Below are 72,089 nucleotides of genomic sequence, written 5' to 3' on the forward strand. Positions count from 1 at the left end.
CTTCGTCCAAGCCTGACAAAAACTTGTTTTCAGTTCATAGTTTTTGATGCTTTATTGACAATCTCCAATAGTCATGAAAATAAAGAAAACTCATTGAATGAAAGGTGTGTGCAAACTTTTGGCCTGTACTGTACGTCAGGCAGCAATGCACAGCAGGTAGACCATCAACCTATATCTTCATGACTTCTAGTGAAGTGAATTATATTTATAAAGCACTTTTCTCCAGTGACTCAAAGCGCTTTACATAGTGCAGGGGTCTGCAACCCGCGGCTCCGGAGCCGCATGCGGCTCTTTGATCACTCTGATGCGGCTCAGCTGCTTGCTTGCCGACCCCCCCGAATTTTCCGGGAGACTTCCGAATTACAGTGCCTCTCCCAAAAATCTCCCGGGATAACCATTCTCCGATTTTCACCAGGACAACAATAGTGAGGGCGTGCCGTGATAGCACTGCCTTTAATGTCCTTTACAGCCTGTCGTCGCGTCAGCTTTTGTTACCATACTATTTGCGTGCCGGCCCAGTCACATGTTGTGTGGGGTTTCTGCCTACACACGTAAGTGACTGCAAGGCATACTTGGTCAACAACCATACAGGTTACACTGAGGGTGGCGATTTAAACAACTTTAACACTCTTACTAATATGCGCCACAATGTGAACCCACACCAAACAAGAATGACAAACACATTTTGGGAGAACACCCGCACCGTAACACAACATAAACACAACAGAACAAATACCCAGAATCCCATGCATCCCTAACTTTTCCGGGCTACATTATACACCCCCGCTACCACCCAACCCCGCCCACCTCAACCGACGCACGGGGGGGGGGGGGTTTGATGTGTGGGGGGGCGGGTTTGAAGGTAGCGGAGGTGTATAATGTAGCCCGGAAGAGTTAGGGATGCATGGGATTCTGGGAATTTTTTGTTCTGTTGTGTTTATGTTGTGTTACGATGCGGATGTTCTCCCAAAATGTGTTTGTCATTCTTGTTTGGTGTGGGTTCACAGTGTGGCGCATATTAGTAAAAGTGTTACGAGTGCAGGCAGAGGCCACATACTACATGTAACCGGGCTGGCACGCTGTTAGTACAGGCTGTAGAGGGCGCTAAAGGAAGTGCCATCACGGCACGCCCTTATTAGTGTTGATTAGGTGAAAATCAGCAGACTTTCGAAAGGATAGTAGCCCTGAATTACGGGAATCTCCCGGAAAAATCGTGAAGGTTGGCAAGTATGACGCTGTCAAGCGGTATTCATATAAAACTTGAGGGCCGCACTAACATTACATTTTCATATTAAGGTGCGGGCCGCAAAATAACGTCTCACGGGCCGCGTGTCTGAGACCCCTGGTTTATACATAGCACAAAGCAAAAAAAAAACTTTGTATGCAGTGTTATTTCATTTTAAATTTCAAAAGAGTTTTGTGGCTCCCATTGTTTTCTTTAATTTGTGAAACGGGTCAAAATGGCTCTTTGAGTGGTAAAGGTTGCTGACCCCTGACATAGTGAAACCCATTATCTAAGTTACATTTAAACCAGTGTGGGTGGCACTGGGAGCAGGTGGGTAAAGTGTCTTGGCCAAGGACACAACGGCAGTGACCTGGATGGCGGAAGCGGGGATCGAACCTGGAACCCTCAAGTTGCTGGCACGGCCACTCTACCAACCGAGCTATACCGCCCCTTCTACCAAGTCTGAAGAATATTAAGAGTTTCTCTTTTCCCATTTGAAACAATGAACTTTTCATAGATACTTTCTTTTTTTTCTAGATGCACCTGCAGTGCACAGAGACTACGCTCAGGTCACGAGAAGTGGGGCAATGTCGCTATCTAGTGGCAGTCTCCGGATACAACAATCCCTTTTCCCAGGGACACAACGTCGACAAAATGGAGCCCAGTGCTCGGCCATGACAATGCTGTGCCAGAGAGACCGCATCTGCTGCACAAAATAAACCACCAGGAGTCTAAAGCGATTATGACGCCGTTGCTGTGGAGGATTCAGGGCGTAAATCACGTCGGGTTCCTTGCAGCCATTGCAGTATGCTTTAGAAACCAGTCAATATGCACTGCATCTAAAAACACTTTGCTTGTTCCAAACATGCATGAAGGACGCTTTTCGGTGAGCTGGATTGCACGTACGTGAGAGCTAAATATGGAGGCGGATTGTTTGAATAATCTGGATTTGAGAATGCACGTCAATGTAGGTCATCGTGGCGCACATGCTCGAGTTCGTATAGTGAAATATGAACATGTGATGCCTAAAAGGCGGCTGAAAACGTCAAGGTGGAATCAAACTATAACATTAAGTGAAAGTATAAGTGGACATTTTGGAGATGTTAACCTGGGCCTCCATTTAGTGTTCTAGAAGGATGCATGATCAGGTCAGACTTCATGACAAAAAATGTCTAAAAAGTGTTTGTTCAATAATGATTTAAGCGTTACTCCGTCCTATAATGCAGTGGTTCTCAACCTTTTTTCAGTGATGTGAACATTTTTTTTAATTCAAGTACCCCCTAATCAGAGAAAAGCATTTTTGGTTGAAAAAAAAGAGATAAAGAAGTAAAATACAGCACTATGTCATCAGTTTCTGATTTATTAATTTGTATAACAGTGCAAAATATTGCTCATTTGTAGTGGTCTTTCTTGAACTATTTGGAAAAAAAGATATAAAAATAACTAAAAACTTGTTGAAAAATAAACAAGTGATTCAATTATAGATACAGATTTCTACACATAGAAGTAATCATCAACTTAAAGTGCCCTCTTTGGGGATTGTATTAAATAAATAAATGATAAACGGGTTATACTTGTATAGCGCTTGAAGGTAACTTTGATTACGGATATAGATCCATCTGGATTTATGAACTTAATTCTAAACATTTCTTCACAAAAAAAGGAATCTTTAACATCAATATGTATGGAACATGTCCACAAAAAAAATCTAGCTGTCAACACTGAATATTGCATTATTTGCATTTCTTTTCACAGTTCTTTTTGACAGATATTTTAGTGAGAAACCTGAGCTTGTGCTTCACTGAGTTTATGAACTTACGTTCATATTTTGTTGAAGTATTATTCAATAAATATATTTATAAAGGATTTTTGAATTGTTGCTATTTTTAGAAGATTTAAAAAAAAATCTCACGTACCCCTTAGCATACCTTCAAGTACCCCCATTTGAGAACCACTGCTATAATGCATCAAAGAGTCTTGAATTTGGAGTTTCTCCTAACACGGGTCGGGAACCTTTTTGGCTGAGAAAGCCATGAAAGGCAAATATTTTTAAATGTATTTCCGTGAGAGCCATATAATATTGTTTAACACCGAATACAACTAAATGCGTGCATTAAGTAAAAACAACATTTTTAGAGTATAATAAGTCTCTTATTCTTTTTAATTCCATTGTTATTCAGAAGCTACCATTACCATTAATGTGACTTCTTGAACAGGTGCGGTAGAAAACGGATGGATGGATTAAAATGCATGAGAATGTGTTATATTTTGAACACTGTGGTTATCCATTATTTATCATGTTAAGCAATGTCAGCAAATATTTAACTGAGCCAGATGCAGTCATCAAAAGAGCCACAAGTTCCCTACCCCTGTCCTAACATAAAACCTTTTGGATTCTGTGATCTCAACCGTTTTAAAGAAAGTCTCCACACACGTCAAATTTGAGGAAAATTCCCAGGACTTGTTTTTATTAAGAGAATTTCAGAACATAATAGAGGGACCGGACACCTGCGTTTTGTGAGATTTCCCAATTCAAATCGTTTAAAAAGAACAACGGTGTTTTTAAAAAAGGCGACTCTACAGCACAGATGGAGCAGGGGCTGTTTTTTTTTCTCCTCTTTCTCATAACGCAGGGTCGTCAGGCATCGCTGTTCCAGGAATGTTTCACATGTTCGTCTTCCTCTTTCTTATGGACAACACGCTTAATTCTTTTCAAAAACACATTTTCAATGAGGACCCCAAAAAAAATGAAACCAAGATCATGAGACACGAGCAAAAAAAGGGAACTCACTGCACATTAAGAGGTCTAAAAGAAGCAGCCACGTTATAACATGGCTGAACCGTTAATAAAACATGAGTAGGGGGCGGGGGCCGAACTGTAGAAGGGGGTTTGTGGGGTGGGGTGGGGTGGGGTAACAACTACACAAGTCACATCAAAGCCAATCCAGCGAAGGGGGTGTTGGGGGGGACACTTTCTACACCAAACAAGCCTTCAACAATCACGAAATGCCATTTAAAAAAGATTTTAGTGTGTTTGTCTTGCTTGCAGACACTTGATATGACCACTGCAAATCTGCAAGGTGCTCCATAATCAGCTTTGCTTTTTTGTGCTAAAAATCTGTACGGATACTTATAAAATCATTGATAAAAATATTCCTCTGTTAACAATACGCCTTGGAGGGAAACCGTGTGAGAGACTTGAGAGGGGAGCTTCGAGGGGAGTGTTGGGGACGCTGGGGGCAGTGGTGCTACTCTGACTTGGCCTCTTTGGCCTCCTCCGGGGCTTCCTCCTCCTAGGTAAGAACACAAGATGGAGGTCAGTCGGTGACGTTTTGGCGACTTAAAATGGACCTCGGCCGAAGTCGCCGCTCACCTCGTTGGTCTTGGCCTCGCCGTTCTCAGAGTGGTTTTCTTCATTGGCCTCTGCCTCGGCGTTCTCCTTTGACTTCTTGGTCTTCTTGTCCTCCTTCTTATCGTTCACAGCCTTTTCCTTCTGGATAAGACAACAGTGCAAAGAGGTCAGCTGGGTGGAATATTGAGACGACTTCTCAGTCACGCGTGGTGCATGTTCTAGCTTACCTTCGCTGCCTTCTTCACCTTTGGTTCCTCCTTAGATGGGGCCGGTTTCTGTGGACCAAAGACAAGATTAAATTATGTTTTAGTTTATTTACAATGTGTTATAGTGTGCTAGGAAAACACACTTACAGACTGATTCAAACCTCAACTATTCTTGATCAGACATTTTATACCTCAAAATGGTTGCAGGAATTTGAGAAAAATCTAATTGAAGAAAGGCATGTTACTTTTAGGGTTCCAAACTCAATTGAACTATATGGACTACTGGGGGGAAAAGGCTCGTATTTACTTCAGAATCATGTTTTTACCACATGACTAAATCAGCCTGGATAACGCAAGTTGCTCTTTATTTGCACAGTGAGTGTTTGTTGTGCTGTAATATTTGTGTTACACCTGCAATTGTAGTTAGCGCCTAGTGCAGGGGTCTTCAATGATTTCCAGGCCTCAAAACCCCTACTTATATATCTTGTATAATATTGCGTTTTAAATTAGACTATCAAAAGGTACCTTGTTGTGGTGCAATACTAAAATTTTCAAACAACACAACATGGTGCCGCTAATCTCTAGCTATCTTTAATGCTTACATAAATATAACTGATATGTTTTCCTTCATTATAAACCTGCAAGATACAGTAAGTAGGGTGGCCATGTCATTGTCATTTCTTAACTACACTAAAGTGCATCTAATCAATGTTAATGTGTATTTAAAAGGTATTAACATTTGTGGAAAAACACTAAGGGGAATGAAAACATATTTAAATAAAGTACAATCAACACAGAAAATTACCAACCCCCTGCGGATTCCCACACCCTTTGTTGAAGACCGCTCATCGAGAGGGATTTAAGATTTCCATAATATATTTAGATATTAGCTGTCCGGAATGAGCTGGCTGCAATTACACTAAACTCTGAAGTTAGGTAGGGCCACAACATATAGTTGAAGACCCATGTTTCAGACTGTCAGTCAACAATTGTCTCAAGTTGCCACGCATTAGTACAATCTATAAAACTACTTTCTAAAACATGTGGGTTTATTTTTGATCACTCAAATGTCGGAGATGAGAAAAAAACCAGCAGCTTGTGATTAGGTTGTTGCAATTAATACCGCAATGTTGATTAATCTTGCAACCCTACTTTATAAGTCAAAGTATACATATTGAAACGTATTTTATTCAGCAAAGTTGATATGTAAAGATGCCCTGACTTAAAGCACGAGATAACAATTGGAAAATAGTCTGCAATATTGTTATTTCACGCCTAAATTGTCAAGTGCATAACAAATACTCCTGTCCGTGTGCAGCATTTTAGAGGATTATAAGAACTATTAATACTATATTATGCACAATATTGTTTACACTTCCATGCAGATTGTGAAAATAGAACATTGTTTGCATTATGCAAAGAATGTAACTAATGTCATAAAACTATGTTTCAATTAAAATAATACTAAACCCCAAATAATTTTTTGGGGTACAATATTTCACTCAAGGAATATACTTTATATAATTTCCCTGCATTTTCTGCCAATTGTGAAAATACATTTTGCTTGCAACTGCAATTCATACAATATAACGTATTTAACATAGCTATATTATGTTTAAAAGGACACTAAACCCCAAATGTAACTTTTTTGTGCAATATGCACACCGGGCTTCTATTCACATTATTTTGTTCAAAAACTCTACAATACGCTTGTGTATGCGCCGATAATAATATATATTCGGGATTTAAACACTTAAGTTTTGCTGGGGGTTTTAATCAAATTTGATCTTTTCTGCACCCTTTAGAGCAGTATTGAGCTTAAAAGTAAAAAAAATATTGTGTTTTATCTGCAATCGCATTATTGAATGAATAATTAAAGCTTACATTAGTGTATTACATTAATAACTGTTCATTTTACATAATTAGCTGTAACCCACACTTTTGTGCAGTTTATATGAATTATGTGTAATATAAATATGTTAGCCAATGTAAAGTTATTCATATGCGTGTCCTCTTACCGCCGATAACCGGGCTGATCTCCTCTTGGGCTAAAATAAAGCACAAGTTAATATCTGGGAATGCATACACGTAACAAATGTAAACATCATTTTTATTGTTTAAAAACATGGTTACACAAGCGCTTACCTCCTCTTCTTCTGTTTCTTGTCTCTGCAAAACAAGAAATGTACAGATTGGTGTCAAAATACAAAGAAAATATGTTTATAAAGGACAGGAAAAGACTTTAAAAAGACTTGTTAGCATAATGTGGTTGGGAACAAAGCAAGAGAAAAAACTTTTTCAACTCATGCAAAAACACCAACATGTGGCAAAAAAGGCGCATTTTCGGGGTTTAGGGGTTGGCAATGTGGCGGGAAAGCATGGCTGCCGAGAGGGGGACTGAGACCTGAGCCATGCGGGCCTCAGGGGACACATTTGCAAGGCCTGGGCCTCGCCTGCCCCCTTTTTTCTCTCCCCCAAGTCTGCCTCCCATTCAAAGCATGCAGCTCACTTTTGAACGCTGGCGCGGGAGTCTCAGGGAGAGGAGGGGGGGGATGAGACCTCCCTGTGACTCACAAGCGCCACCAGACGGTAGAGCCGCGCCACCGCAGCCATTTGGGACCACGAACAAAGAGAGAAAATATATAATTTTATCAAAACGCGCTGGCGAATGTGGGACTTTGTGGCCGAAATGTGCGGGAAAGTCATCGTGGGATTTTCCCGCGGTGCTTTCGGAGCGGTTTGACGCGCGGACGGCGATAAGCGAGCCGTTTTGTTCTCGGTGTCTCGCCGACGACGAGAGCTGCAAAGCATGGCTGCTGCTTGCTTGTGCTTTAACTGCATGGAGGAGACTTCCAGCTCCCCGACCGAACAACGGCGGCTTGCATCGGCGGACAGACGGAAAATATTCAACGCGACGCGCAAAAAAATCCGCGTATTTTATTTCCCTTATGAATAAATTACTAACGGTATCCGAGCGCGGTAAATTCTGTTATAATTAAGTAATGTCTCGCAGGAATGTCTCGCGCGCGTGTGCATACATTTCGCGCTCGTCAAAGTGCGTTGGTTTTTAGGGGAAATACTCACCTTTCTCCTGGGCATGTTGATCTCTTGGAGGTTTTTTCGCGCAAATCCAACTAAAAAACAGTTGTTTCTCAGTGCATGTGAAGACGAGTGTCTCCCCCTATGCTGGCCAGTGTAGTAAACACACTGAAACAGCGAGGCGAGTGGTTGAATGGGGGGAGGGGTGCGGCTAAACGCTTGATTGACAGCGGCGCGGGCCAATCAGAGGGCGCCGTTCGGGGGCTGCGGAACACTTGGAATTTTTCGGAGCCCGGCGCGAATGGCTTCGTCCCCTGCTTCTTCTCGCAGGGAAGCCCACACGAATGAAAGGGTTTGAGGGCTGCATTGGTTTTGTGTTTACGGTCGGGGAGTGGGGTTTGCGTGATTTGCTGTATTCAACCCCACCGCGAGTGCGCTTTCCGCCCTTAATTAAACGAACTTAAGTATAACAATGTGCAATTCAATCGTCCAATATGGCGCCCACTCCTCTCGCCGACACATTTTTTTTTTTGTTTCCTAAATTCGTTTGAGTGGAAAGGCTTGCGTCGTCTTCTCCACACGCCGGCAGGGGGCCCACTGAGCCCGTGTCTTCAGCATCATGGCCGCCGTCCACTCTCACTACCGGACAAAGACACACTTAATCGCCATTTTTTTTTTTTTTTTTTTTTTGCTTCCGTTAAATACTGGTGTGATTGATACGTACTACAAAAACAACACCAGAATGTATGTTTTCTGCAGAAATACACAGTTGCCATTTTGGCTTTCTAGTTGTGCGTGTACGTGTCTCCGGCTCACAACCGAAGAGAGGGGCTGAAAGGGGCGGGGAGGCCGGGGAGAGGCGGAGGAGGAATGCAAAGCTCCATCTAGTGCACAGAGGAGGAGTATTTACACACACACACACACACACACACACATGCAGTCTGCCTGCAACACAGGAATCAAACCAGAGGACTTTGTCGTTTTTTGTGCAACAATTAATCCAATCCTGCAGAGCGTTTGCGAGGAGCCAGAGAAAAGCACCCAGGACTGACCATGGTGATCAAAGTATACATAGCCTCATCCTCCGGGTCCACTTCGGTAAGGGATGTGAATGGCACAGCTTTGTTGTGATGTGTGCTTATTTTTTTTTTGCAGCATCATCTGCTCTCCAAGCCAATACGAGGGCAGATGAACTAGGATTGAACTCACTTAGTGATGTGCCCTCAGGATGGAAATGTCTGACCCCTGCTTGCATGGCCACTCCTTATGAGTTTTGCATAGTCTGGGTTGTCTTTGGTGACTTTTGGTGCTGCGAGAGAAACTTGTTCAAGTGTCGTGGTTGTGTTGTCGCGGTTTCCGACAAGTCGCTAGAAAACAGGAAATCAAACATTTGCTGCAAAGTTCCCATGGTTTGGATTATCTGTGGTTTTGTCTAGTGTCAGAAGGAATGATGTGATGCAATTCTTCAGGGATTTTTTTAAGACATGCAGCTGCAGAACAGTTTTTTTTTAAGGTCTGGACACAGTCTGATTAGCGTGCCAATACTGCAAAACAGTAAATCTTGCATATAAACTTCTAATGTGTGTGTGCATAAATAGAGGTGGACGATACTGCAAATTTTGGTGTCAATCTGATAATAAGTAAATACAGAGTCAGTATGACTGATGCCAATACAGTGAACCTTCAATTTAAGAGTGTTTTGAGATTAGAGCTGTCTTTTGGCAAATTGGTATGCTTTAAATTAGATGCAACAATTTCAGTGACAAGTATCCCAGCCTTTAAATGGCGTCACAAATGCCATGGTGACCCTGTAAGATCAGCAAAACATCAGATCTTATTCGGATTAGTTTATAGCTAAAGATCTAAATAACTTCATTTTTCCAACCATGGGAAGGAAGAAAGTGAGTGTGAAAGACAGTGCTGAGAAGAAGACAGCCCTGATTTTTATTGAATTGTAGAAATATGTCATCAATAACATGAGTGTGTTGCCAACTTGTCGAGGTGATTGGACCGTATCGCTGCTAGTCTGCACCACAATGAAGCAGACTGAGTCTAATGCCAGCCAAGAATGTTAATATAATTTCTAAACAGTAGACATTTATCCATAAAAATATAGAGAAGCAGCTGGAAGTGGATACCATAGCAGTCCACTCTCCAAGGTAAATACTGTACATCATTATTACATTTCTTCATAAAGCTACTGTAGGTGGAACTACTATGGTGTGGTCTGTTTGTAGAAGAAGTAGGAATTTCCATGTTTAAACTGGAACGCCCCTTGAGAACGGATTTTCAACTCGGAATGTCGTAACATTCTCACCAGTTGGCTACAAAGATGTCTGCTCTGGATGTGAACAATGATATACGCTTCTATACCATAATATCCGTTATTAGCACTTCTGATTCGTTTTTGTCACACTAAATCAGCCATATACGATGTATTGTTTAACGTTTGTATATGGGTTCCTTTACTGTAGCGTAAACAAAAATGTTTTGTAAGTGCTTTTTAACTTTTACATTGCTTGCAATAGTGTCTGTGTTTCCGCTTAATCCACCGTGTTGTATAGGTTGCAGAAAGAGTGCATATTTTAAGTTGTTTTAAGTTATTCAGACAAGGCAAGCGCAAAAATAGCTTTTGTGAATGTGGCCATCTTGATTTCCGACCTCGTCACTGGAACGCTCACAACTCGGCTGTGATATCATTCCCAGCTCTGACTTTTAACTTCTGAAGTAAATGGAACACACCACAAGGAGTACATCCTATGTTGTTTTTCTACAATATTTGATATATAAAAGTCAATTTTTATTTTTAAAAAGCATGTTACATGCTAAACTTGTAATGTTTTGGGGGGATTCAAGCACCAATTTATTTGATTTGAACAATTTCAATGGGAGACACTATTTGAGATACAGAACCAATTAAGATTGTAAGTTGAGGCAATACCCTACTGGTACTTCAAAATTGTTCAAGATCCTGGAATGATTATGAATTAATTGATCATTATTATAATCAGAATAGAAAACAGGACATAAACTAAGGTAAATGTAACATTATTCACAAAAATGCAATTTTCACGCAATTATTTTTGCAAAATAATTTCACTAATGACAAATAAGTAAAGCAAAGGAAAAACTACAATTGGCTTTTATTCTGTGTCTCTCTGTCTCCAAAGTGGAAAATGGTGTCAGGGCATACTTGCCAACCTTGAGACCTCCGAATTCGGAAGATGGGAGGGGCAGGGTTGGGGTGGTAGCGGGGGTGTATATTGTAGCCCGGAAGAGTTAGGACTGCAAGGGATTCTTGGTATTTGTTCTGTTGTGTTTATGTTGTGTTACGGTGTGGATGTTCTCCCGAAATGTGTTGGTCATTCTTGTTTGGTGTGGGTTCACAGTGTGGCGCATATTTGTAACAGTGTTAAAGTTGTTTATACGGCCACCCTCAGTGTGACCTGTATGGTTGTTGATCAAGTATGTCTTGTAGTCACTTACGTGAGTCTGCAGAAGCCGCACACAACATGTGACTGGGCCGGCACGTAGTTTGTATGGTGAAAAAGCGGATGCGTCGACAGGTTGTAGAGGACGCTAAAGGCAGTGCCATCACGGCACGCCCTTAATATTGTTGTCCGGGTGAAAATCGGGAAAAATTCGGGAGAATGGTTGCCCCGGGAGATTTTCGGGAGGGGCACTGAAATTCGGGAGTCTCCCGGAAAAATCGGGAGGGTTGGCAAGTATGTGTCAGGGTAAAAGTATCTCGTGTCACAAGAAACAGTTAAAAATGTTGACACTAATACACTAACCCTGACACACTTTGTCACCTGTATCACAAAGCTGACATGCCGACAATGTTTTCTTTAAACATACCCTTACTTCTTAATATATATAAAAAATTAACCAAAAAAATATCAAAATCATCCCAGCATCCTTTAATTTTTTAGTATGATGCTGCCCTCTGTGGAAATAAACACCCCTGTGGTAAGCAATATCACAATATATAAACAAAACAATACAACAACATGAATAGCACAACAAAAACGCTACTATTTTTGAATATAAACATAGAAGAGAACCAGTTGATCCATTGCTGATACTACTCTTGTTATTAATATTGTCGATATTTACATGGATCCTCCCATCCTCTACACAAAAACAAAGGCGGATTTCTTGTGTAATTTTAATTAAAGGGGAACATTATCACAATTTCAGAAGGGTTACAACCATTACAAATCAGTTCCCAGTGGCTTATTTTATTTTTCGAAGTTTTTTAAAAAATTTTACCCATCACGCAATATCCCTAAAAAAAGCTTCAAAGTGCCTGGTTTTAACCATCGTTATATACACCCGTCCATTTTCCTGTGACGTCACATAGTGATGCCAACACAAACAAACATGGCGCATAGAACAGCAAGCTATAGCGACATTAGCTCGGATTCAGACTCGGATTTCAGCGGCTTAAGCGATTCAACAGATTACGCATGTATTGAAACGGATGGTTGTAGTGTGGAGGCAGGTAGCGAAAACGAAATTGAAGAAGAAACTGAAGCTATTGAGCCATATCGGTTTGAACCGTATGCAAGCGAAACCAACGAAAACGACACGACAGCCAGCGACACGGGAGAAAGCGAGGACGAATTCGGCGATCGCCTTCTAACCAACGATTGGTATGTGTTTGTTTGGCATTCAAGGAAACTAACAACTATGAACTAGGTTTACAGCATATGAAATACATTTGGCAGCAACATGCACTTTGAGAGTGCAGACAGCCCAGTTTTCATCAATAATATATTCTGTAGACATACCCTCATCCGCTCTCTTTTCCTGAAAGCTGATCTGTCCAGTTTTGGAGTTGATGTCAGCAGGCCAGGGAAGCTAGGGTCGATATTCTTCTCTTGATCATCTTCGGTGGCATAAGGTGACGGTGTGAGCCAAGACATCCAGGGGGTTTAGCTCGCTCGTCTGCGGGAACAAACTGCCGCCATTGCTTGCCGTGCTAGCGAGGTCCTTTGTCCCTGAATTGCTCACACACTCCGGCAGATTCAATGGGGGTCTGGCGGCAGATTTCTTTGACTTTATCGTTGGAAATGCATCTGCTTTGAGTGTCGCAGGATATCCACACATTCTTGCCATCTCTGTCGTAGCATAGCTTTCGTCGGTAAAGTGTGCGGAACAAACGTCCAATTTCTTGCCACTTTCGCATCTTTGGGCCACTGGTGCAACTTGAATCCGTCCCTGTTCGTGTTGTTACACCCTCTGACAATACACCGACGAGGCATGATGTCTCCAAGGTACAGAAAACAGTCAAAAAAACGGAAAACAACAGAGCTGATTTGACTCAGTGTTTGTAATGTGTTTGAGAAAATGGCGGATTGCTTCCCGATGTGACGTCACGTTGTGACGTCATCGCTCCGAGAGCGAATCATAGAAAGGCGTTTAATATGCCAAAATTCACCCATTTAGAGTTCGGAAATCGGTTAAAAAAATATATGGTCTTTTTTCTGCAACATCAAGGTATATATTGACGCTTACATAGGTCTTGTGATAATGTTCCCTTTTAAATATGTTTTTTTGGTTTTGAAGTGCACTGCATCATACTGAGATCTTTCTAATAGTGTGAGGTACCAAATGATGTGGCAATGATTTCTGTCAGTTCGGTGTCTTTTTGTTGTATTTTATTACTGTTACTTAATGGACACGGCCTTATCACCTTTGGGATGATGCACATCCACTTAGCACAGAGTCTTTTTTTAGCCAAGCAGCACTAAGTGTTATTATTGCCGTTACAGTAAATGATTGTCAAAGACTGCAGCGGTATAAAAGGACAGACTCATGGTCTAATAGAACAACTCTCAGACGCACTTAGCCTGTCAAGACCATTTCAGTTTTGAGCGATGGGGAGCTTCATACATGTGCATTTAGAAGCCAGGTTTGGCATTACTGTATATATCAGCTCACTTTACACCTTCAATAGACCTTAGTCATGTTTACTGTCCAACAGGCCATCTTCTCAGTGCATAGTGGACTTGAAAACTGCTGAATGGCTGACAATAAATTCCCATATTTCCTAAGCGTATTGCAATAATAATAGAATTCCATTGTACTCGCAGAGAAAAAGAAGATAAATATTGCGGTCTCTCTTAAAGTTAATATGTGTTTTTTGTGAACCCAAAACATTTTTGAAATTCTTTGTGTGCAAAAAATGGTTGAACCGCATTATTCAAAGGCATATAGACTTTAATAATAAATATTCAGTATATTCATTAGATCGGAAACAAGTATTGTATATAAAAAGAACAACATATGTGTGACAAGGCATTCACACAACTAGGAATGCAAACCAATGTTCTGAAGACATTACCAATAACTTTCTACTTTTCTAGACCAATAACAATAACCGATAACTTAACCCAAAGCTAGCCCCTGACATTTAATGCCATGACCACTAGAGAGGGGGTTACATGATTATGGTGGCCAGTCATTTCAGTAGATGATAATCAATAAGCAGATATTAATAGTAAAAGTACAAGTAGATTAGTAATCTATTTTACACTTTGTCCCTCATAATGTTGACAAAATAATATAATGATAAATGACACTATGTTACTGCATACGTCAGTAACTAAATTAGGAGCCTGTGTTTGCTTACTTATTAATAAAAAACAAGTTGTCTAGTATGCTCACTATTTTATTTAAGGACAAACTTGCAATAAAAAAAAACATATGTTTGATGTACCCTAATATTTTTTATTAAATTAAAGCCATTGTGGTACACTTTATTTAGAAAAGTACCGAAAAGTATCAAAATATTGTTGGTACCAACATATTGGTATCGGGACAACACTAGTAAGCACACAAATCTGGCGTATGCCCTCTTTCATGGAAAAGTTCAGATGTACCAAGACTGAACTTGATGTGGCGTTTGCACATTTGTGGATGCTGTGGATACTTTGGCGACACACATAGGTGGCCGTTCAGGCTTTGCCAACATTACATTTCAACAATGTAAAAATATCAAGGCAAGGACCCAAAACTCACTTTTTCGCCAACGTATTTAATGCTTCATATTCCTGTTATTATTTGTGAGCATGTCTATTAAATGATCTAAGCGATCATTTTGCAACCTATTGCTGACACAATGTAGTCCTGTAACTCCAGCTTCAGGGCAAGTCGGGAGTTGCGGCACAAATGGCACCGAAGACGGTGGAGGATTGATTGATTGATTGATTGATTGAGACTTAGATTGCACAGTACAGTACATATTCCGTACAATTGACCACTAAATGGTAACACCCGAATAAGTTTTTCAACTTGTTTAAGTCGAGGTCCACTTAAATCAATTCATGGTACACATATATACTATCATCATAATGCAAGTTAATCATCAGAGTATATACATTGAATTATTTACATTATTTGCAATCCGGGGTGTGGGATGTGGAAGGGGGGGGTTGGGTTTGGTTGAGATCAGCACTTCGGTCATCAACAATTGCATCATCAGAGAAATGGACATTGAAACAGTGTAGGTCTGACTTGGTAGGATATGTACAGCAAGTGGTGGACATAGAGAGATCAGAGAGCAAAAGAACAAGTATATACATTTGATTATTTACATTTGATTATTTACAATCCGGGGAGGTGGGATGTGGAAGGGGGAGGGTGTTAGTTTAGGGTTGCAGTTGCCTGGAGGTGTTCTTTGAGTGCGGTTTTGAAGGAGGATAGAGATGCACTTTCTTTTACACCTGTTGGGAGTGCATGACCCGCCTTTGTGTCACATACGGCTGCTACAGCAAGTAGCTCTCCTGGGTTATAATAATAAATTGAGTAATCAAACAAGCATCAAAGTCTTTCGTACCCATTTTGATATGTGAGCATATTTACATTTAAAAGATTGCTAACTAAATATTACTTCATTTTCACATGGAACTCTAATCTGTTTGTGAGCAGACTATTGTATGAAAACATTTTGTTGTAAGTTATACAAATTATATCTATATTGTGGGTAATCAGAGTCACCCACCTCTTGTAAAATTTTACGAAACATTAGGCCTTTTTCCACAACCGGAACTTGTACAGGAACTTTCCCATTTAGCTGGGTAAATAAAGTACACCCCTGTGTTTCCATCAAAACTACCCCGGTAGGTTTAGTTTTTCAGAAGCTATTATACAGTTCTTAGTAGCGAGGTCGGACTTTCAGGAGTCCCCAGGAACCTGAGAGGGGCGGACTGTGCTTTAAGGGAGTTTATAAAACTTTGTAATCATAGTTTCATCCACCATTAAAGTATGCGAGGACATCTTGTTTATGTTTATTTTTTTGCGTTTCTCTTATAACATACTTAAACAAAAAATAGAAAGAAGAACGAAAGGAATTTTCAACTTGCAGGAAATTTTGTCGTGCATCTTTGTGCTGAAGAACGCTGATCGGTGAAATTATTTTGCAGTGTTGTTACTCAGCCTTAGTTTTTGAACTTGTATGCAGTTTTGTGCTATTTATACATTTTTACAAACTTTATTTTATACGGGTAGCTATGTGAAGTGAACAGTCTCTTTTAAACATATTTACAAAGGAATATATAGTACTCAGTTAGCCTTAGCGGCAAGAGGAGCTACTCACCGGGACCGCGACCTTGTTTTTTGAAGATAAATGTAAAATGAAGGGCGAGTTGAATGAAGGTACATCACATCAAATATTAACTATTTAGTTTGTTACATCCTGTAAAAGTAGTCAGTGACGCTCTATTTGTGTAGTTATTTGCTTCAACCCGAGTGAACCATATGCTCGTGCTAACAAGCTAACGCTAAATCTGATGTGTTTGGGTTAATGCTGTGAGATAAACACTGACATTTATTGTTTAAATATTGCTATTTGCAGCTGAAATGGATCATAAAGACTTACTTGAACCTCATGAATTCATCATTAATTGAGGGGCTGACTTTCTGATTGTTGCACACTGTGGACAAAAGCCTGACGTTTAATGTAAAATCTGGTACACTTGGGTTGTAAATCATATCGTTTTATATGTAATTGCTTAGTATTTCAGTTACCTACCCTTTTGTAAAAGACATTTGACTTAACATTGCCTGTTTAGTTACATGGTATCAGTGTAGAAATATGCTGTAGCACTCACCCATACGTCATCAGCCTGATTTGTATAAACTACCCTAAACTGTGAAATGTGGTGGAAACACAAACCACAAACTTAACGTTTCTGAACTTTTGGGGGAAAAAGGCAAATTGCAGAAATTATCTTTTCAAACGGGGTCCAGCACTACTTTAGGCCATGCACTTCCATCTCCTTTTTCACCTTCTTCCTGATTTCCGACTATTTATTTTTTATTTCAGCCGTTGTGTGGTTCCCGGAGTCCACACTATTGACAGGTTTGCATATCCCATTCACTCGTCTTTCCTTCTCTCCAAACACGAGAAAGAAGCACCTGCTACTGGACCCAAAAAAACAAAGGCCCTGATTTAATCTTTAGTTTTTTTTAATGTTGTTTTGTGCACACCTGGAAGTAAGAAAGAGTGAAACAAAGGTAGGTTTGACAAACTGTACCTATAGATTTGTCCCAGTCAAATATGATATCACTATTATGATGGGGCTAAGGGCAGCACGGTGGGACAGGGGTTCGTGCATTTGCCTCACAATACGAAGGTCCTGAGTAGTCCTGAGTTCAATCCCGGGCTCGGGATCTTTCTGTGTGGAGTTTGCATGTTCTTCCCGTGACTGCGTGGGTTCCCTCCGGGTACTCCGGCTTCCTCCCACTTCCAAAGACATGCACCAGGGGATAGGTTGATTGGCAACACTAAATTGGCCCTAATGTGTGAATGTGAGTGTGAATGTTGTCTGTCTATCTGTGTTGGCCCTGTGATGAGGTGGCGACTTGTCCAGGGTGTACCCCGCCTTCCGCCCGAATGCAGCTGAGATAGGCTCCAGCACCACCCGCGACCCCAAAAGGGACACGCGGTAGAAAATGGATGGATGGATGGATGTTTGAAGGAAAAAAGGTGAGGCCTTTAATCCCAGGACCCCTACGTCAAGCATGGTGGTGGTAGTATTATGCTCTGGGCCTGTTTTGCTGCCAATGGAACTGGTATTTTACAGAGAGTAAATGGTACAATGAAAAAGGAGGATTGTGACAATCATTGGTACTTTAACCTTTTAACTTTAGATTCTTCAGGACATCCTAAAATCATCAGCCCGGAGGTTGGGTCTTGGGCGCCGTTGGGTGTTCCAACAGGACAATGACCCCAAACACATGTCAAAAGTGGTAAAAGAATGGCTAAATCAGGCTTGAATTAAAGTTTTAGAATGGCCTTCCCAAAGTCTCGACTTAAACCTAACATATCCATAAATCAGCAGTGAAATGTATGTATTATCTATAAGTGTATGCAAGAGTGTCGCAATCACGTCATATTTTGATAGCAAACATAGATAAGAGAAATAGCTGATGCTCAGGAATGAAAAATAAAACATGGCTCGAAGTCATTTATTAGCCGACACAAGTTGGTATCTTAAACAATGGTAAAGGGTTAGTTGTCCGACATCATCATAAGCTTGATGATCTCTGGCAAACCTTTTGCACTTTTCAAACACAGCTATGATTGGAACAAGCCCCACACCTTTACGTGTGACTGGCTTTGCAGCTTCTTTGGCAGCATGCGTCTTTGTAAGAGTTTCAAAACACCATTGTAGCGATGCTGGTTGATAAGGTTTGATGTGTTGAAAGCTGTTTATTTTCCCTTCTTGTGAAATGCTTGCAGAACATTTGGTGCAAATAGCACAAATAATATCTTCCTTTGAAAGAGTAAAGAAGTCCAACATAATTAACGCCATGTTTGTTTACACTATAGAACTTAAAAAAAAAAAAGCCCAGTTATCGAAGCCATTTTTTAATGTTAGATAGATTGATGGATAGTACTTTATTGATTCCTTCAGGAGAGTTCCCTCAGGAAAATTAAAATTCCCGCAGCAGTGTACAGAATTGAGATATAATTTGAAAAGTAAATAATAATTATTGTTTTGCATCCCCTTTCATCCAAGTACCCCCACACCCCCAGAGAGGAGTTGTACAGTCTAATGGCGTGTGGGACAAAAGAGTTTTTGAGTCTATTAGTCCTGCACTTGGGATGAAGCAGTCTCGCACTGAACAGGCTCCTCTGGCTACTGATAACGGTATGCAGAGGGTGACTGGCATCATCCATGATGCTCACAGTCCTCTTCTCTGCCACCGTCACCAGTGAGTCCAGTTTTATTCCGATCGTAGAGCCGGCCTGCCTGATCAGTTTCTCCAGTCTGGAGCTGTCCTTCTTAGATGTACTGCCCCCCCCATCACACTACGATGTAGAACAGAACACTGGCAACCACAGACTGGTAGTACGTTTGTACATCCACAATAGTTTTTTGCAAATGTTGAAGGAGCGCAGCCTCCTCAGGAAGTACAGCCTACTCTGTCCTTTCCTGTACAAGTGGTCCGTGTTAACAGTCCAGTCCAGCTTGTTGTCCACCCACACCCCGAGGTACTTGAATTAGTCCAAGGTCTGTACCTCGACTCCCTCGATCACAATAGGTTGTGACCTTGGACTCGACCTTCCAAAGTCAATGACCAGCTCCTTGGTCTTTGATGGATTGAGCTGCAAGTGGTCCCTGTGGCACCAGGCAGCAGAGTCCCTCACCGGGCTCTGAAGTTATTAGATTTATCATTGTAATGTCATAATTCCTTATAACAATATGCAATAATTATTATGCACCTCAGAAAAAGGACAGTCTCATCAAAGACAATCATTTTTTTAACGTCACTTTTAATAGACATATTATTATTGCGTGCTTTGTTTCTAATATCTTGCCTTTTTAAGTCAGAGATAATAGGAACACCCCATTAAGTTGAGCAAGTGTATGTGTATAGTGAGGGAATGTTTGAGTTGTATTAAAACAGCACCAATAGTAATAATGATCATGGTGGATACTGTATGTAGTGCCCATATGTTTTATACCTATTGCATTCTATTTCATACCTTCAAGTATTTCTCAGTAAAAGATCCTCTGGTAACTTGGTGACTTAATTAATAGTTAATTCAAATTGTGGCGCTGCAATGTTAACAAACATGCTGGTGGTTCTGAGCTAAGTCCTGTTATTTATTTGGTGCCCAGCTCTACCTCACAAGCAAAGCAAGGCAAAAAGTGTTCATATTCACTACTTTTCTCAAGAACCAAGAGCAATTTAATAGATTAAGTTTGTAAAGTCTTTATAATGATTAGTTTTGCATGCGCAGACTGGTAGTACCATATTTTTCGGACCATAGGGCACACCAGGTCTATTTTCATACTAAAGGCGCACCGGATTATAAAGCGCATTTAAGGGGTCATGTTAGGATATTTTTTTTCGACATTTGAAACACATAACATATAACGGTGGTTCGTTGGTCAAAATGTTGCATAGATTATGTTTTACCGACCATCCTTACAGCCGCTTTCTGACAGTCTCTTCAGGATGCACTGTTACGTGGGCATGTGGCTCCACTTTGACAAAGTCTTTTCCCTGTCGTCTTTGTTGTAGTTTTTAGCGCGTCCATAGCGAGTCTACTGACAGATATATTAGAAATATACGCTACTTTATAGTAAAAATGGCAAGAGTGGAGGGTGAATGCACCACTAAAGAGGATAGAGAAAAAGAAGGAGCTTATTGACTACGATGCGGACTACAATGGCGGACACGCGCACATTTTCGGGACATATGCAGATCCCAAATACACATCAGCAGGTACTAATAGGTAAGAAAAGTTGATTTTGCCTAATACTGCTTAACAAAACTCCAAATAATATGTCTCCTAATGGGTGCCTTTTGGGGTCCTATACTCCATATGTTGAAGCACAGTACGTCTTATTTAACAGATGTTTAAGCACCGTGTGTAATATTCTATATTCTCAATGAAACATTTTGGGCTTGCAAGCATCATTTATTGAACAGGCCTCAACTTGCAGTCCACACATATATATTTTGTGTGACTGCCATCTACTGGTCACACTTATTACACCATGTACCAAATAAAAATGCTTCGAGGTCAGTAAGCACAACCAGAATTAATCCGTACATTAGGTGTACCGGGTTATAAGGCGCACTGTCGATTTTTGAGAAAATGAAAGCTTTTTAAGTGTCCCTTACAATCAGAAAATCTCACAACACTCATTGCATCTATTCTTGTTGCATATAGATTTCAAACCACATCCTGCAACATGTCTTTATTACATACTACGCACTGGAGCCACACAATTGAGCAATTTCCTTATTGCCATGATCAAGTCATATAATATAAGTCCATGACAGGGGATTCATTGTATTTGTGTATGTTCTTCTTATGTGTTTCTTCTAAGAGTTTGTAGGTCAGACATTGTGTAATGGGTCGGTTTAAGTCTCCCCCGCCCCAGGCTGCAGTGAGGGAATTCAGCCAAAAGTGTTCTTTTGTAATGCTGACTGGGTTTAAGCTTGGGTGGAGGCTACTGTTGCTGTCAAATGTCCAGCAATTGTCTGGTCTTAACACAATCTTGATGTAATTCCCAGAAAACTGTTATTCCTCTTTCACACACGAAGAGTTGACAACATTTTTTCCTGGCAGACTACCACAAATAAATTTGGCGCTACCGATAAGCCCTCACTTATAAGCACATTCTAACAAGACTTTCTGTGAATCTAGCTTGTTATTACAACTCCATTCAATAGAGGGCAGTATGCGTCCGAACTCCGCTTATTAACACACGTCATTAAGGCTGCAGCTATCGATTGATTTATTAATTAAGTAATCTATAAATTAGTTTGTTTGATTAATCGAGTAATCGGATAAAACACACTTTATAGCTTCAATGCATGTTTACCGTATTTTCCGCACTATAAGGCGCACCGGATTATTAGCCGCACCTTCTATGAATTACATATTTCATAATTTTGTCCACCAATAAGCCGCCCCGGACTAAAAGCCGCGCCTACGCTGCGCTAAAGTGAATGTCAAAAAAACGCTGCGCTAAAGTGAATGTCAAAAAAACAGTCAGATAGTTCAGTCAAACTTTAATAATATATTGAAAACCAGCGTTCTAACAACTCTGTCCCAAAATGTACGCAAATGTGCAATCACAAACATAGTAAAATTCAAAATGGTGTAGAACAATAGCAACATAATGTTGCTTTAACGTTAATGTCACAACACACAAAATAAACATAGCGCTCACCTTCTGAAGTTATTCTTCATTCGTAAATTCTTCGAATTCTTCGTCTTCGGTGTCCGAATTGAAAAGTTGGGCGAATACGGGATCCAAAATGGCCGGTTCCGTCTCGTAGAAGTCATCGGGAGTCAGTGTCGCTGTTGTTCTGTGAATCCTGCCTTCCGGAAAGCTCGGACCACAGTTGTGACCGAAATATCTGCCCAAGCATTTACGATCCACTGGCAGATGTTGGCGTATGTCGTCCGAGGCTGTCTGCCCGTCTTAGTGAAGGTGTGTTCGCCTTCGGAGCTGTGTGGAAAAAAGCCACCCGGCCTCTTCGCGTAAACTTCCCTTAACCACTCGCTCATCTTTTCTTCATCCATCCATCCCTTCGAGTTAGCTTTTATGATGACGCCGGCTGGAAAGGTCTCTTTTGGCAAGGTCTTCCTTTTGAATATCACCATGAGTGGAAGTTAGCATGGCAAGCTAGAACCACAGTGAAGGATGACTTCATTCCCTGTGGTGCGAATATTCACCGTACGTGCTCCCGTTCCACAGTGCGGTTCACAGGAATATCAGTTGCTGTGAAATACGGTAGTAATCCGTGTGCGGATGGAGAGATTGCGTCTTTTTATGAACCGGATCGCTTATTAGGAGCCATTTTGTGGTCTTTACAGATGTAAACAGGAAATGAAACGTACGGTGATATCCGCGCGTTTTTTCTTCTTCTTCCGGGGGCGGGTGAAGCGCTTCCTTTTCTATGGGGGCGGGTGAAGCGCTTCCTGTTCTATGGGGGCGGGTGCTTTCCTTGGCGGTTGCTTGCGTAGAAGAAGAAGCGCTTCCTGTTCTACCGGGAAAAAAGATGGCGGCTGTTTACCGAAGTTGCGAGACCGAAACTTTATGAAAATGAATCGTAATAAAGCGCACCGGGTTATTAGGCGCACTGTCAGCTTTTGAGAAAAATTGTGGTTTTTAGGTGCGCCTTATAGTGCGGAAAATACGGTATATCCATCCCACCCATTTTCTACTGCTTATTACCTTTGGGGTCGCTGGAGCCTATCTCAGCTACAATCGGGCGGAAGGCGGGGTACAAATTTAATTCACTTTTTTGTCATTGTTTTTACGTCCCAAACAAGACAAAGTCGTGCTTTTAGCTTGTCACTTTTAGCCAATTGCTAATTTCACAACAAAGATCCCTCCTGCTACATCTTCTGATTCTCTGGCAGAATAAGCAAATATGAAATGTAGAACTGCAATGATTAATTGATTCAAAATAAATAATTAAATACATTTCAACAAAAGCATTGATATTCCAACAAAAGCATTGAGATATACATATATATATATATATATATATATATATATATATATATATATATATATATATATATATATATATATATATATATATATATATATATATATATATATATATATATGTATATCTCAATGCTTTTGTTGGAATATCAATGCTTTTGTTGAAATGTATTTAATATATATATATATATACATATATATATATATATATACATATATATATATATATATATATATATATATATATATATATATATATGTATATATATATATGTATATGTATATATATATCTCAATGCTTTTGTTGTATATATATATATATATATATATATATATATATATGTATATATATATATATACACGTATATATATATATATATATATATATATATATATATATATATATATGTATATATATATGTATATATGTATATATATGCACATATATATATATATATACACATATATATATACAGTATATATATATATATATATATATATATATATATATATATATATATATATATATATATCAATGTTTTTGTTGAAATGTATTTAATTATTTGAATCAATTAATCATTGCAGTTCTACATTTCATATTTGCTTAGTCTGCCAGAGAATCAGAAGATGTAGCAGGAGGGATCTTTGTTGGGAAATTAGCAATTGGCTAAAAGTGACAAGCTAAAAGCACGACTTTGTCTTGTTTGGGACGTAAAAACAATGACAAAAAAGTGAATTAAATTTGTATTTTCATGCTTTGTTTTTTTGCATCATGGCCAATTATGCAAAATAACAATGATGTTAATATACCCACCACAAGCAGATGTGACTCCTTTGGGAAATACCAGTCTGTATCTCAAAGGGGAACAGCACTTTTTTGGAATTTTGCCCAACATCCACAATACTCTTGTAAGACAAAAGCATATATGTATTTCTCTTATACATTTAATATTTACATATTGTGCTCATTTTAAGCATATGGCAGCATATTGGTTTCAGACGCATCACAAAGTTCGCTTTTCCCTTCAACAACAACAGCAACTACTACTCACGCAGTCTTCAAGAGAGCTAACGATTAATTTCGGAGAAATTATGATTCAGAACCTTCCTTTTTTTAGTAAGTTTTAGAAGCTGTGGTTTAAACAGATCCAACTTTAGCGAAACACTAAACAAGAAATACAAACTACAACCATAATAAAACTAAAACTTACTGTACAACGTCTGGTCTCACTCGGATGCCGTCTGATGGGATGTTCATAACTTCCCGTTTAGATGAAGAATTAATCATAATCCTCATGCAAGTATTAAAAAAAGGTGACAGCAAACGAGCATTATTTTTGTGTCTTTCGGTCTAAGTTGAATGTCAAAGTTGACTACTGTAACTCCTCGGTCTATGACCATAAACTTCTACTTCTTGCCATATTTTATGACGTAAGAATTTATATTTAAAAAAAGAAAAACATATGTGTTTTTGTCTTACATAAGGAATGTGATTGATAGACAAAATTCCAAAAAAGTGCAGTGCCCTTTTAACATATAACATATATAAGAATGTTTAAAAAAAAAATGGTGGATTGTGTGTTTTGTTGTAATTGAGTGAAACCTCAGTATACTTTACAGACTATTGATCGCAACCTGTGCTTGATACAGTATATCTAATCAATTCATGCCCTTGTCTGACTGTTGTAAATGCCTGCATGACCTTTTTAGGGATTGATTAATTTATTCTTACTTCCTTGACACCAAAGCAATATTGCATCACTGAGATTGTCTAATCTCTGGAACTATTGTGTATTGCAATGAACCATCAGATCTTTTAGGTTCAAAACTGTACTGTTTCTCTTAAAATGTTCTAACGTTGTGGACTAAAGTATGGTGAAAATCAGTTCATATTATGAACAATTTACATTGCAACAGGTTGAGCCGTAACTGATTACATAAGGACAACTCTCCTAGCCCAAGCTTGAGTCATTAGGTTTGTATTTCGGTATATGACAGGGGATTGCTAAAATAAAATTGCAGATTCTGTGGTGTGTATTGAAATACTTCTAATTCTCATACATTTACCGTTTTTGCCAGTGGTCCATATTTTAAAGGATATCTGATGCCCAATGGATCTAAGGTCGAAGGTCTCATGCAAAGTTTATGTCCCTTGTTGCTTCCTTACAGCTCACTTGTGTTGTTATCTTTCTCAAACAATCAGGTATTGTTTCTGGTCGAGCCTGACTGATGATAAAGGATTGAAGTCTCTGCAGGTGGGGGCAAAGATCATTATAATCATTTGTATTTCACTGCTTAGAGCAGGGGTGTCAAACTCAAATACAGAGTGGGACAAAATTTAAAACTGAACAAAGCCGCCGGCCAAGGTTGAACAAATTAACCTTTTTAATAGGGACCCAAACAAGTTTTGCATTGAATATTGAACAAGCAAGGCTTATATAACTTCATAGTGACATGCAAAATGGAGTTTTAAATAATAATAATAATAATAATAAAAAAATATCAATGGCATATCAAATACAATATAAATAAAAATGGAATGCCTCTTTTCTATTTGCAGCCTTTTGAGGTAAATATCAACATTAACTTTTTCCACAGGCTAATAAATTTGAAAATAAAATAATGAATAAACCAACCATTCAGGACTTTAAACTGCTCAGTTTGCAACACACTGATCTAATCTGATGTGCCCAAGCCAGGTACCTGACATATTTTCTTGGATGCTAGTTCATTAATGTCGGGGCTCAGGCTTTGAGCTGAGGCAACCCTCATTATAGAACGAAAGTGTTCATCAGTCATTATTTCTCGTATTCTACAGTCTTGGGGGCGTGCCTTTTAGGCACTGCTTTTAACGTCCTCTACGAGCTGACGTCACGTCCGCATTTCATCCCTTCTAACAACGTGCCCGCCCAGTCACAAGATATGAGCGGCTCTTGTACGCACACACGTAAATGCAAAGCATACTTCATCAACAGCGATACAGTTTACACTGAGAGTGGCCGTAAAAGCAACTTTAACATTGTTAGAAATATACGCCACACTGTGAACCCACACCAAACAAGAATTACAAACACATTTTGGGAGAACATCCGCAACGTAACACAACATAAACACAACAGAACGAATACCCAGAACCCGTTGCAGCATTAACTCTTCCGTGAAGCTACAATATACACCCCCCGCTACCACCAAACCCCGCCGCCCCACACACACACACACACACACACCTTGTAGCGTCCCGGAAGAGTTAGTGCTGCAAAGGGTTCTGGGTATTTGTTCTGTTGTGTTAATGTTGTGTTATTGTGCGGATGTTCTCCCAAAATGTGTTTGTCATTCTTGTTTGGTGTGGATTCACAGTGTAGCGTATATTTCTAACAATGTTAAAGGGGAACATTATCACCAGAACTATGTAAGCGTCAATATATATCTTGATGTTGCAGAAAAAGACCATATATTTTTTTAACCGATTTCCGAACTCTAAATGGGTGAATTTTGGCGAATTAAACGCCTTTCTATTATTCGCTCTCGGAGCGATGACGTCACATTGTGACGTCACATCGGGAAGCAATCCGCCATTTTCTCACTTTCGTCGGTGTGTTGTCGGAGGGTGTAACAACACGAACAGGGACAGATTCAAGTTGCACCAGTGGCCCAAAGATGCGAAAGTGGCAAGAAATTGGACGAAATTTGTTCAAAATACGAGGCTGTGGGGAAAGCCGACGAAATGGTCAGTCGTTTGTTCCGCACACTTTACCAACGAAAGCTATGCTACGACAGAGATGGCAAGAATGTGTGGATATCCTGCGACACTCAAAGCAGATGCTGACATCAACTCCAAAACTGGACAGATCAGCTTTCAGGGAAAGAGAGCGGATGAGGGTATGTCTACAGAATATATTAATTGATGAAAACTTTATTCATTACTCGCGGTTTTACGTAAATTATTATACATAAACTGTGCTAACCAATAATTTAGCTTAAAAACAATTATTTTTTTCAATCATTCGAGTACATTCGGGTAGTCTTGTGTAATGCAGTATTTTGTGTCTATTTAGGTATGGTTAACCTGAGTGCTGAAATCGTGGAAAAATATATGTTCTTAGCGCGCCTGAAATGGGCTGTCTGCACTCTCAAAGTGCATGTTGTTGCCAAATGTATTTCATATGCTGTAAACCTAGTTCATAGTTGTTAGTTTCCTTTAATGCCAAACAAACACATACCAATCGTTGGTTAGAAGGCGATCGCCGAATTCGTCCTCGCTTTCTCCCGTGTCGCTGGCTGTCGTGTCGTTTTCGTCGGTTTCGCTCGCATACGGTTCAAACCGATATGGCTCAATAGCTTCAGTTTCTTCTTCAATTTCGTTTTCGCTACCTGCCTCCACACTACAACCATCCGTTTCAATACATGCGTAATCTGTTGAATCGCTTAAGCCGCTGAAATCCGAGTCTGAATCCGAGCTAATGTCGATATACCTTGCTGTTCTATCCGCCATGTTTGTTTGTGTTGGCATCACTGTGTGACGTCACAGGAAAATGGACGGGTGTATATAACGATGGTTAAAATCAGGCACTTTGAAGCTTTTTTTAGGGATATTGCGTGATGGGTAAAATTTTGAAAAAAACTCCGAAAAATAAAATAAGCCACTGGGAACTGAATTTCAATGGTTTTAACCCTTCTGAAATTGTGATAATGTTCCCCTTTAAAGGTTTTTATATGGGCACCCTCAGTGTAACCTGTATGGCTGAAGATCAAGTATGCGTTGCATTCACTTCTGTGTGCGTGCTAAAGCCGCACATATTATGTTATATTATGTCACTCGTTGGACTGGACGAAAAGGAGACGATACAATTCTCAGAAGGGGCACTGAAATTTGGGAGTCTCCCAGGAGGTTTGGCAAGTATGAGAATTAGCGGTGTACTGTGGCACCGCCTCTGTATATAATCGGTGGGCCAGCTCTAGTGTTAATTTGATATCACCTCACGGGCCAAGTGAAATTACACGGCGGGCCAAATTTGGCCCGCGGGCCAGAGTTTGACACCCATGGCTTAGAGACTTTTTACTCATGGTTGTTGTTGTTTTTCTTTTTCTTCTTGTCTTTTTATACAAAAAGTGTGGAAAAAAATGATGGTGCCATGTGGGGAATGAACTGCATCAGCAGTTTTCATTCTCCGCGTATTAGAAACACCTGATCCATTTCTAGTCAAACAATGAGTCTGCTGTTTTTGCACGAGGCCGATCTCAGTGTTATTTGCATGCATGGACAAGCTATTTCACCAAATTGTGAGAGGGAACGCAGATTGGGGAACTGAAACCAGTAACGCAGACTGTTGATTCTGCACCCGAGCATTCGTATAGTTAGAATCAACACAGCAGCTTGTGTCCTGGCGTACTGTAAGATAGATAAGGACAAGAAGATAAACAGCAGTAAGAGCTGAGAGGAGTTGTTTATTACCACTGCCAAAACCTTCTTGTTGGTTTTCTTCGTATCAAAACGACCAGATTATATTGAATTTTGCACAAAAAAAAAAACATTTTTATTACAGTGGATGAAAATAGAGAATGTTATGCTTAACCAGTTAGAATGCAAGTATATTCCAAAACAAGTCTAGTTAAAGAAACACAGTCCTCCTTAAGAGAGGACTGTGTGTGTTTCAGGGTGAGTGTGTCTCTGGTAGTTCCAAGCCACTGTCACGTTGTTCCAAGGAGAGTACCTTTTTAGCTAAATGTTTCAAGTTTAAATGATGGGAGGGGCATGATAATATCAACTGTGTCATGAATTTGGCTCAGTTTGGCACCAGGTGTGCGTTAGCGTGCAGTTTACGGTGTACTTGTTTGTGTCTACTCGCAAAAGGCCATATTTGGCTCGTGTCTGACTGGTTACCTCCTTTCGAGACCCAGAGGAGCTCTTGTTTCCGTCCGGCCTTGTAGGGCCATCCTCACTCTGACTCGCACCCATCAAAGCCTTATTGGACAATGCACACAAACACACGGGCACATAGAAAGAGGCGGGGTTAAGATATAGCAAAACACACCCTTTTGTCCATTTCTAGTCAGGGGCACCTATTATATTCCTGAAACGAAAAAAAAAAATGCACCCCACAAGATGCAATGTTATGAAATACCATGTAGGATGGGTACCTTTCACATTTGAATCGATTCCCGGCACCTGGGAATCAGTGGCTATTGCTCTAAGACTGCAAGAAAAACTCACCTTCCCTTAAAATGTAAAAAAAAAAAATGTGGTGAAATATGCACTTTTGTGTTTACATTTCATTGACTAAATATTCGCAATAATGCGTTTAACTTTTATTCAGAATTAGCTACTTCCGCAACAGCTGGCGCGACTTTCTTCGCATTCATTGTGGCAGCGTCACAGTGGATCAGGGGCGCCGAAAAGGGGGGGTAAAGGAGACGGATTCTAGGGGCCCATGGTGGAGGGGGGCCCAGAGAGGCCCCTAATGATGATGACATTATAATACAGAAAAAATAATGACACTGTGTTGGGGGCCCTGTAAAGATTATTTTCATGGGGCCCAAAATCCCTAGCGGCGCCCCTGCAGTGGATTAAACAGTGTTAACGACCCCTGAAAGGGACAAGCGGTAGAAAATGGATGGATGGAAAGCGGACTTTGATGAAAGAGCATAGAGTGGGTTTTTCCACTGCAGCCAAACTAGACTAGACTAGACTAGACTAGACTTCATTTTTATTGTCATTCAAATTTGAGCTTTACAGCACAGATAAGAACAACATTTCATTACATAAACTCATGGTAGTGCAGGATAAAAAAGCAATAAGGTGCATGTATAAATAAATAAATATATATAAATATTATATATATAAAATAAATAAATATATATAAATGAATAAATAGATTACTGTACAGATAAATATATTGCACTTTTTCACATGCGTCCACGTTTATGGATGTATGTTATATTGTCTTTTTTATTCCAGCGTGTTAATCCATTTTGGGGGGAGTTGAGGGGATAATTTAATTATGATGCGTTCAAGAGTCTTACGGCCTGAGGGAAGAAGCTGTTACAGAACCTGGAGGTTCTGCTTCGGAGGCTGCGGAACCTCTTTCTAGAGTCCAGCAGTGAAAACAGTCCTTGGTGGGGGTGGGAGGAGTCTTTGCAGATTTTCTGAGCCCTGGTCAGGCAGCGGCTTTTTGCGATCTCCTGGATAGGAGGAAGAGGAGTCCTGATGATCTTTTCCGCCGTCCTCACCACTCTCTGGAGAGACTTCCAGTCTGAGGCATTGCAGGCACTAGACAGTCGTTGGATTAATGCTCGGCTTTGTCCCGCCCATCGGATGCCCAATCTCTCTGGACGTGAATGAAAAGTGGCCTCTGTCTGAGGCTGAATCCCTTTTTGATTGACAGCAAAATGAGCGAATCAGCGTTCTTGAAATATAAACCACTGCCAGAGCATGCTTTGGGTTTCTTTCCGTTGTTCCAAGGTGATATAGAGAATTTTACAATCCTGAAGTGACGTTTTCTTGGTAAATTCTAGCATCTTTATATATTTTATCTGGTATTGGAGACTGTACTCTTGTTTAGGATGTTGCTGATAATAAGCTTCCCTTTCTTAAAAAACAGCAGCCGCCACTGCTGGGAGTCGATATAGGTATCGATTTTTGGCACTTTTGTGTGTGTTAAAATGTTTAAATAAATGTTGATCGTTTCACAACAACAATATTTTTATTTAATACTAAGTTGTGCTATCCAGTTATCTTTTATTGTTACACTTATGTGTCTCATAAGTAATTGCAAGTACCGTACTATACTGTATTTTATTGGGGACTTTGGATTAGTGATGGTAAATATGATTCTTTTATTTTTTTTTATTTTTATTTTTTTTTTATTTTTTATTTTTTTTTATTTTTTATTTTTTTTTTTTTATGTCCTGTCCAGCTTCTCAGGCAAATCATATAGTTGATGTAGATGCCCATGTCGGCTGTTCAGATTTACTTTACAAAAGAGAAGTGTAGGATACTTCTCTTGTTGCCTTATTTGTATTTGACTTTATTAAATGTATTTATATTATCATTTAGTGCAGCCGGGCCGGAGCAGGAGGGGATAGAAAGAGAAAAAAAAGAAGACAGAGGGGGAAATTGTGGGGACAAGAGGGGGATTAGACAGAGAGACAAAAACAACAACAGCAAACAACAACAACAACAACAATAGAGCAACATCAGCAAATATGACATGTACAAATATGATGGTAAAAGTAATAGCAAATAAGCAGTTAGCGAAAAATAAAAAATAATACAGAAATGACAATGAGCATTATTACACTACAAATGGATCAATACAAATACCAATAGAAATAGCGCTATTGATAATGAACAATACCAATAATTTACCTTTATTATCAACAATACAGTTGTTTAAATGCAACAATACATATACGTAATGATAACTTGAGATACGAAAGAATGCAGAAAAATGGAGGGGGAGAAAGAGAAGCAACCTACATTAACCTTGTAGATTGTTATAGTCACAATAGGTTAAGCTTTGTCAGTGTGCCATGTGTTACACCCAGTTTACCCTAGGGCAACAACGTTAATATATGTTTGATGAAACGTGATTATGTGCATGAGTGTAAGTATGCATATGTACTTGTATATGTACAGAATGTGTATATGTGTTTGTACAATGAATGTATATGTACAGAATGTGTATATGTGTTTGTACAGTGAATGTATATGTACAGTATGTGTATGTGTATGTTTGTATATTGAATGTGCGTGTGGATGTACGAACATTAGGTAGGTAAATATGTACTGTATTTGTGTATGTATGTGGGAGCGTAGGTACCTATGTACGTATGTGAGCATATGTGAATTTGCATGTACAATACATTCGACTCCCAGAGTGCGTGGGAGCCAGAGCACGGCCCCATCACCCCCGAGAGCCCAACCCACAAACAGGAGGCGTGGTGCCCAGGGAACCAGGGACCACCGCCCCCACGCAGCCAAGCCGGCCAGCGACAGGAACCCCAGAGCCCGACCCACCGTACCGCCCACAAGGGCCAGCAGCAGGCCGCAGATAGACGCACCCGGCAGAGGACAGGGCACGAGAAAAGCAGGGGACAGCCAGACCCCAAGCCAGCGAGAGACCACACCCCACACTGACCCGGGTACCCATGAGTCACTCACCGAAGTGGATGGATTCACTTGATTCACCAATCACAAAATGCATATGCAAAAGCTCGCACATGGTTACTGCACGTTAAGACTCGCCCCCACTCGATATACTTGATTTATCTGTCATCGAGCATATGTGCAGAACCCATACTTGCCAACCCTCCCGGATTTTCCGGTAGACTCTCGATATTCAGCGCCTCTCCCGAAAACATCCCGGGACAAATTTTCTCCCGAAAATCTCCCGAAATTCAGGCGGAGCTGGAGGCGACGCCACCTCCAGCTCCATGCGACCTGAGTGACGTGTCGACAGCCTGTTTTCACGTCCACTTTCCCACAATATAAACGGCGTGCCTGCCCAATCACGTTATAACTGTAGAATGATTGAGGGCAAGTTCTTGGTTTCTTATGTGGGTTTATTGTTAGGCAGTTTCATTAACGTCCTCCCAGCGCGGTAACAACACACAACAACAGCAGTCACATTTTCGTCTACCGTAAAGCAGTTCGTCTGCCGTAAACAGCAATGTTGTGACACTCTTAAACAGGACAATACTGCCATCTACTGTACATGCATATGTGACAATAACATCTACGGCTTTTAGAGAGTGCAGTGCACAACTGCGCACACAACAAGGAGACGAAGCAGAAGAACGAGAAAGACACAGCCGTGGCGACGCCGACGACGAGTAAGATGAAGAAATACGCTTGTAAGTTCCAAGCCGCAGCTGCGATTGGACCTGGATAGCCTCCGGGAAGAAGTAGTGGACTACCAAGTGCTTGGCAGTGAAGATCTTCCTCAGGAAGCAAATTGTTTTGGGCCATGCTAGGGAGAGATGGAAGATTCCAGACTCTAGTGCATTTGATGAAAGCACTTTTGTGCGTGCCACACAGCAATGCATCATCAGAGAGGGTGTTCAGCATGGTTAGAACAATAGTGACAGAGAATTGAACAAGGATGGGCAATTCAACCCTTAACTCAACAATGAGTAGATGAGTGTATATGTGTAAATAAATGAACACTGAAATTCAAGTATTTATTTTATTTATATATATATATATATATATATATATATATATATATATATATATACACATACATATATATATATATTTATATAAATATATATATATATATATATATATATATATATATATATATATATATATATATATATATATATATATATATTTAATAAAGTGGATGGGACTACAACATCATGTGTTTGCTTAATGGACGACTACTTCCTGGTTCTTGGAACATGACGTACGATAAAAACAAATGGTGGATAGTTCCACTGTCAACATCGTGACTCAAACCCGACAAGCTAATTCCTGAAAACCAACATTTGTCAGGGAACTTACTAACATTTTGTGCTCTCTGGTTTCGCACCTTCTTCATCAAAATGCTGGAACCTGCAACTTTATTTCTTCCCATGGTGGCTAATTTTGCAGCCGTATTAAAACGCACAGGCACTTGTGGTGCACCTGTGTTAGTTAGCAAAGAACTACTAAGTCAAACAGTGATTATGTCAAAGAGGAGCGACATTGCTGGGAGAGAATGACTTACAGATGGGGGAGTTTAGAGCAAACACAAATACATTTTAAAATAAAGACACAGTTCGACTCACCCGGACTATTAATAACACTACAAGACTGAGTCACCAACGCGTGGGCTTCTGTGTCTGAGCACTTGTTCCACGGAATGATATGTGGGCAAACAGACTAGTAAATGAATGATAACTACAACTAAAGAGGCTTGTTACAATCAAACACCTGATGTGTAATTAATATAATACTTACAGTTTAAACACTTTTTGGGGCGTACAAAAGACTAGATTCAATTTATGACAAGGCAACACACCATAGTATGTACACTACTGCCATCTAACGTCTTGGAATTGCAACTGCATGCTAAGTCTACTACATAATAGTTGCAAATAAGACTCAGTAGTGTAAGAAAACAATATATAACAGTAATAATTATCAGCTCACTGTTGAATGTTAAATAAAAAATAGAGGTATCATTAACAAAATAAAATGTATTGACATATAAAGAAATACCGACAATTGGTACCGTTGAGTACTGATTTAGATTCCAAGCTACCGGAAATTGGTGCCATATCGATTTTAATGTGTTTGTTACCCATCCCCAGCCATACGGTGAATGACAATATAATGATTTTAATTATTATAACAATAATAATGGCTTTCATGGGCTCCAGCACCCCCCACAACCCTGAATGGGACAAGCGGTAGAAAATGGATAGATGGATGGATTTTATATTGCACCACTCCATATCCTGTTGCATCCGACCAGTCTTCCTCTCAGGGAATAAAACACACTGGTCAATCCCAAATTCTTTCGGATGACATGTATGTTGGCTAAGAAGGACCACCGAGACGGAATAGCAATACTACCAAGTTTTACTAAAGCTTTAGGAGACCAGCCCTTACAATGCGATAATAGCAGCATCAAGAAGCGTTCTAAAAAATCTAACGGAAAGAGTCAGCTTATTTAGTATGAAAACAGCCCCTCCCACCCAGAAAGAAATACAGCCTTTTTGTTCAAAACCGATAAGGCCTCCTCCAATGTTCCCTCTAAGGTGTACGCCTGTGCAATTGCGCACTGCTCAAGCGTCATCTGCGCACGGCAAATCTATGCCACGCACAAAATCAAATAAAAAAATTAGCGCATAACAATTTTCGACACGACACGGACACGACAGAAAAAACAGTTTACGTCATCATTGTTCAAATATTGTAACGTCTGTCGAGACGCTTTGAGGACATGAATTCCATCGATCACTTTACTGAGCAAAACTCTTTATTTATCGGCAATAAACACATCACCAAAACATTAGTAAAAAAAATTATATCTAGCAAAACTGGTAATTTTCTGCAGTACAAACCAGACCAAAACCAACTTTGTTATATCAACAGCAGCCGCTCGCTCTTTCTCACTTGCGCCAACACATGCACATATGGCACTTAGCCAGTGATGCGTTTACAGCCACACAAAAAGTCGGACAACTCCAACACCACATATAAAGTGTCATTCCAGGTCGTTACACTATGATTTACCAATCAAATGTGTGCTTATTTTAGTGTCATTTATTAGTAATCTTAATTTATAAATATTAATCATGAAATGCTGTTAGTATATTAAATAAATACTAATAAAAATATATTTTTTACAAACAGGAAGTTGCAGGAATGCACACATGATCCCCTGCTTACATCTCATTGTGCAACATGTGAATGTTTTAATGGGAACTAAATACAATGTCTGAAAGGGGTACAAATAATTTCCAAAGCAGGACCTCCACCCAGACAAACAATACAAGTACACAGTTCATGAAAAACAATATTTTTTGTTATTGTCATTGTAAGTGGGCCTAAACACTTATATTAGAAAATAACCTCATGGAAATGACTGCTGTCATTTGATTTATAATAATAAGAGAATGTTGTCTGTTTATCTGTGTTGGCCCTGCGATTAGGTGGGGACTTGTCCAGGGTGTACCCGCCTTCCGCCCGAATGCAGCTGAGATAGGCTCCAGCACCCCCCGCGACCCCGAAAGGGACAAGTGGTAAAAAATGGATGGATGGAGATTGAACTTGTTATTTAGTCAGGTTTGGGACAGGTGTGCTGCTGGTGTAGCCACAGTGTGCACGTCTGATGTTGCTCACATGGGCTCCACTGAACGCTCAGGGAGTTTTTGCGTTTGCTCACACACATGAAATATTAGAGGGAACATTGGCCTCCTCCACAAAAAGGGAGTACCGTATTTTTCGGACTATAAGTCGCAGTTTTTTTCATAGTTTGGCCGGGGGTGCGACTTATACTCAGGAGCGACTTATGTGTGAAATTATTAACACATTACCGTAAAATATCAAATAATATTATTTAGCTCATTCACGTAAGAGACGAGACATATAAGATTTCATGGGATTTAGCGATTAGGAGTGACAGATTGTTTGGTAAACGTATAGCATGTTCTATATGTTATAGATATTTGAATAACTCTTACCATAATATGTTACGTTAACATACCAGGCACGTTCTCAGTTGGTTATTTATGCCTCATATAACGTACACTTATTCAGGCTTTCAAATGTCTATTCTTGGTGTTGGGTTTTATTAAATACATTTCCCCCAAAAATGCGACTTAAACTCCAGTGCGACTTATATATGTTTTTTTCCTTCTTTATTATGCATTTTCTGCAGGTGCGACTTATACACCGGCGCGACTTATACTCCGAAAAATACGGTACATTATACTCCCGGTAGACATTCCTGCCTTCAAACACAGAGTTTACTAACAATCATAAGGTAAAAAAACAAAGTGTACACATGGGAAAATATTAGCAGCTTTAAACATGATTATGGATAAAGAAAGAACACTTTTGAAAATATATGCTTTCTCCACAATCCCAATCAGCTTTACAGTGAGACCCATTAATATTTATATTGAAGAGGTAAGCTACATTTGTATCTACAGCGGTAGACTGGCGGAAACATGGCGGCCAATTTGTACGAACTACCACCACCAAACAGTCATTCATACACCAGTCTGAGACTCTAGACGAAAACCGGGGCAAACTTTTGGTAACATGTTTAGTTGAAAACAGAGTGGGGCATACGAAAACCGTCATAGCGGTAAAGAATGGGGCTTCTGTGTTGCGCATTTGCGAGTTTCTGTGTATGCACAGAATGAGTTTGTATGTATGAGTACCAGATTCATTTCAGTGAGTGACTCATAAGAAATCAAGTCAATAAAAGGATTTGAGTTTCCCAGAATGCAAGATCCCTGCACATAAGTCAGGTGCTTCAAACTACTGGACTGAATAATTTATTAACTATTGACTGAGCCCAAGATACCATTTTTGTATCATTTTTTGTATATTTTCTGAAAGTAAATAAAAAGTCTGATCTCCACACAAAAATAAGTGACAAACAATAAAGCTTAATATATTCATCTGGTTTGATAGTCAATATTAGATAACTTTGTACTTAAACACAAAGACTTCACACCAAATAGATTGTTACTCAGTAACAGCAAGAAATACGTATTTTGTGATTTGTCACAGCAAAGAGGAAGTTTGGCCTCGTATTTGCCCACAGCCACATCGACAGTTGGGTGAAGCCACGCTCATCTGTTTCCTCAAACGACTCCCTCGCTGTTGACATATGACTAACTGACAACTTCCTCTCCCTCCCACCCGTAGATTAAAAAGCAGCAGCAGGACGTGATGGGCTTCCTGAGAGCCAATAAGATCGAGTTTGAGGAGTGTGACATCGCCGCCAACGAGGCTAACCGGAAATGGATGAGAGAGAACGTTCCGGAGGAGTCGCGTCCGGCCACGGGGAACCCTCTCCCTCCACAAATGTTCAATGAGAACAAATATTGCGGGGTGAGACACAAGTTATTGCTCTAAAATGACAATTTAATAATTTTTCAGGTAGGAATTTGTCACTGCAAACCATAATAATGCATTATTGTATTATCTCACTGAGCTTCAACTTTTCTTGAAATGTTGCCCATCATTCACAATCCCTATGTGGGATAAGAACACGTACGTCTCTCTGTTTTATGTGCAGTCTAAATAGTGAAAAAATTCTAGCAAGAGGTGGCTAACAATGCAGATAATGGGGTGTCATCTATTCTGCCTATAAAGCCCTCCAAAACGGTGGTTCTTAACCTGGGTTCGATCGAACCCTCAGGGGTTCGGCGGAGGTCAAAACACACCCGACTCATCGTGTAAATACAAACTTCTCCCTATCGGTGTTTTACTGATACGGCAACAGCTGACTGATTTGCAGGTGTGTAATTTGTTGTGAGTTTATGCACTGTGTTGGTTTTGTTGTTTGAACAAGGTGATGTTCGTGCACGGTTCATTTTGTATGGGGAACATATTCACCATTAATTAGTTGCTTATTAACATGCAAATTAGTAACATATCGGCTCTTAACTAGTCATTATTAAGTACTTAGTAATGCCTTATTCGGCATAGCCTTATTATAACCCTAACCCTAACCCTAACCCTGACCCAAACCCTAACCAAATAACTCTAAATTAAGCCTTTATTACTTAGAATATGTTCCCCTAGTGTCCAAATAACTCTAAATTAAGTCTTTGCTACTTAGAATATGTTTCCCATGCTAAAGTGTTACCAAAAACATATAACTTTGTCTTGAATTTGTCTTTATTTTTCACTAAAGAAGGTTCGGTGAATGTGCATATGAAACTGGTGGGGTTCGGTACCTCCAACAAGGTTAAGAACCACTACTCTAAAAACATGACCTTTATTCACCGAGCTATAATGACATTGCTATTGCAAGAGCTAATACGGAGGAACTACTTTTCTGGCATAGTAAAATAGCGCCTTACCCACAGAGACACTAAGGCCATGTCTACACTAAGTCGTTTAACCTTTTAAACGGATAATTATTTAGTCTCAGCCCCGTTTCAGCCACACTAAACCAGCGTTTAAGGTCCACCTACTCGGACACATTTTTCATATATCTCCGGCACTTATAGACTCATTGATCGTTTACAAACTGAGTTCGGAGAGGAAAGGAAGTCAAAAAGACCGTGCCCACACAGAAAGTGACGTCAGAATGAACGCGCCACAGCCAGCTTCATAATAAATCGGTTTCATAACTCGAAGCTAACCACTGGAAAGATGGAGTCAAGTCATCCAGACATGCCCGTGTTTCTCCTTCTTCTACATCAAATCAAATCAAATCAACTTTATTTATAGAGCACATTTAAAATTTACCACAGGGGTAGCCAAAGTGCTGTACAATGAGCAGGTTAAAAGATAAAACGAGTACCAAGCAAACACAACACAACACAAACAGAACACGATAAAAAATAAATAATTAAAATAGAATTAATAAAAACATAAAAACATAAAAACATAAAAACAGGATCACAGCAGGTGTATTATGGGGCGCCATTGCAGGATGGATATCACTCAGTGTTAAAAGCCATGGAATAAAAGTATGTTTTTAAGAGAGATTTAAAAACAGGAAGAGAGGAGGCTTGTCTAACACTCAGGGGTAGGTCGTTCCAGAGCTTGGGGGCAGCAACGGCGAAAGCTCTGTCACCTCTAAGCTTCAGCCTTGTGTCAGGGACCGTCAACAGCAGCTGATCGGCTGATCTTAAGGATCGGGTGGGGCAGTAAGGCTGAAGGAGGTCGGAGAGATAGGTTGGCGCGAGGTTGTTTAGACATTTAAAAACAAATAAAAGGAGTTTAAAATGTATTCGGTAACGCACAGGGAGCCAGTGAAGGGACGCTAAAATAGGGGTGATGTGCTCACGTCTGCGGGTCTGTGTTAGCAGACGAGCAGCAGAGTTCTGCACGAGCTGTAGGCGGGCGAGGGAGGCCTGGCTAATGCCAACATACAGGGCATTACAGTAATCAAGACGAGTCGAGATAAAAGCGTGGATTAATTTCTCAAGATCATGTCTTGATAGAAGCGGTTTCACTTTCGCTATTTGGCGTAATTGATAAAAGCTTTTTTGAACGACGCTGCTGATTTGTTTTTCGAATTTAAAATCTGAGTCAAACTTTACCCCCAGGTTTGTGACAGAGTCGCTGAGATACGGGGTCAGAGTGCCAAGGTCAACGTTGGGGGAGGGAGAGCGACTTGGACCAAACAATATAACTTCTGTTTTATCTTCATTTAGGCTCAGGAAGTTAGCTGAAAGCCAGACTTTGATGTCGTGCAGGCAGTCAATAAGACGTTGAACCGTGTTATTTTGTGCCATGGGAAAATAAATCTGGCAATCATCGGCATAAAAATGAAATGCAATACTGTACTTCCTAAAAATAGAACCAAGGGGGAGAAGGTAAAGCGCAAATAAAATTGGGGCAAGGATTGAGCCCTGGGGGACCCCATGTGGTAAAGGAGCTGTGGACGACATAAAACTGTCTACTTTTACACAAAAACTCCTGTCGGTTAGGTACGACCGGAACCAGTTGAGGGCGACGCCCTTAATGCCCACACAGTTCTCAAGACGAGTGATTAAGGTGGCGTGGTCGACGGTGTCGAACGCAGCAGACAGATCTAAAAGCACCAGGACAACATATTTACCAGAATCAGTGGACAGGAGGATATCGTTAAAAACTTTTAGAAGCGCTGACTCTGTGCTGTGGAGGGCTTTAAAACCGGACTGGAACAGCTCAGTGATAGCATTATCCTCTAAGAAGGGCAACAACTGACTGTAGACAACCTTCTCTAATATTTTGTGTTTGTACATGTACAGACGCTTGTGGAAATCACACATGAATACCTTAAGTGAAAGCGATTGCAGCTATTTGGGATACAACACTTCTCAGACGGCAAGAAAACTTTCAAATGTCGAGGTCAGCTGTGATTCTACTTAGCGTACAACGTCATCCATTTGTCGAAGAAGAGACAACGAGAACGCGAGCTCCCGTGGATGTGATAAAAAAGGTAACGTGTGCTTTGTATTACCTGGCCGTCGAGGGAAGACTAACTACGGAAAACGGCGAATGCTTTTGGACTGGCAAAGCAGACTGTATCAGTTATTGTCCGCCATGTATGTCGCAGACTCAACGTCTAGGTCCATAGCAGTGGTTCTTAACCTGGGTTCGATTGAACCCTAGGGGTTCGGTGAGTCGGGCTCAGGGTTACGGCAGAGGTCAAGACACACCCAACTCATCGTGTAAATGAAAACTTCTCCCTATCGGCGTATTACGGATACGGCAACAGCAGAAGTCAGACTGATTTGCAGGTGTGTAATTTGTTGTGAGTTTATGCACTGTGTTGGTTTTGTTCTTTGAACAAGGTGATGTTCATGCACGGTTCATTTTGTGCACCAGTAAAAAAACATGGTAACACTTTAGTATGGGGAACATATTCACCATTAATTAGTTGCTTATTAACATGCAAATTAGTAACATATTGGCTCTTAACTAGTCATTATTAAGTACTTATTAATGCCTTATTCGGCATGGCCTTATTATAACCCTAACCCTCTAACCCTGGCCCTAACCCTCTAACCCTAACCAAATAACTCTAAATTAAGTCTTTGTTACTTAGAATATGTTCCCCATACTAAAGTGTTACCAAAAACATATAACTTTGTCTTGAATTTGAAAAAAAAAAAAACATTTTATTTTTCACTAAAGAAGGGTTCGGTGAATGCGCATATGAAACTGGTGGGGTTCGGTACCTCCAACAAGGTTAAGAACCACTGGTCCAGAGTACAGGTAAAAGCCAGTAAATTAGAATATTTTGAAAAACTTGATTTATTTCAGTAATTGCATTCAAAAGGTGTAACTTGTACATTATATTTATTCATTGCACACAGACTGATGCATTCAAATGTTTATTTCATTTAATTTTGATGATTTGAAGTGGCAACAAATGAAAATCCAAAATTCCGTGTGTCACAAAATTAGAATATTGTGTAAGGCTAATACAAAAAAGGGGTTTTTAGAAATGTTGGCCAACTGAAAAGTATGAAAATGAAAAATATGAGCATGTACAATACTCAATACTTGGTTGGAGCTCCTTTTGCCTCAATTACTGCGTTAATGCGGCGTGGCATGGAGTCGATGAGTTTCTGGCACTGCTCAGGTGTTATGAGAGCCCAGGTTGCTCTGATAGTGGCCTTCAACTCTTCTGCGTTTTTGGGTCTGGCATTCTGCATCTTCCTTTTCACAATACCCCACAGATTTTCTATGGGGCTAAGGTCAGGGGAGTTGGCGGGCCAATTTAGAACAGAAATACCATGGTCCGTAAACCAGGCACGGGTAGATTTTGCGCTGTGTGCAGGCGCCAAGTCCTGTTGGAACTTGAAATCTCCATCTCCATAGAGCAGGTCAGCAGCAGGAAGCATGAAGTGCTCTAAAACTTGCTGGTAGACGGCTGCGTTGACCCTGGATCTCAGGAAACAGAGTGGACCGACACCAGCAGATGACATGGCACCCCAAACCATCACCCAACCATGCAAATTTTGCATTTCCTTTGGAAATCGAGGTCCCAGAGTCTGGAGGAAGACAGGAGAGGCACAGGATCCACGTTGCCTGAAGTCTAGTGTAAAGTTTCCATCATCAGTGATGGTTTGGGGTGCCATGTCATCTGCTGGTGTCGGTCCACTCTGTTTCCTGAGATCCAGGGTCAACGCAGCCGTCTACCAGCAAGTTTTAGAGCACTTCATGCTTCCTGCTGCTGACCTGCTCTATGGAGATGGAGATTTCAAGTTCCAACAGGACTTGGCGCCTGCACACAGTGCAAAATCTACCCGTGCCTGGTTTACGGACCATGGTATTTCTGTTCTAAATTGGCCCGCCAACTCCCCTGACCTTAGCCCCATAGAAAATCTGTGGGGTATTGTGAAAAGGAAGATGCAGAATGCCAGACCCAAAAACGCAGAAGAGTTGAAGGCCACTATCAGAGCAACCTGGGCTCTCATAACACCTGAGCAGTGCCAGAAACTCATCGACTCCATGCCACGCCGCATTAACGCAGTAATTGAGGCAAAAGGAGCTCCAACCAAGTATTGAGTATTGTACATGCTCATATTTTTCATTTTCATACTTTTCAGTTGGCCAACATTTCTAAAAATCCCTTTTTTGTATTAGCCTTAAGTAATATTCTAATTTTGTGACACACGGAATTTTGGATTTTCATTTGTTGCCACTTCAAATCATCAAAATTAAATGAAATAAACATTTGAATGCATCAGTCTGTGTGCAATGAATAAATATAATGTACAAGTTACACCTTTTGAATGCAATTACTGAAATAAATCAAGTTTTTCAAAATATTCTAATTTACTGGCTTTTACCTGTATATAAAGTCACCAAAAACGAATGAACAATGAAGGTGAAAGCAAAAGAGTGAGTAGTGTCCTGACCAGATATCTAGATCCCTAGTTTGAGTGATGTAAAATGTTCTTTATCACATTGTTTACGTGTCTAATAAAGACTTGATTAATTTATGATGTCTCAGATGTGATTCACTACAATAGGGCCCCACAGCACACTGGATTCCAGTTAATTGAAATACCACAACACTGGATATTGTTCAGATAAGTTACATTTAAGAACCTGCACACAAAGCAACACTGGGTGTAGCTCCTTTCGATACACGGCAACACAGGAAAGTTCTTTTTTGTAAAACGGGCGTTTATTGACTCCTCCTTTTTGCTGTATACACCATCCACGCCAACACGCCAACACGCCGTGAGAACTTACAAAACACAGTACAATACAGTACATCGGACATTTCACATCAATAAACACTCAGAAAGAAATTAAATTACAAAATACAATACCTCGTTGGCTGCTTGTAACGAAAAGAGGTTCTAATAATCACTTGCTTGAATTTTTACACGAATCATCGAGTACACTTAAAGCTTTCGAGGAGCTGAAGACAACCTGCTCAAGCACCCTCCCCTCTTGCGTGTTCTGCCTTGTTTACTGTCCGTGGGGTCGCAACATTACAACAATCGTTCCGCTTTGCAACACAATTAACACAATACATTTACATTTTGCTCAGGAGATTTTACAAATCACACACTTTCTAATAATATTTTATAATTCTGCATCATTAACTTATTTATTCATATTTATTTATTTATGACACATATTTAAAGCATGCAAACTCTCAGCAACAGCTACACTGGGGGTCTTAAACGGTGGCATTGTTGTGTGTGGATACAGATAAGGTTAGGTTGGATTTACCCTGGATAACCTTATCCGGCTTAGTGTAAACGGGGCCTAACATTGCTCCTTCGGAGCTAGATAAAGTTAATGCTTGATCATAGATCATGCCTCTCACCTTTATAGTAGAAGGATGTGGCCATAACGTTGACATTTTTTTTACTACATTACATACATACTTACAGCATGTATATAAAACACTGTTTGAGGTTTTGGAATGTTTTTTTAGAGGACGTTTTTGGTGAAATAGGCCAAGCTGTCATGATCCCACATGACAGTTATTATTAGTTTCCTGTATTGAGTAATATTTCCTGGCCAGCGTTGAATTTTTTTGTTCTACTTCCTGTCTGCCTTTGTTTCCCAGCCACTTTACTTCTGGCCTGAGCACCTGCCCCCAGTTTGTTACTCAGGAGACTCACTTTCTTACGCCTGCCTCGACCCCAGTAGGGTGCTGAATATGGCTGCACAATTGATCGACATCGAATCGACACCTAGGTTTGAATTAGTGCGATAAATAACCGCAAGAGGCTGAGTTTTTTTTTTACACTCTTCCACCGTCAACGGCATTAGAGTGACAGAAATGTTCACCAATGAGAATTGTTGAGCCTCGTGTTTGTTCGTCTCTCGCTTCAAACAGGGAGGAAGAGGTCTCACTCAGTGCAGAGCTCTCAGCATCTGAGCACATTTATTTAACAGCAGGCTTAACTCGGGGTCAGCAAACCACGTCTCTAGCCCTAGCAGCTCTCTGGACCTCTTTCAGAGATGTGTGAAAATAGAAAAAGATGAACATTTTTTTTTGTTTTGTTTCAATATAACATGACACAAACCTTCCTAATTGTTAGAAATCCCACTGTTTATATTAAACATGCTTCACTGATGAGAGTATATGGCAAGCATCGTTTTGTCCTACTAATTTCAGCGATCCTTGAACTCATCGTAGTTTGTTTACATGTACAACTTTCTCAGATGCTGCCACAGAAAGATGTGTATTATGCCACTCTTTCGTCTCATTTTGTCCACCAAACGTTTTATACTGTGTGTGAATGCACAAAGGTGAACTTTGTTGATTTTATTAATTTGCTAGAGTGCTTATCAGGCATATTTGGTCACTGCATGACTGCAAGCTAATCGATGCTAACAGGCTATTTAGGCTAGCTGTATGTAAATATTGCATCATTATGCCTTGTTTGTAGGTATATTTGAGCTCATTTAATTTCCTTTACTTATGTTCTCTGTGTGTTTAATTCATATTTGTATGTCTCATGACACATTATCTGTATGTAATATGGGCTGTATTTCTGATAGTTGTTTTTGTGCCATGTTGTTCCAGACCACAGCAAACGTTACCCATCTTGCAAAGATTGTAATAAATCCATTAGAAGAAGACAGGCGGCCGTTTCCTTAAACTTGGACACACACACATTTATACCTTTGGCCATTATAAGTCAGTAATTTCCAGGAGTTATCTCCTCCTGTGGTAAGCCTCCATTTTACTAATGTTTTCCAATGTTGCAAAAATGTGTAGAATAAAAATTAAAATACAACATTTCTGTCAACAAAGATTTGCGTCAGCCTTTGATAGTAGGCTAATATAGACACTTCCATCATGTGTTGCCTTCATTATAACACTTATATAAGGCTTTTAATTTGTTGCGGCTCCAGACATATTATTTTTAACATTTTTTGTCCAATATGGCTCTTTCAACATTTTGGGTTGCCGACCTCTGGCTTAACTGAACGCAGTGAGCCCTCTTTTCAGTGATTCACAATCTTTGTTTTGGTGGGCGGAGAGCGAGGTGCCCGCTTTACACACAGGATGCACAGACTAGTCACGCAAAGTGCCAAAAAGTAACTAAAATTAGGAGAAAAAAATATGTTCACAAAGCCAAATGTCCCATTGTGGTGATATTTCAACTTCAAGTCAGATAGAAAATACACCCCCATCAACACGGACGAAGGAGTAAGAATGCCGTGGCAACAAAAAAAAAATGGCAACGTCCGACCTAGTTTTTCCAACGGGGAAAGAAAATGCACTTTAAGATGTTCAATAGTTATTTAAGTTACATTTTTGCTTACAGACATGAGAGTCTATCTTATTTTTTGTTTGTTTATTTATTTAGCATAACCCAGTGATTTATCTTCCAATTACAGTACAAAGATAAACAATTCTACAGTAATGAGAAATTAAAAGGTTATATCCTTTCAAATGATGTAGACAAAAGCTCTGAGTCGGTTTGCATAAAGACAAATATTTCCATCCGTCCATCTATTTTGGATGGAAGACAAATACTTTTCTCAGTAAATTATTTCATTTTGTTCTAGCGTGTGGCACCAAGAGACAAGAATATGTTAGTAACATGTCCCGCTTCACTCGGCATTTTTGCAGTTTTTATGCATTTTTATGTATAAAATATAAAAAACGCAATCGCAATTTTGGCGAGAGATATCGCAATTTTTTTTTCTTCTCAAAATCGTGCAGTCCTAGTACTGGATCATTTTTGCTTTGTTCCTGCACATACATAGCTTTCCCTATGATTCCTTTGCACTTCCCGGCCGCACTATCTCTTTGTTTTTGTAAATAGATACATTTTACTTTTGCTATGCCTGCCGTCTCTGCAATTTGGGATCCAGACCAAACCAGTGACCTCTATTGTTAGCCACCTCTTGCTATCAGTTTTTAACTATTTAGAACGCACAAAAAAGGGTAAGACGTGAGTGTTCTTGTCTCACACAGGGATTGTGAATAGCAATATTCATTTGAAGCTAAATCAATGATGACTAATGTGTGAATTGTTAAGTGATTAATTTGATCAGGTCTTGATTGATTGATTAATTCAGAACTAAACTAGCCATGATGACTTTATTTCAGTCAATATGTAAATTATGGCGGAAATATCAATGTCATTGTCTACTTTGCAAGCATTGGTTCAATCAGTCAAGGTGTCATTTCTGTGTTGACTTCAATAAAAATAGTAAATATAAAATGTAATGCTTAATCTAGAGCAGGGGTGTCAAACTAATTTTAGATCGGGGGCAACATGGAGAAAAATCTGCTCCCTAGTAAATTGATAACTTAAAAATAAAGAAAACTTCAGATTGTTTTCTTTGTTTAAAAATAGAACAAGCACATTCTGAAAATGTACACATCATAATATTGTTGTTTTTTACACTTACATGTTGCGGTTAATAGTATTCTATCTTTGTTTGTCGTTATTTATACTTTCTGAATACATGATGTGATAATGTTCATCAGTCAACTCCTTAGTGTTCATTTTCAATCTATCAAGATAAAAAAATGATACCAAAATTGAATTACAGGATGTAATTTATGTAGTTTGCTCATTTTCCTCAACTGGTGCACTAACTTCATGTGTTTTCTTTTCTTTTACATTTGTAGCGTCATCTACAAATATACAAAGAATTGCTATTGCGACATCTAGTGGACACATTTAGAACAGCAGTTTCTTTCATTCAAAAATGTCGGCTAATTTTTATACTTGGCAAACTCAGACCGCGGGCCGCATACAACCTGTTCGCAGGCCTGATCCGGCCCGCGGGCCTTACGTTTGACACCCCTGATCTAGAGCATGTCAGAACAGTAAAATGACCTCAAGGTATAGGGATGAGGATGTATGATTTTGTTGATTTGTATCAGACACGGTTAACAAGTTATGTTAAAGAGCATTACATGTTTTGTACAATTCATCATGTCTTAAAAGAGTTGGAAGAAGCACAGCGTATTTATCCCCAATTCCCTGTCTATTACCAGAGGTGGGTAGAGTAGCCAGAAATTGTACTCAAGTAAGAGTACTGTTACTTTAGAGATGTATTACTCAAATAAAAGTAAGGAGTAGTCACCCAAATATTTACTTGAGTAAAAGTAAAAAGTATGTTGTGAAAAAACTACTCAAGTACTGAGTAACTGACCTGTTCGTTTAATGATGACGGCAACAAATAATGCACAAAAACATAAAAATAGCAATGAGCAAATTCAGAGCCAGGAATATCTCTTAAGCAACTAAAACAATAATATATATTAAATAATAATACATTAACATAAAAACAATTAAGGCAAATTGAGCCACAATAACTTAACAGCACCATAGGCTCAGTAGGCAGAGATTACAAAGGAAAATAACAAGTTAGCCTTTACGCAAACCATAAACTGATAGGTGTGGGCTGCATCTGGGAACACACTGTGCACTTCTGGTTGGTGTTTGTATGCATGCGTGTGTGTATGTGTGTGTATGTGTGTGTATGTGTGCGTCTTTGTCTGTCTCTCTATGACGCTGCAGTGCGTTAAAAAATGTCCCCACACGATGTACATTTGACAGTGATTCATAGCAGGGAAGCTAACATCAACGTACGGTGACATCCAAAATATCTACTAACGTTACTTACCGCGATGTGCTTCCTCAAATTTGACGTTGAGTTCATGTAAGCTCAAGCTTGTTGCCGCTGAAACTTTATGTGCAGTTAATCACGTGACCGCCTGGCTCTGTTTGATTGGTGAAACGGAGTCAAACGTCACCAGTGACTGCATTTGATTGGTGAAACGGAATTAAATGTCACCAGTGACTGTATTTGATTGGTGAAACGCAGGCATGCGACAGATCCTACTTTGAAGGTCTGTCTGACAAACCAAAACAAACAAAGCGTGCATTAACAGATCGATAAAAATCAGTAGCGAGTAGCGAGCTGAATGTAGATAAATCGAGCGGAGTAAAAGTAGCGTTTCTTCTCTATCAATATACTCAAGTAAAAGTAAAAGTATGTTGCATTAAAACTACTCTTAGAAGTACAATTTATCCCAAAAGTTACTCAAGTAGATGTAACGTAGTAAATGTAACCCGTTACTACCCACCTCTGTCTATTACTGAGCATTAATTCGCACCACAACTTTTACATTTTGATCCTCCCAATATTCTGTTTGTTTGTCCATTTTAAAAATAAATTAATAAAATGACTACAACATCAATACATAACGAAGAGTTGAAAAAAAATGGCAGTAGAAGAACAGTAAAAGGAAGGAATACAAATGTAAAAATAGATACACATAAGAAAACAACAATTATACAATATAATAAGTAAAAATGGTTGATCATAAATTGAAAATAAGTAAGTGGAGACACTAAATAAAGACAAATAAGTCAAAAACATTAAGGATATTATAAATACTGGAGTACACATTTAGACTGAATCATCCAATTTCAAAGTATGGTTTGCTATAATTTATGCAGTAACTTATTTGTGATGCTCAATGAATGACATTTTTGTTCTCTTTCTTTGTCCCATCAGAACTACGAGGCCTTCTTCGATGCCAGAGAGGATAATGCTGTATATGCATTTTTAGGCCTGACTGCTCCTCCGGGCTCAAAGGTACAATTTTAATAACCCATTAAAAGTACCAAACATTCCTGCAGAAAAAAAAAAAAAACAGTGGTACTTAATTATTTTCTATCATGTCCCCTATAGGAGGATATAACTTATTATCCCCCCCCCCCCCCCCCCCCCCCCCCCCCCCCCCCCCAAATTGTAGGTCCTGCCCCACTATTTGGGAAGTACTGCTGTAGATAAACTTCAATCTACAATGATAGATGGATACTTTATCCATCCCCAAAGAGAAATTCACATTTCCAGCAGCTTGTCATAATCCCTCACAAAACCATTATTTCTACTATTTTGTGATTCCTCCTGTGTTTGCTGCACACTAGCGCCTCCCTTCTGTCTTATGAAGAAATACAGGAAGGTGTTTTGGTTACCATAGAAACACAGAAGGGGTTTCCCCCTTAATGTAGCAAGGGACATATCCATATTGAATCTGTTTCCAAACTCACATCATGTCTTTCTTTTCTTCTTGTTTTTGTCTCCCTGCAGGAAGCAGAAGCTCTGCTAAAGAAAGCACAGCAGTAAAGTTTCACCATTTTTTTTTGTTGTTTTTTTTTTTCAACCGGACCTAGCCTAACCTGGAATAAATACAGAAAAAAAGAAACAAATTGACTGTTTAGCTTCATGATTTTCTTTTGTCAGCTGTGCCTTGTCGGTGACTGACGGTGCAAAAATGAAAAAAAAAAAAAAAAAAAAAAGGACGGAACATCCTAGTTATCCAGACAGTGCAAAGCTTCCTCATAATAACCTCAGCCTGCAAGCCTATTGGTCCAGTAACAACAAACATTTAGCATGAAAGAAGTTATAAGATGTGCAATGTAGCCTCTGGCAAGACTACCTAATGTAGTCCCTTCTTAATCAGCAACAACAATGTACCGTATTTTCCGCACTATAAGGCGCACCGGATTATTAGCCGCACCTTCAATGAATTACATATTTCATAACTTTGTCCACCAATAAGCCGCCCCGGATTATAAGCCGCGCCTACGCTGCGCTAAAGGGAATGTCAAAAAAACAGTCAGATAGTTCAGTCAAACTTTAATAATATATTGAAAACCAGCGTTCTAACAACTCTGTCCCAAAATGTACGCAAATGTGCAATCACAAACATAGTAAAATTCAAAATGGTGTAGAGCAATAGCAACATAATGTTGCTCGAACGTTAATGTCACAACACACAAAATAAACATAGCGCTCACCTTCTGAAGTTATTCTTCATTCGTAAATCCTTCGAATTCTTCGTCTTCGGTGTCCGAATTGAAAAGTTGCGCAAGCGTGGTATCCAAAATGGCCGGTTCCGTCTCGTCGAAGTCATCGGAGTCAGTGTCGCTGTTGTCCAGTAGTTCTGTGAATCCTGCCTTCCGGAAAGCTCGGACCACAGTTGTGACCGAAATATCTGCCCAGGCATTTACGATCCACTGGCAAATGTTGGCGTATGTCGTCCGGCGCTGTCTGCCCGTCTTAGTGAAGGTGTGTTCGCCTTCGGAGCTGTGTGAAAAAAGCCACCCGGCCTCTTCGCGTAAACTTCCCTTAACCACTCGCTCATCTTTTCTTCATCCATCCATCCCTTCGAGTTAGCTTTTATGATGACGCCGGCTGGAAAGGTCTCTTTTGGCAAGGTCTTCCTTTTGAATATCATCATGGGTGGAAGTTAGCATGGCAAGCTAGAACCACAGTGAAGGATGACTTCTCATTCCCTGTGGTGCGAATATTCACCGTACGTGCTCCCGTTCCACAGTGCGGTTCACAGGAATATCAGTTGCTGTGAAATACGGTAGTAATCCGTGTGCGGATGGAGAGATTGCGTCTTTTTATGAACCGGATCCTTTTCGCTTAGTAGGAGCCATTTTGTGGTCTTTACAGATGTAAACAGGAAATGAAACGTACGGTGATATCCGCGCGTTTTTTCTTCTTCTTCCGGGGGCGGGCGGTAGCTTACAGTAGAAGAAGAAGCGCTTCCTGTTCTATGGGGGCGGGTGCTTACCTTGGCGGTTGCTTGCGTAGAAGAAGAAGCGCTTCCTGTTCTACCGGGAAAAAAGATGGCGGCTGTTTACCGAAGTTGCGAGATCGAAACTTTATGAAAATGAATCGTAATAAAGCGCACCGGGTTATAAGGCGCACTGTTAGCTTTTGAGAAAATTTGTGGTTTTTAGGTGCGCCTTATAGTGCGGAAAATACGGTATTCGATTAAAGGGGATTCATTGGAACATTGATTATTAAAGGGCGTTAAATCATATTCATTATATCAAAGTAAGAACTTGTGCTCCCGTCAGTTTTGTTCTTAGCAAAAGTGCAGCATTTTCTGTAAAGAGCACCAAAATCCCACAACTGTATGTGTTTTTAATGTGTTTTTCTTTCAAGCTGTCTTGATTCTGTTTTAAATGGCAGCCTTTTTCTACTAGAGGATCGGTGTGTAACAATGAGACTGTTGTTTTTTGTTGTTTTTTGTTGAGTGCAAACTATGTTTTGTTTCGTAAGCCTCCTGTTTTATATTTTGTTCTTACAAAACCAGTCTTAAAGGGAAGAATTAGTTGTTTTCCCTACAACAAAAATAAAAATCCTGAAATGTAAACATGTTTTTTGTAGTCTTTTCTCTCAGGTCTTTTTTTTTTTTTTTTTTTTTTTTTTTTTTTTTAATGAATTTATTAATCAATCCAACAAAACAATACACAACAATACCATAACAATGCAATCCAATTCCAAAACCAAACCCGACCCAGCAACACCCAGAATAGCAATAAACAGAGCAATTGAGAGGAGACAACACAGAACAAACCAAAAGTAGTGAAACAAAAATGAATATTATCAACAACAGTATCAATATTAGTAACAATTTCAAAATAGCAGTGATTAAAAATCCCTCATTGATATTATCATCAAAAACATTAATACAAAAATAAAAAATGAACAATAGTGTCACAGTGGCATAAGCTTGACAACACACCGTGTCCACCATTTTCCACAAAGATAAAATAAGTCATATTTTGGTTCATATAATAGTTAAAACAAATTTAAATAATAGATCCCATATTCCAATATATGACTAATTATTATCTAAACTAAATGCAGTTTTTTCTACTGATATCATCTCCATAGCTTGTGTGTACCAGTCAGTATGAGTTGGACTATCAATATCTATCCATCTTTTTAACATTACCCTTTTTGTTATTATGCATATTGAAAGAAATGCATTTTTACTCTTTAATGACACGTTACTAAATTGATGGAGATCCCCAAGAATACAAGTTTGCAGTGTCATTGGGATATTTATATTAAGGACTGGGATTGCTTCTTTAGTTGTTTTCAACCATAACTCTTTTATTCTCTGACATTCCCACAATAAATGGATAAGAGTTCCCTCGGCTGCCCGACCCTTCATACATAACTTGCTATCTACTAAACCAGGGGTCGGCAACCCAAAATGTCGAAAGAGCCATATTGAACCAAAAATACAAAAACAAATCTGTCTGGAGCCGCAACAAATTAAAAGCCATATTACATACAGATAGTGTGTCATGAGATATGTAGGTAAAAGCCAGTAAATTAGAATATTTTGAAAAACTTGATTTATTTCAGTAATTGCATTCAAAAGGTGTAACTTGTACATTATATTTATTCATTGCACACAGACTGATGCATTCAAATGTTTATTTCATTTAATTTTGATGATTTGAAGTGGCAACAAATGAAAATCCAAAATTCCGTGTGTCACAAAATTAGAATATTACTTAAGGCTAATACAAAAAAGGGATTTTTAGAAATGTTGGCCAACTGAAAAGTATGAAAATGAAAAATATGAGCATGTACAATACTCAATACTTGGTTGGAGCTCCTTTTGCCTCAATTACTGCGTTAATGCGGCGTGGCATGGAGTCGATGAGTTTCTGGCACTGCTCAGGTGTTATGAGAGCCCAGGTTGCTCTGATAGTGGCCTTCAACTCTTCTGCGTTTTTGGGTCTGGCATTCTGCATCTTCCTTTTCACAATACCCCACAGATTTTCTATGGGGCTAAGGTCAGGGGAGTTGGCGGGCCAATTTAGAACAGAAATACCATAGTCCGTAAACCATGCACGGGTAGATTTTGCGCTGTGTGCAGGCGCCAAGTCCTGTTGGAACTTGAAATCTCCATCTCCATAGAGCAGGTCAGCAGCAGGAAGCATGAAGTGCTCTAAAACTTGCTGGTAGACGGCTGCGTTGACCCTGGATCTCAGGAAACAGAGTGGACCGACACCAGCAGATGACATGGCACCCCAAACCATCTGGGTTGGTTTGGTTTGCATTTCCTTTGGAAATCGAGGTCCCAGAGTCTGGAGGAAGACAGGAGAGGCACAGGATCCACGTTGCCTGAAGTCTAGTGTAAAGTTTCCACCATCAGTGATGGTTTGGGGTGCCATGTCATCTGCTGGTGTCGGTCCACTCTGTTTCCTGAGATCCAGGGTCAACGCAGCCGTCTACCAGCAAGTTTTAGAGCACTTCATGCTTCCTGCTGCTGACCTGCTCTATGGAGATGGAGATTTCAAGTTCCAACAGGACTTGGCGCCTGCACACAGCGCAAAATCTACCCGTGCCTGGTTTACGGACCATGGTATTTCTGTTCTAAATTGGCCCGCCAACTCCCCTGACCTTAGCCCCATAGAAAATCTGTGGGGTATTGTGAAAAGGAAGATGCAGAATGCCAGACCCAAAAACGCAGAAGAGTTGAAGGCCACTATCAGAGCAACCTGGGCTCTCATAACACCTGAGCAGTGCCAGAAACTCATCGACTCCATGCCACGCCGCATTAACGCAGTAATTGAGGCAAAAGGAGCTCCAACCAAGTATTGAGTATTGTACATGCTCATATTTTTCATTTTCATACTTTTCAGTTGGCCAACATTTCTAAAAATCCCTTTTTTGTATTAGCCTTAAGTAATATTCTAATTTTGTGACACACGGAATTTTGGATTTTCATTTGTTGCCACTTCAAATCATCAAAATTAAATGAAATAAACATTTGAATGCATCAGTCTGTGTGCAATGAATAAATATAATGTACAAGTTACACCTTTTGAATGCAATTACTGAAATAAATCAAGTTTTTCAAAATATTCTAATTTACTGGCTTTTACCTGTATATTGAATTGAGATGACTTAAAGGAAACTAAATGACCTCAAATATAGCTACAAATGAGGCATAATGATGCAATATGTACATATAGCTAGCCTTGATAGCATGTTAGCATCGATTAGCTTGCAGTCTTGCAGTGACCAAATATGTCTGATTAGCACTCCACACAAGTCAATAACATCAACAAAACTCACCTTTGTGCATTCATGCACAACGTTAAAAGTTTGGTGGACAAAATGAGACAGAAAAAGAAGTGGCATAAAACATGTCCTCGAAAGTCAGAGAAAGTTATACATGTAAACAAACTATGGTGAGTTCAAGGACCGCCAAAATTAGTAGGACAAAACGGCGCTCGCCAAATACTTGAGTCAGTGAAGCATGTTTAATATAAACAGTGTGCTTTATAACAATTAGGGAGGTTTGTGTCATGTTTGTCCTCCTACAGAAACCATATTAAAACAAAAAATATATATTTTTCCCCTCATCATTTTCCATTTTTCATACATTTTTGAAAAAGCTCCAGAGAGCCACTAGGACGGCGCTAAAGAGCCGCATGCGGCTCTAGAGCCGCGGGTTGCCGACCCCTGTACTAAACCAATTTTAAACGGCTGAGAAGATGTAAAATACAATCTATTCAATATCTTAAATTGAGTCAGCTTATCTTTAATGCTTCTAAAGGGCTTATTGGCATTTTTCCAAATCTCATTCCATGTATGTCTCTTTCATCTAAAATGTTTAAGTCCAGCATCTATTTCCGAACACATGCATCATTTGCATTTCTAGTGTGGTGTTCATTTATTATTCCATAAAATAGTTTAATTAATTTCTTAATTGTATCTTGATTAAAAAGTGCATCTTCCAGTTCACGGCTATTTAAGGACATACTTTCAGAGGATATGCATTTATTTACAGTGTGTTTTAAAGAGATACAATTTAAAAAATGATTTCTGGGTACATTATATTCATCAACTAAATCAATAAACGCTTTAAAAGAGTTTTTATTAATAATATGATGAGGTTTAGTAATACCTCTGTCTTTCCATGTTGTCCATTTAACCACATTTTTATTAATTATGATATTAGGATTGTACCAAAGCGGTTGATTTACAGATGTCATTGTGTTGATTCCTAGTATTTTCTGACACAGTTTTAGAATGCTAAAGGTGGCTTCTATTGGACTCTGCCTCAATTCATTAGGTATTTTTTTTAATATAATATAAACTCCCCACATCAATGTTCAAAATCATTAACATATTTTTTTCTATGTTGATCAAGTCCTTATCTGCAGAAGAATGAAATAAATGGCTTGCTTGTTCACAACCGAAGGAGATATAATAATGTAAGAAGTTTGGTAATTGTAGTCCTCCTTTATCTTGTGTACAAGACAACCTTAAGTATGAACAACTGGCCTTCTTTCCACACCATATAAAATGTGATATCATTGTATGTATTTTCTTAAACCAGGCATCATTTTCAGTATATAATTAACTTTTGGCAGTATACTAATTTTTACTATGTTCACCCGACCCCAAAGTGATATTTGGAGACGTGACCAGCGTTCCATTTTGGATTCTATCTTATTTTTTAAATGTTTAAGATTTAAATCTCTGCTTGTATAAAGGTTTGGTGTAATATGTAGTCCTAGATATATGATTTCTGCCTCTTTCCATTTAATTTTGGAGTTCTGAACTTGTGATTTCTTGCAGTGTTTATTAAGTGGTAATAGTTGTTTTCCCTACAACAAAATACAAATCCTGAAATGTAAACATGTCTTTTGCAGTCTTTTCTCTCTGGTCTTGAAAGTGAAACATAACTCATTTGGTGATATTAGTTCATATCTAACATGCATCTCTGGGTAACAGGTTATGGTTGAGCTTTGTACATCATATTAGCGGTTTGCAAATGCACCAGATTATTCCATTTCAATATTTTTGATTCAATAAATGAAGGGTTTGAGCGTTCTCTATAACCTGCATTATGTGTGAGTCTAACTGTCCTTTTTTGTAACAAGGTTAGTGACTTATCAATCAATCAATGTTTATTTATATAGCCCTAGATCACAAGTGTCTCAAAGGGCTGCACAATTAAGCGTACTTCTGTCGTTATTTCCCCATATTTCTGCACAATAATTTAAATATGGTAACACTAGTGAGCAGTAGAAAAAATGGAGTGATTTTTGGTCCATACTTAGCTTTATTCATAATTGATTTATGTATTGCCACTATGTTGTATATTTTTGTATGAGGTTTCCATGTAGTTTATTTTATCATATATTATTATGCGGAAAACTTTGAATGTCTATGTATTTTTGACTTTCTCTTCTACTGTTACCAAATAGCATTAATTTATTTTTACAGAGATTCTCAGACAGTCTGTTTTTGTCAAACCATTTCTTTCATTTATTAATTTCTTCTGTCATTATTTGTGTTAGCTTTTGTGTGTTCTTTATTGAACAAAATGCAGTGGTCTCATCTGCAAATAACAATAACGTTAAGTTCTTTGAGACTTTACAAATGTCGTTTATATAAAGACTGAACAATTTAGATCCCAGTATTGATCCCTAGGGCAGTGTTTTTCATTGTAAAAATTCAGAGGCACACCACCAGCAGAAAACATAAAAAAATGAAACTCAGCAGCCGATATTGACAGTAAAAAGTCATTCTCGCAATTGTTGGATATAAATTCAAACCATGCTACACTATAGCTCGTCTCAAAGTAGGTGTACTGTCACAACCTGTCACATAACGCCGTGACTTATTGAGTTTTTTGGTGTTTTCCTGTGTGTAGTGTTTACTATTTTGTTGTTGATTGTCATGTCATGTACAGATGCACTTTGTGGACCCCGTCTGCTGCTCCACACGCTGTAAGTCTTTGTTGTCGTCCAGCATTCTGTTTTTGTTTACTTTGCAGCCAGTTCAGTTTTAGTTTTGTTTTGCATAGCCATCCCTAAGCTTCAATGCTTTTTCCTAGCGGCACTAACCTTTTGTTTATTTTTGGTTTAAGCATTAGATACCTTTTTACCTGCACGCTGCCTCCCGCTGTTGTCTACATATTGTGATCATAACAAACCATGTTCCCGACATCCACAAAGCAATTAGCTACCTGCTGCCACCTACTGATATGGAAGAGTATTACACGGTTACTATGCCCGCGCTCTAGACAGAACAGGCACTCAACAACGGCATATTATTTGCAGATTATAATTACTGGTTTGCACAAAATATTTTTAACCCAATTAGGTGAAATGACACCATCTCCCACGGCACACCAGACAATATCTCACGGCACACTATTGTGCCGCGGCACAGTGGTTGAAAAACACTGCCCTAGGGTACGACACAAGATATATTTAGGGCTGTTCTGCTTCTTGTTGGTTAAGTAGCATCTTTCTTACTTCAAGACCAGCATTCTGATGCCTTACCCTTCTAATTTGTAAATTAAGATGCTATGATTGATTATGCTAAATGCTTTTACTAGATCCATAAACACTGCAGCTGCACACTGTGTGCACCCTCTATTGCAATGGTAAACTCTTACGTTATTTTGATTAATGCCATCGATGTTGAAATGTTGGCTCTGTAACTGTATTGGTTGTCTGCAAGTGTTCCTCTTTTATTAAATAATTTGTCCAGTCTTAAAATAGATACTTTTGCATTGATTTCAGAACATTTTGGAAGTATAGGAAACATAAACTTATGTTTGGGAAGTTTCCCATGTTTGAAATGTTAGATTGTTTTAGAAGGAGAAGGAGACGGCACTGAGACGGGGACGTCGCTTAGCCTTAGGCGTGTTTATTAAAATGATATAATGACGTGTGCAAGTAATCCAAATACGTATGGATTGTTGGGTTTAGCTGAGTGTTACCACGAGTTGTTGAAGGTGCGTGTTGAGGAAGGCGCGAAGGAGCAAGGCAGGTTCGGAGGTCCGTGGGCAAGCAAGAGGTCAAGGGCAGGAGCGAGGCGTCAGAGTCCGTGTCCAGGCGAGGGACCGAGATCCAGGAAGGCAGCAAGAAGACACAGCTCGAATCCAGGGAACGAAGAGGAGCTGCAGGGTGACAACAGCACACAAGACGATGAGCGCGGAGGGGAAACACAGAGAGCAAGGAAGCACATAGGCAAGGAGAGCTAGCGACATGTAGGGCTTACTGTACGAGACAAGTAGCTACGTTCTGGCACTGGAACGCAGGATCCGCTGGCTTATGAAGGGTGTGGAGCTTTCATCAGCGGCAGGTGGGTAGTTTGCTGAATGTAGGCGTTTCCCAGAGGAGCGCACAGCAGATAGAGTGGCGACAGGGGCTTGAGCAGTAACAGATTGCTGATCATTTCCATATCAATTCCGTTGCAATTAGTTGAGATCTTTGATATACAGTTATTTCCTCGTACATTACGGATGTAATTTAAAACAAACAATGCTAAAAGTTGGCAGTGCGCTTGTTTTTTAACAAACGTGGAAAAAAAAACTTTTGTACGGTGAAAAGTTGTTAATTTACCTACTCAGTGGCCTAGTACCTACTCAGTGGCCTAGTACCTACTCAGTGGCCTAGTGTTTAGAGTGTCCGCCATGAGATCGGTAGGTTGTCATACCAAAGACTATAAAAATGGGACCCATTACCTCCCTGCTTGGCACTCAGCATCAAGGGTTGGAATTGGGGGTTAAATCACCAAAAATGATTCCCGAGCGCGGCCACCGCTGCTGCCCACTGCTCCCCTCACCTCCCAGGAGGTGATCAAGGGTGATGGGTCAAATGCAGAGAATAATTTCGCCACACCTAGTGTGTGTGTGACAATCATTGGTACTTTAACTTTGACTTTAACTTTAATATTGTCCAAGAGATGCTGGGTCTTGGGTTGAGGTCATGGCTGTGGTCGCCGGCAAATAATCATGTTGCAACAGAAAAAAGGTTTTCCCCTCACTGTGATCACAAATGAGGAAGCATAGGATTGCCCAACATGTCTCGGTGTGATAAGACTATAACGATTTGGAAGGAAATGAGGAGTCGGCAGCAACCCCTAATTGAATTGCTTAAGAGATGTATTCCCACACATTATGTCATATGGTGTAACAGTTTCACATGGCATTGTGCTTTTCAACTCTAGATATGATAAAACACATCGTGAACTACTGAACATGGGTTTTGGCCCATCTCAGGTAATTTTATTTCATTTTTTTACAAGACTTCGTAACAAGACTGAAAATAGCAGGTGTACGTTTTTTTTGCAACTAATTATCAGAACATAAGACACATTTATGTTAATAGCATGTTGACATTAAGCACACAAATAAACAAAATACATAAAAACTAATTATTTTTATAACAGGACTGTGATAAGATTCCAACACTCTAGATACTTTTTCCAGGGTTCATGGTAGATCGAAGGAATCTTTGGAACTGTATTTACAAGATATGCTATCAGATGCGAAAGACACTTTGCTTAGTAAAACATATGTATTTAGCAGTTAATTGTACTGTGCATTCATACAATTCATTTCCTGGATGTAAATTCGGATTCAATGAAATATAAGTATAAATATTACCACAAGTATTTGGCCACCTGCCTTGACTCAAATATGAACTTGAAGTGCCATCCCATTCCTAACCCATAGGGTTCAATATGATGTCCGTCCACCTTTTGCAGCTATTACAGCTTCAACTCTTCTGGGAAGGCTATCCACAAGGTTGCGGAGTGTGTTTATAGGAATTTTCGACCATTCTTCCAAAAGCGCATTGGTGAGGTCACACACTGATGTTGGTCGAGAAGGCCTGGCTCTCAGTCTCCGTTCTAATTAATCTCAAAGGTGTTCTATCGAGTTCAGGTCAAGACTCTGTGCAGGCCAGTAAAGTTCATCCACACCAGACTCTGTCATCCACGTCTTTATGGACCTTGCTTTGTGCACTGGTGCACTGTCATGTTGGAAGAGGAAGGGGTCAAACCGTTCCCACAAGGCTGGGAGCATGGCCTTGTCCGAAATGTTTTGGTATCCTGGAGCATTCAAAGTTTCTTTCACTGGAACTAAGGGGCCAAGCCCAAATACTGAAAAACAACCCCGCACCATAATTCCTCCTCCACCAAATTTTACACTCGGCACAATGCAGTCCGAAATGTACCGTTCTCCTGGCAACCTCTAAACCCAGACTCGTCCATCAGATTGCCAGATGGAAAAGCGTGATTCATCACTCCAGAGAACGTGTTTCCACTGCTCTAGAGTCCAGTGGCGACGTGCTTTACACCACTGCATCCAACGCTTTGCATAGGACTTGGTGATGTATGGCTTGGATGCAGCTGCTCGGCCATGGAAACCCATTCCATGAAGCTCTCTGCGTACTGTACGTGGGCTAATCGGAAGGTCACATGAAGTTTGGAGCTCTGTAGCAACTGACCGTGCAGAAAGTCGGCGACCTCTTTGCACTATGCGCTTCAGCATCCGCTGACCCTTCTCTGTCAGTTTACGTGGCCTACCACTTCGTGGCTGAGTTGCTGTTGTTCCCAAACTCTTCCATTGTCTTATAATAAAGCCAACAGTTGACTTTGGAATATCTAGGAGCGAGGAAATTTCACGACTGGATTTGTTGCACAGGTGGCATCCTATGACAGTTCCACGCTGGATATCACTGAGCTCCTGAGAGCGGCCCATTCTTTCACAAATGTTTGTAGAAACAGTCTCCATGTCTAAGTGCTTGATTGTATTCACCTGTGGCCGGGCCAAGTGATTAGGACACCTGATGCTGATCATTTGGATGGGTGGCCAAATACTTTTGGCAATTCATACAGTGCTTGTATTATTATTTTCTAGATGTTTATATCTCAGCACAAAAATATTCCTAAACTAATCCCATTTGATTGAATAAATTACATTTAGCACAAAAACAATGAAATTATCTGAAATGTGTAAGCAGGCGATTCGAGTTACGGTTAATGCATTTTTAATGACATTTATGTCCAGTAAATGCTCTTTCAAATACTCCTTGTGGATTTGTTTTGTAGCCTTCTTCTCTTTTCTTACTTTCTCTTGCATTTTCTGTAAGGGAAGTACACCGAGGGGGTGGAGATGGCCCACTTCACAGTTGGAGAAGTGACACAGGCCAGTAGATTTACATCCGCACTCACATTGACATTACCACCAGTGCTTGCGACTGGCAACAACAAGCAAAAAGGGACACCGACAGGATACGGCGAGCGAGTTCATTGTGAGTCATGCTGGGCGAAGGTTTTCTCCAAGCGTTGTGTTACAGGGAGGAACATAATGGTGCTTCTGCTTCCATGGGACACAAGTTGGAGACGACGCAGACAGACATTCAACAAAGAGGTAAGCAACCCTGTTTACTAAAATATCCAACTTAGTGACTGCACTGTGAAGTACTTTAGAACAGTGTTTTTCAACCACTGTGCCGCGGCACACTAGTGTGCCGTGAGATTCAGTCTGGTGTGCCGTAGGAGATGATCTAATTTCACCTATTTGGGGTAAAAAAATATTTTTGCAAACCAGTAATTATAGTCTGCAAATGATTGTCGGTGCTGTCTAGAGCTCGGCAGCGTAACCGTGTAATACTCTTCCATATCAGTAGGTGGCAGCCGGTAGCTAATTGCTTTGTAGATGTCGGAAACAGCAGGAGGCAGCGTGCAGGTAAAAAGGTGTCTAATGCTTAAACCAAAAATAAACAAAAGGTGAGTGCCCCTAAGAAAAGGCATTGAAGCTTAGGGAGGGCTATGCAGAACAAAACTAAAACTGAACTGGCTACAAAGTAAACAAAAACAGAATGCTGGACGACAGCAAAGACTTACTGTGGAGCAAAGATGGCGTCCACAATGTACATCCGGACATGACACGACAATCGACAATGTCCCCACAAAGAAGGATAAAAACACAGTAGATGCGGGAAATATCGCTCAAAGGAAGACATGAAACTGCTACAGGAAAATACCAAAAAAAAGAGAGAAAAAGCCACCAAAATAGGAGCGCAAGACAAGAACTAAAACACTACACACAGGAAAACAGCAAAAAAGTCCAAATAAGTCATGGTGTGATGTGACAGGTGATGACAGTACAAATACACTGCAAAAAGTCAGTGTTCAAAAACAAGGGGAAAAAAATACAAAAATTTGGGGTATTTTATTTGAACTAAGCAAATTTATCTGCCAATTGAACAAGAAAATTCAGCTTGTCAAGACTTTCCAAAAGAAGTAAAATTAGCTAACCTCAATGAACCCAAAAATACCTTAAAATAAGTGTATTCTCACTAATAACAACTGTACTACTATATGAGTGCATATTTTCTATTGTTTCATTGAAAATAAAACAGCAAAGTCCATTTGGCTGTCATCTGTTTTAATTATGAGACACAATTGTGTCAAAGTCATGATTTTTTTTTCATGCTTGAAATAAGAAATTGTTACTTTAAAAAAGTAGTTTTATACTTGTGAGTGTTGATGACACAGCTTTGCAACAGTTGATATTCTAGTTTCAAGCATGTTTTACTCAATATAGGTCATAACATCTCAGCTACAAGCTGTAATATCTTACTGAGATCATTTAGGACCAAAACACTTAAAACAAGTAAAACACTCTAACATAAAATCTGCTTAGTGAGAAGAATTATCTTATGAGACAGAAAATAACTTACTTAGATTTCAGTTTTTGCAGTGTTCTTTGAGACAAGAGCTATATTGATGCATGCTTGGTTATGTGCTTGGTTATGGTTTAAAGTCATACCCAACAATTGCGACAACGACTTTTTACTGTCAACTGAGTTTCATTTTTAATGATTTCTGCTGGTGGTGTGCCTCCGGATTTTTTCAACGCAAAAAATGTGCCTTGGCTCAAAAAAGGTTGAAAAACACTGCTTTAGAAGACTGGTTTATTGTGTCACTTCAGGTTTAGACCAGGGGGAGCGTGAGCACAGACATCATGGATTAAGACTAGCAGCTCCAGATGCCACAAGCCTCTCCATCCCTGGATATCCATCTGACCTGACACTCTGCTCAGGCCCCTGCAGTCTCCTGCAACATTATCCTGACCTCCAGGTGGCTGACTCGGTCTTCGTCTCCCACAACCCTCTGAAAACCAATGCCCCTCAGCAAGGTCTTTTCACTCAGTCAGAGCAAAATGATCTGCTTTGTGAGTCCGTTCCGTCTCTGTCAGACCAGGGCTACCTGGTTATGGGTGATGATGCAAACAGCAGCTTGGGCATGCCCGCCTCTCAGTTAGAGCCCATGTCCAACTCACTGCTGAATGGCCTTCTGGAAAAAAAGCTGGATGAGGTGTACGTCCAGCACCTGACTGATAATCTGGCTCGATGCAACTCCCAACTGGGGAACAGCCTCCTGCATGGCCTGGTGCCTCCTTTGCAGCCTAATGAACGACAACAGGGAGCACACTCACTAGAGTCCAACCTGGATGAGGGACCAGGAGGGGAATGTGGCAAGAAGTTTGGTTACCTGAGCAACCTAAACTTGGCTCCCTGCTCGTCCAACTTTAGCACTCCAGTGCTGCGCATTTCTGAGGATGTTCATCCAAAATGAAAATATATTTGAAAACATAGAAACCATTAGGCTTAATTTTTTTTAATAATCAAGAATGTAAATACTACTTTTTGTTTCGTGTACCTGAATTGACTCAGAGCATTAGCTCACACATGACACCTGCTGGTAGATTCTGGTACTACATCGGGATATGTCTACCCAACACTGCTGACATCCAGTGTCCATTTGTGCAATTATAAAACAAATGCAATATAAATGTATATTGATGAAAATATCTCAGACCTAATAATAATACAAGTAATAATAATAATAATAATAAATTGATCAAAACGAAAGTAGAAAAATATATATATGCAGCTATATGATCCAGCTCCGGTCTGAATGTGTAATGTGTACACGCCCTCATCATGTCTCATTTATTTTGGGTCTTTACTGATTTCTTGGAATGTTTTTTTTTTTTTTTTTTTTTTTTTTTTTTTAAGGATGGAAATAAAGTGGGTAACAACTTCTTAATTAAAAAAAATACATACATTTTTATCTCTAATTGACAAAGGGTCAGAATTAGACAAACAACCTAAAATACAGTAGAGTGCCACAGTACTTTGGTTACATAATCAATCAATCAATCAATCAATCAATCAATCAATCAATCAATCAATCAAAGTTGATTTATATAGCCCTTAATCACAAATGCCTCAAAGGGCTTCATAAGCCACAACGGCATCCACAAATCTGATCCCACTTCTGGACAAGAAAACGCTTTATCTAATGGATGGGAACAATGAGAAACCTTAAGAGGGACCGCAGATGCGGGTGCACCTCTGGTCCCACACTTGGAACAGCTAGAACCTCCTGAACTGAAACAGATCCGTGGCCATCTGATAACCTCTCCATGCAAGAGAGGGGTACAGAGCAGAAAAGAGAAGCGGCAGATCAACTGGTCTATATCATCAAACTTTATTGCAGACTCCAACGTCTCTACTGTATACAATCGCATACAGTACATAAAACAAACAAAATACAGTATACAAGACATGATCACATAATATTAAAAACAGTTTCTTGTGCATATTTAGTTAAAGCATCTAATAAATAAATAAAATCAGCAATACAAAAAAATGTATATATACTTTAAAAATGCGTCTACACATTCTATAAAAGGAACATAGACCAGTGTTTCCATATATACGATTGGTACCTAACAGAACTACACCTAGGATTGGTTAGCTGTATAATACGATCATTCTCGGACCCCTGCAGTCTACATATAAACTTAAACATCAGTTTTCTTAGGGTGGCGTGGAAGGTGTTTATCCCTAAGTCACAAAAAAGCTTACTGGCACTACTACCCCTGGGCTTTCCGAGCAGGGTTCTGAGACAGTCATTATATGCAACCTGGAGTTAGCGCAAGCCCTCTTTTTTGAACCTCAAAAGGTGTCTATTTGAAGGCGAGGGTGTATAAATGAGTTTTAAGATGGGAGGTAGTATCTCTAACTGTTACCGGTAGGGCATTCCAGAACAATGGAGGCCGAATAGAAACCACTCTAGAACCTGCCAAGTTTTTTGGGGTTTTGGGAATCACTAATAAACTGGAGTTCTTAGAACGCAAATGTCTGTCCGGGACATATGGTACAATACAATCAGCAAGATAGGATGGAGCTGGTTGTTTAGTATTTTATACATAAGTATTACATCTTAATGTGACTTTAAGTACAGGTGAGCCAGCATAGGCCTACTATGATCAAACTTTCTTGTACTGTACTGTACAGTTAACTAAATATTAAAATGTGTGCTGCTGAATGTTGCAGAATGTCTGACTCGAGCCAAAGTCCAATTAGCACATTTGTGATCATGGTTAATTGCAGTTGCTGGTTTCTCTTTGGCAACATAAAATGATTTGTTCAACTCGTAACTATTCGTAATAATGGGAAAGTCTAAAGAACTCAGTGAAGATCTAAGAAGGAGAACTGCGTGAAAATTCCTGTTCAATAATTGGTTGTGTGACCACAATAGGTTTGAAGAAGATTCCAACCGTCATCCTCAGTTAAAGGAGAGTTAGTCATAATGTTCAGAGACAAGCCAGGAACCACCATGACTCAAACCTGCAATGAACAGAAAAACTGCTGGTTCCAGAGTGTGACTAAGTAACAGTGCAGCCAAAGAAAGAAGCACCTGCTGAAAAATTGACACTGTCGAGCTCAACTGAAACTTGCAGCTGCCCACATGAACACGTCAGATACTCTACAGAAAATGGTTGGTCAGAGGAGACAAAGATTGAGCTATTAGGCGGTGGTAACAAGAAGTATCTCGGGAGTCAAGATGAGACTTTAAAACCTAAGAACACTGTCAAGCATAGTAGTGGTAACACCATTCTCTGGTGCATTTTATGCATGGAATCCTGAAGAAGGACTACTATAAAAGTCACATAAAATCTAAATTTAGATGGCTGAAACTTGGACATAACTGGGTGTTTCAACAAGACCAAGATCCCAAACACACAACAAGGCACTGCAATTCTGCATTTCATCGCTATAATTAACTGTAAAATCACAACTGTGAAGTTACAGCCTATCGTTGTAACTTCACTGTAATAAACTGTACAAAAACCCCAGTGAAGTTACAGCATTTACCAGAATTATACATTTACTGTAATTAACTATAAAACTACAACTGTGAAGTTACAGCAAATAGCTGTAATTCCATTTTAATTAACTGTAAAACTTACAGTTCCGCAGTTACTTTCAATTACTGTTAAGATATTTTAGTGTTAATTACTGCACACAGTTACTGTGAAAGTAATGCAATTATTGCTGTGAATTTACAATGAACATTTTTAAAGTGTAGATTTTGGTTTTCGTATAAAAGCAGGCCAACTTAAAGTTTCAAGAATGACCAACCCCAAAGCCTCGACCTCAACCCTATTCAACATTTCAATCCATCCATCCATTTTTCTACCGCTTATCCCTTTCGGGGTCGCAGGGGGTGCTGGAGCCTATCTCAGCTACAATCGGGCGGAAGGCGGGGTTCACCCTGGACAAGTCGCCACCTCATCGCAGGGCCAACACAGATTTAGTGTTGCCAATCAACCTACCCCCAGGTGCATGTTTTTGGAGGTGGAAGGAAGCCGGAGTACCCGGAGGGAAGCCACGCAGTCACGGGGAGAACATGCAAACTCCACACAGAAAGATCCCGAGCGCAGGATCGAACCCAGGGCCTTCGTATTGTGAGGCAGACGCACTAACACTTTTTCCACCGTGCTGCATTTGTGGATTATATTCAAAAGTGTCTGTGAGGAGGGGGCGACTTGTCCAGGGTGTACCCCGCCTTCCGGCCGAATGCAGCTGAGATAGGCTCCAGCGCCCCCCGCGACCCCGAAAGGGACAAGCGGTAGAAAATGGATGGATGGATGGATGGATTTAAAAGTGTGAAGAGTCTGTGCCAGGAAACTAACCAAATGAAATGAACTCGGCCAAGAAAAGTGCTCAAACATCAAGTCTGAATTGTGCCAGAAGTTTAAAGCCGGCTACATAAAGCTTCTAATTAAGGCAAAACTTTGCTCATTTACATCGAAACAAGTATTAGTGAGTGCGTATTAGCCTATATGTATCATTTTTAATCAACTTTAAATAATTTGAGATAATTCAAACTTGATTTTTATAAAAAACTAAAAAAGATTGCAGAATTTAATTGAACGAATGGTTCAAATAAAATCGATTGAATAGTGTGTAAAATATAATATGGCTGTAATGTAATTATAAAATGCTGAATGTTATGTCAAACCTCTGACTGTATAAAAAAAGTGTCATTGTACAAGATACTTCTTGAGGCAACTCTGTTTTGTACCCCAAGCTATCCAGTAGATGGCAACAAATAGACTTTTACATTAGTTTGGACCTCTGTATAGAATTTCGCTCTACAGTATATGTAAGCCCTGTGATTGACCTATTCCCAATTCAGAGTGTACGCCTCCTCTCTTTTACAGGCAGCTCGGATGGATGGATGGATGGATGGATGGATAGATAGATAGATAGATAGCTAGATAGATAGATAGATAGATAGATAGATAGATAGATAGATAGATAGATAGATAGATAGATAGATAGATGGATAGTACTTTATTGATTCCTTCAGGAGAGTTCCCTCAGGAAAATTAAAATTCCAGCAGCAGTGTACAGAATTGAGAACAAATTTAAAAAGTAAAAAGTAAATAATGGGGGTATAAATGGAAATAAAATAGAACACATAATAATAAGAATAAAAATAAAAAGCAACAATAAGAATACAAATATAACAGTAAAAATAAGAATATATCAAGAGAAACTAGGCAGTAGTGACCATGTTATGAAAATGTATTGCACTTTTTAAACATTTTTTTATCAGTTTTACATCCCCTGTCATCCTAGTACCACCCTCCCCCCCAGAGAGGAGTTGTACAGTGAATGATGAATGAAATACATGTATATCAATGTACGAAAATCGTACTTGAGACCAACGAAATAGTTTACAGCTATTGTACCATGACTTGACCTGTGACCCTTTTTGGTGCCTATCCCCCAGGTTGTGAAAGGCTGCACTATATCCATGACTTTCAATTTGCGCACTCCTGTACTTACTCTTATATATGTGGTATACTAAGTGCCAATATGGCAATGATTAAATGACCCACAGCATCTAGATCACCGACTTTTTCACTAACAATTTCTCTTTATGTATTTCCTCATGAAAATTAATTTGGCAGTCATTTCTCATATTTTTTTGTGTAATAGGCCAATAATAACTGCACTTGGAATGCCCCCTTTCAATCGCCAGACTCAACATGCCTCTTCCTCTTGGTGTGACATCATCTACAGAACTGGAGCCCATTTCTCCACATATAAAATTCTAAATTGATATGGTTAACATTACGAGTGAGAATAGGTGTAAACAAATCTGTCACGGCGCATGTGCAGTCCCGCATGCCTTCTGCTGCGAGCACTGCTCGCTCTGGCTGCATTGCGGCCACGCGCTGTCAAAGTTGCAGGCAAGCTGCAATCAGCACACCTGGGACTAATGAGGTCAGGCAGCATGAAGACCAGCGGACCCGAAGATCCTGTTCCCGTAGTAAGCATCCCGTCTCTGGCTTCCCTCCCGCGTACTTGATCGCTCTCTTTGTCTTCCCAGTTCCCGTGTCTTATGTCCCTTGTGTTTCCTGCAGTACTTCCCGTGTCTCCCGTGATCGAGCTGTGTGCCTCGACTTCCCTCTGGACTTTGTACTGCCTCCCTCCATCCTTGACCACTGCTTGGACACGGACCCTTTTGACGCCTCGCTATACCCCCCGACAACCTGCCTGTCTCAAAGGGGCTACGCTCTTCTGCGTAGCCCCTTTGGACTTGTTCGCTTCCTCACTCAACACTCACGGTAACACACAACAGTTAATTCCACACTTAGTCACACACCATACACACTCTTGGATTTCATCACGCTCCATTCCCTTGTTGTTGAATTAATATTATTTTTTGATTACATATATATATATATATATATATATATATATATATATATATATATATATATATATGTAATCAAAAAATAATATTAATATATTACTAATATATATATATATATATATATATATATATATATATATATGTAATCAAAAAATAATATTAATATATTACATATATATATATATATATATATATATATATATATAAAAATAATATATATATATATATATATATATATATATATATATATATATATATATATATATATATATATATATATATATATATATATATAAATATTAAAGCAAAAACTTTTGGCCTGTACTGTACATGTGTTACGTACAGTACAACTGTACTGTACAATTACGTCAACTGAAGGAGGGCAAGATAGACTGCTTAAAATACATTGAAGGCATCTGCGTAACTGTTGCAAACACTCCATTTAACAAAGCGATTAAAAGTGCATCGGTGGCAGTGTTTTTCCTTGACCACAAACATGGCGTTGAAATTCTAAACTATTTTTCGAAAACACTATTTTGGTTTGATGCGCAGGCAGAGTGCTTTTATTGTGAAAGCCGGGGAGTGTATTCTTGGTCTTGTAGTGCTTTGGGAATGTACTGTGTGACCCAGCTTTATGTAAATAAAATACAATGTAATAAAAAGCAATGTCCCAAGTTCACGGCTGTCATTCTTCCTTCATGTTAAAGGGGAACTAAACTTTTTATTTATTTATTTTGCCTTTCATTCACTATCCTTATGTGAGACAAGAACAAATACATACTTTTTTTTAATGCATTTTAATTTGTATTATACGGCAAGCACGAGGTGGCTAACAATGCAGCTCAAGGGAGTCATAGTGCACCTATAAAGCCCCCTAAAAAACATCTAAAAGCTGACAACAATACTCAATTTACATGTCATAACCTGCATAGAACCAAGTCATAGCAATTTTGTTATTATAAGCGCTAATGCAGAGGAGCTGCTTTTAGAGGTAAGCAGCCTATGCAGCTTTTGACAACTTTGACATATAACTTAGACCCAGACATCACGCTAAAGACACAAAAACACACTCATTTCCGCCCACATTTTTTTTTATACCTGCTTCTTCATCTAAACGGGGAGACATTCCATCAGTCGTCATCCCAATGAGAGCAGACATTATACAGTAAGTGATTGTTTTATTATTTTATCTCATGCACTTGGCCCGTTGTCCTTGACTGGACTCTTTGCAACAAACCATTGAACCTGTGATTCTTTTGAGTCTGCATTTCAGACAAAGTATTGATGAATTTGTGTTCTGAATGTTTACACTCTCAATAACATTGATTGTAATCCTGCTTAAAAACAATTAGATCGTAACGAATATGATTAATTAGTAACGCGGTAGTATACGAATACCGGTATACCGTACAACCCTACTACACATTGATTTCATGACTGATTTACTGCTCTAAAACACATGTTCTACTGTTCTATTCTCAAGCACTATATGAAACACCTGAACTTCCTTCTAAAGACACATTAGGAAAAATCACGACAAGGATACAAAACAATGAACTGCTAAGCGTTCATACTTGTCTTGCTTTGGAAATATTTGAGGGTCATTTACATCTTCAGTCTAATTCATTTTTAAAGTCCCCTTCCAAGAGTAACATCAGGCTACCAAATACTTGCAGTCCGAAATGCTTGCATGGTTGTCGTCTTCATTCTAAAGTAACGCACACAACCAGTCCTTGTTGCCTTGACAAATGCATGGCACACCAAGGGTAATTTGACGAGGACAGGCATGCTTCCTAAAATAACTCTGGGACCCCCACCTGCCCTCCTTGGTCACTGGAGCTTCTTTCCCCCCCAGCTCCTAGTATGCTAAGGGAGTGGCCTGCAGAGAGTTTTGTTTTGGGTTCGGCCAAAGGCTGCCAGGCAGACAAAAGAGAGGTGTCAGTCGCATTGAGTTTGAAGAGAAGATCGTTGTGAGGAGGAATTTGGGCCGTAGCTATGAGGGTGGGAGCTGCAGCCTTGGCTGGGGGGATATTCGGGTCACTGGGGACCATGTGTTTCTTCCTGGCCTTTGGGACAGACTACTGGTTGGTGGCCAGTGACAACTGTGGACCTTACACATGGCCCACAATGAAAGACAACAATTCCAATTGGACTGAGGTAAGACATGTCAACACATTTAAACAACAAGATAGCAGTTAGTGTGTAAATACAAGATAATACAACACAGGTTCATTGGTTTTACACTTAGAATGCATTCTAAACATATAAAAAATAGTCAGTGTACAGTAGTGCTAATGGCTTTTTTTTATTAGGAGTGTTTCGATCTGATTTTGGTCTGATATTAGCAAAAAAAACAGTATTGGTGGATAAAGGCTTACATCTAAAACAGGGGTCGGGAACTGTTTTGGCTGAGAGAGCCATGAAAGTCAAGTATTTTAAAATGTATTTCCGTTAGAGC

General features: G+C 39.6%; 3 protein-coding genes across 3 annotated transcripts in view; all 3 read left to right on the forward strand.

The window, feature by feature from the left end:
* Positions 1 to 8,695: 8,695 nt before the first annotated feature.
* On the forward strand, positions 8,696 to 50,279 carry sh3bgrl (SH3 domain binding glutamate-rich protein like). Its single transcript, XM_061927816.2, has 4 exons — positions 8,696 to 8,920; positions 37,694 to 37,879; positions 49,469 to 49,549; positions 50,048 to 50,279. Exons 1-4 carry the CDS (start codon positions 8,876 to 8,878, stop codon positions 50,081 to 50,083), a joined length of 348 nt encoding a protein of 115 aa, XP_061783800.1. The 5' UTR covers positions 8,696 to 8,875; the 3' UTR covers positions 50,084 to 50,279.
* An 11,493-nt stretch (positions 50,280 to 61,772) lies between these two features.
* Positions 61,773 to 64,581, forward strand: LOC133575407 (uncharacterized). Its single transcript, XM_061928126.2, has 2 exons — positions 61,773 to 61,970; positions 63,537 to 64,581. The coding sequence occupies exons 1-2, from the start codon at positions 61,859 to 61,861 to the stop codon at positions 64,181 to 64,183; spliced, it is 759 nt and encodes a 252-aa protein (XP_061784110.2). The 5' UTR covers positions 61,773 to 61,858; the 3' UTR covers positions 64,184 to 64,581.
* A 6,971-nt stretch (positions 64,582 to 71,552) lies between these two features.
* The window catches only part of LOC133575317 (transmembrane protein 182-like), a 14,467-nt gene continuing 13,930 nt past the window's right edge, over positions 71,553 to 72,089 (forward strand). The window contains exon 1 of the mRNA XM_061927966.2: positions 71,553 to 71,788. Within this exon, the coding sequence (XP_061783950.2) occupies positions 71,627 to 71,788 (162 nt within the window). The 5' untranslated portion in view covers positions 71,553 to 71,626. The remainder of the gene's footprint in view (positions 71,789 to 72,089) is intronic.

This window comes from Nerophis lumbriciformis, linkage group LG35, assembly GCF_033978685.3.
Source record: "Nerophis lumbriciformis linkage group LG35, RoL_Nlum_v2.1, whole genome shotgun sequence".
Taxonomy (NCBI): Eukaryota; Metazoa; Chordata; class Actinopteri; order Syngnathiformes; family Syngnathidae; genus Nerophis; species Nerophis lumbriciformis.

Bases quoted from the DNA above. Each gene is read 5' to 3' on its own strand.
- sh3bgrl (XM_061927816.2), top strand. From the start codon at position 8,876: ATGGTGATCAAAGTATACATAGCCTCATCCTCCGGGTCCACTTCG. The intron at 37,880-49,468 runs GTGAGACACAAG...TTGTCCCATCAG, and splicing joins ATGAGAACAAATATTGCGGG to AACTACGAGGCCTTCTTCGA. The intron at 49,550-50,047 runs GTACAATTTTAA...GTCTCCCTGCAG, and splicing joins CTGCTCCTCCGGGCTCAAAG to GAAGCAGAAGCTCTGCTAAA.
- LOC133575407 (XM_061928126.2), top strand. From the start codon at position 61,859: ATGCTGGGCGAAGGTTTTCTCCAAGCGTTGTGTTACAGGGAGGAACAT. The intron at 61,971-63,536 runs GTAAGCAACCCT...GTGTCACTTCAG, and splicing joins GACAGACATTCAACAAAGAG to GTTTAGACCAGGGGGAGCGT.